Here is a 71515-nt window from a genome sequence, read left to right as displayed (position 1 = left end):
TTCAAATTGATGATGTAGACATGCTGTTTTTTTTATACAGCATGTGTAACATGAGGTTACACATATATATATCATGTTGTATATTTAGCATGGAATTTGTATATATATCTTTCTGTTGTTTTTATTTTTTGTGAATTTCTTGTGAGTTTTTTGTTTGATGCTGAGAAGAGGATGAAGAAACAATGTTGTTGTAGAAGAACAACTTCAAATTGATGATGTAGACATGCTGTTTTTTGTTATACAATATGTGGAACATATGTATCATGTTGTATTTTTAGCATGAAATTTGTATTTTCTATTGTTTTTTGTTTCTTGTGAATTGTTGTGAATTTTTTGTTTGATACTGAGAAGAGGATGAAGAAACAATGTTGTTTCAGAAGAACAACTTCAAATTGATGATGTAGACATGCTGTTTTTTGTTACAGTATGTGTAACTTCAAGTTACACATATATATCCTGTTGTATATTTAGCATGTGTAACTTGAAGTTACACATACATATCCTGTTGCATGTGTATTTGTAAAAAATTGTAGCATTTGTATCTGTAAGGCACATTGTATCTATTGCTTTCCGCATATGATATATTTCTCCTATTGAATACGTTGATGGCTCATTTTATGTTTAGCTTGCTTCATCAGATATATTTTTCACGAGGGGGCAACGCCCCTGAGTGAATTGCGTTCGTATGATTTTTGATATTTTTATTGTATGTTTGTATTTTTCAGGTTTTCATGGCTGTTGTGAGTTGCATGGAACATGGGACATGGAAACTTCCAATATTGGTTTGTCTTGGTTTGGTATCTACTAGTTACACATGCTTTCTAAAATTTCCAAAATATTTTTGATGAAATTGTGCTGCTATAAGCATGTGTATCTTCTAGTTACACATGTTTTTAGGATGTTTCAAATTTCAGTAACAATCTTGCTGAAACAGATAAGCTACATGTTTTGTGATTCTCATTACCTTAAAGTTAATCTACATTTTTGTACCTTCGCAAAAGATAATTTAATTCAATATAATCTTATAATGCTTGTCCATGATTGTAAGTTTCTGAGTTTCAATCGCTAAGACATGAATCAAAGTATATCTTTAGTGTTTCAGTTTTCAATTGCTAGGACAGTATTGACCAAATGAAGTTTCAGAAAAATAAGGTTCTTAATGACTATATACATTGTTTACGTGTATGTATGGATTGGAGGGAGTGGTGGAGTTGATATTGATACCACAAAAGTGGTTAAACAGATGAGGATGGTGTTGTCGAGTGAGCTTCGGGTAAACATGACTCATAAAATTTGATTGTGATTTTCACATTTCTAGGTATCCATATATGTTGGCATATGGATGTCTAAATGCTAGTTATCTGAAACCTATAACTAGCATGATGTGTAACTGTTAGTTACACATCCTAGGATATAAAGTTTATGTTCTATATTTGCAGGTTCTTATGAAAAGGTATATCAATCATATTGGAATTACTAGATAACATTGGTTGGAAGTTTCTTTATGGCCAGCTTGTTCTCAGTAAAGGGCCATCATTCAGTTTGGAGATGATCTAACAGTAACTAGCAGGATGTGTAACTAGCAGTTACACATCCTGGGATATAAAGTTTATGTTCTATATATTGAAGGTTCTTATGAAAAGGGATATCATAAGAAACTAAGTGGATGTGTAACTTCTAGTTACACAAGCTACATAGATAGGATAATTGTTGCTTACCTTCTAGGTACACAAACTAAGTGGATGTGTAACTTCTAGTTACCCAAGCTAAATAGATGTGTAATTTCTAGTTACACATGCTAATTAGATGTGGGATTTCGAGCTACACATGCTAATTAGATGTGTAACTTTTACTTACACATACTGATTTTGGGTACACATACTAATATGAATGTGTAACTCCTAATGACACATGTTATATGCATGTGTAACTGCTAGCTACACTAGTCAGATGTTTGTGAAACTGAATATACATTGTTGTATTTATACGGAAGTTGTATTTATACGTACCTGAGAAGTGTTCTAGCTTCTTGATTACTTACGACTAGCTACTTCTTTTTCTTGAAAGGTAGTATATGGATATAGGTCTGGAATGGTTTCACTTAACTCATACATCTGTTTAACTGCACATCACACAAGCCATATGCATGACAATTTGCACGTTTAACTAGCATTGGCAGACTATGGATGTGTAACTAGTAGTTACACATGCTAATTAAATATGTAACTTCTAGGTACACAAGCCACATAAATGTGTATCTACTAGTTACACATGCAAATTAGATGTGTAACTTATAGTTACACATGCTAATTTGATGGGATATGCATATGTAACTTATAGTTACACATGCTAATTTGATGGGATATGCATATGTAACTTTTACTTACACATACTGATTTTGGGTACACATATCAATATGTATGTGTAACTCCTAGTTACACTAGTCATATGCATGTGTAACTGCTAGCTACACTAGCCAGGTGAATGTGTATCTCCTAGTTACACATGTTATATGCATGTGTAACTCTCAGTTACACAATTCAGATGCATGTGTAACCGCTAGCTACACTAGTCAGATGCTTGTGAAACTGAAATATACATTGTTTTATGTACTGTTCATTTTAATCGTATAAATACTGATTGCTTGTTGTTATATTTCAGGTTTTAGATAACTTCATAAAAGCTAATTGCTTAAACGTGGTAATGGTCTCGCTGGAACTGGAGTTGACGCTGAATACACAAGTCAGATGCATGTGTAACTCTCAGTTACACTAGATAGACACATATGTAACTCTCAATTACACTAAACAGATGCGTGTGTAACTTCTAGTTACACATGCTAAGAAATTATTGTAAATGAATATTAAAGTAATAACTTTTTTTTTGTGTTTTTTTTATGTCTATTTATTTGCATATATATACAAGTGTAACTTTGCATTACACATATCATAAGGATGTGTAACTTCTGGTTACACATGCCATATGCATGTGTAACTTCTGTTTACACCTTCGCACTGTATTTTAATAATTTCGGGCTTAGATTTAATAATTTTGGGCCTAGATTTAAATTTTATTTAATTATGGGCTTGACAATATGCATAAGGGTATCAAGGTCTTTTAAAAACTCGGGGCCTAGATTTAAACTTTTTTTAATTAAGGGCCTCATATTATGGGTTACCCATGGGTTGGGCCTGAGCCTAATTTCCCCATTAGAATATCCAACCTTTGGTTGTTGATTTAAATTGATTGACACTTGGATATTTGTCTTTGGTACCATCCAAGTTATCTCTCTAGTATTTGATAAAGACTCGCAGATTTCTATTTGCTTGAGTATAGATCAAATCGAGAGATAGAGATATTAACTCTTTGATATACTTTTCTCTAGATTGAGTCTGACTGTCTAGTTGATTCTCTAGAAAGTATATTGGAGTTAGTCCATATAGATTGCTAATCAAAATATTGGGTGAGGTTGTTTGACCCCCTCTTTTTCAATTGGTATCAGAGCAGGAAAACACGTTTAAGACCTCAAAAGTCTGTGTTTGTATCAAACTGATTCTGTGGACAAAGTAGTATCTCCTATCTACACATACTCTATGTCTTCCAATACTTTTAAATATATCAAATGTCTTGGTTTTTCCTCAAAGGATAACTCCTTAGATGATTCTTCCGAATCCCGAGAAAGAAACGAGACAGTTGACAGGATGTCAGAAGTAGAAAGGAATGTCACCGGAAATAAAGAAAATCCAACTGAGACGATTGACTTTCACAATCATGCTCAACTGTTGGATGAATTTGAAATGTCTCTTGATTGAGAACATGAACTCTACAAAATCATTGAGTCCTTCTCTAACAATATTAAAAAAACTAACTCAGGAGAGTATGCTTCAACAAGAGAAGATTAGTATCCTTGAGAATATTGTTAAAGAATGGACAATTAGAGAAAAACGCTTGATTGAGACACATTCATCAAATGTGAATGACCTTCGTGTTGAAACAGAGAACGTTGTTGCATCTCTTCACCTTGCCCAACAACAGTCGATCTCCTTAACTAAGGAAAACACTGTAGTGAGAAAATCTTCTATATCACGTGCTGGTTCTCAATGTGAGTTAGCTGTCATGAAGAAAAACTCACCAAAGGAAGTCCTTGCAAAAAATAAACGGCAGGCTTCCAAACGATACATGGGTTTGAAACAGATGTCTTTCAACAATTCTCTTCCACGAAACTGTTCCTTCTGTGGGAAAAGGAATCATAGTGCTAAACATTGTTTTAATAGGAAGAAACAGATCCCCGATCTTCGAAATCTTCTTTTATTTACCGTCAACCATGTTAATCATCTGACGACATCAACAATGGATTTCACTCCCACAGAAAACTAGATTTATCATAAAAAGATTTTTAATGATCACTCATTTCAGAATCTTTACAGGGATTGTGTTTATTCTCATGGTGCAAACTACACCACAAAAACACAGCTTCCCAGTGTCTATGAGAACAAGACTGGTAGATCTAAGTCTAGAAGGTGGATACCTATCTCAGTAAATCCTCTAGAACCAATCTCTAGAGGTTCTAGACTTATTTATCAAAAATCTCCATTTAAATGACTCTCAAAAAGGGTTGTAAGAACTTTCTATGGAGTTGAAAACAGTCAAAGAGAGGTAAGAAATACAAAAATCAGACTGTCAAATGTATCCCCAAATCATCTCTCAACACTCATGGTGAGATTATATCTCATCCGACTACCTAACTTTAGGTACTCTCATCCTTGTGTCTAACTTGAGAGTTACAAGGATGACTATTTAGGAGATGCTCAAGTCTTAGGTCGATTACCATCTGTTCTTTAAGTCTGATGTTTGTTTTACAGGTTGCGATTTCTGTTTATTATTCTCTCTGTATATAATGTATCTCTTGTGCTCTATCTATTCTAGTTAGATATTGAGCCCTGTTTGAAAGAGACATTTTGAAAAACAATATGTATTTACTCTTGGGTCCTTCTTGATCTTTTGGTATCCGTTTCGGGCTCACGAACTTCCAAGTTTTCTATAAGAAACTCTAGGGTTTTCACCTAGAGGTGTTTCTCTCTTGATTGATAACACACACATATATATATATATATATATATTCTTGTATGTGTTTATCCTCTTCCCAAAAAATTATTTTTATGGGAACCTCTGTTGAGCCTCAAGAAGAAGTGAACACTGTGATGGAAGAAGACTTCAAAGGATGTGATTCAGCTCAAGATCTAATCATGAAAAAGATGCTTGAAAGAAAAGAGTATAACTCTTGGATAGGAGAATCTTTCAAGGATTTAATTCTCGTTCAGAATAAGGTGAAGAACGAGCTTGTTAACTTTTAATTGCAGATAAACCATCTTATTGATGGACAAGCAAAGAATCTTGATAATCATAACATTCTGATCAGGAACCAGAAGAAAGTCATCCTTGATTGCGTCAAAGCCAGGCATATTGCTCGCATCGTTGACCGAAAAACTAATGTTCTAACTCATGAACATGGAGTCTCTACGGTCAAGAAAATCAGGGATATCAGTGATACCTTTTATGATGGACCATTTCATAGGTATGAAATCATTAAAGAAACTGATTTTCTTTTTGTCTAGGAAACTTCTTAAAAGAATTTTTATTCTTGTTTTTGTTTAAGAAGGATAATTATGGTTTGGAATAGCCATTATTGTGAGTACACATAGCTATGTCCAACGTTTTCATCTTGCAATGTTTTTAGATTTATTTATTTAAATTCTAAAGTGATTTGGAAGATGATGTTTGTAGTATTAATCTTTATGGTTATATATATTGCAATATGTTATGGGATATGTGTGTTTACGTCCGTGATTTATTATTGTCCCATACGATGTCAAAAGTTATCTCTTTCATATGTCGATATGCGAGTATTGATAAAATATCGATGAACTTTTGATAAACAAAAGTTAAGCCTATAATGTCAATTCTTTGATGGAAGATAGGTTAAAATCTTTTGATTACAAATATATTATGGCTATCATATGTCGTTATGCAAATAGTGATGAAGATATAATGAATCTTTGTATATTCCGCAGTATTGGTCTTCCCTGATCCATATTTTATGTATACACGGTGTGGCTCCATAAGTCTTCTTGTGTGAGCATTTCCAATTAAACTAATCATAGACTCGTTTGTGATTAATTTGGTTGTGTATTCCGATTAAATTAATCATGGGTTCTCTTGTGATTAGTTTGATTGAGAATTTTGGATACAAAATCATTTTTCTTATGGTTTTTAGTGTCCAAAAAAATTCTTCTTTTTTTGTAAAAGTAAGGTCGCTCATGTTGTTCTTTCGGGATGACATCAAATGGGGGAGAGTTCTTTTGAACTTGCGCTTAATTTCCATATCTTTGTGGGGAGTGCGGCTGTGGAATATTTTAGGGGTTATCTTGTATCTTTATAAACTCCTTGATGAATGCATTTAGCTTCGGCTATATGATTGCATCTAAACAAGTTGATATGTACTTTTCTTTGGTCTTGAAGCATCTCCGTGAAAATTTCATTAGGATCCCGTTTTCGTACTTTTGCCAATTTTATTGACAAAAATGAGGAGAATTAATATGTAATTCACACTAAAAATACATATGGTTTACGTGTTTTACGGATCATTATGTAAGGGGGACTGGTTTTCATGTTGAGATGAAAGTATTGACTAAGGGGGAGTGATACATATCACCATAGTATTGTTGTCGAAGTTGTGATATAAAAAATTTGATATTGTGTAATAATACTATGACACTGTGTTAGAGAACTGCTCGGTCGAATTCGCATGCGTTGCTATCTCAAGCATGTTTGTCAATGTTAGTGATCAAAACTATAAGTCTTGATTTCTAGTCTACTATAGCTAAGTCTCGGACTAGGATAGAAAGTGTAGTTGAGCTCAAGAACTCCATGGCGATTATATATAAGATGAAGGACTACTCAAGGAACTTGTGGAACTTCGTCGACTAAAAGGTATGTGGAGACTTGAACTTATCTATCACTCAAAAGTTTATCTACTCTATCTCCTATCTTGAGACAAAAGTCGTTTTGCTATATAGACTTTGATTATACACATTTGCTATTTCGAGCCGAGTTTATCTCGCCTATCTATTTCTCGAAATATGTGTTGGTAATCTTTCGCTTTGGCCAAGTTCATCTTTACCTAGTGACGAAAGTCATGATATGTTTCAATTACTTGAAAAATGGCTGACGAAAAATGGTTTGTGAATAACAACTATATAACGTCCTCTAAGAATGTTTCAATGATTGAAATGAGAGTTTAGATTATATAAACATTGTTGGATATAAGCATTGTGTGGAAACACATACATGTATAAGTCCTTATTCCTTGAACCGAAGTCTGTGTACTTTTCTGATCAGTAAAACCGGAACAAGAGTCCATGAACCCAGTCCGCGTACTATCGGAGGTTCTCTTCCCGATAAAATATGCTGGAGTTTGTAAACTTTTACAAACTTATTCCGGGTACTTAAGTACGCGTACTCAGTCCGCGTACTTAGGTTGGTTATATCTAAAAACGATTATTTGTGAACTTATACTTATATTAACTAAGGAATGCAAGTTTGTAAACCATGGCTATAAAGTTCATGAATCGATTCAAGTGAATCGAATCGTTTTTTCTTCAATTGTATCTTGTATACTTCTATAAGATCTAAGCTGTAGCGCCCCCAAAGCTTGAAGCTGACTAATCCAAGAGTTTAACTAAATAAAGAGGGACTAAGAATCTAAATCATGTACTTAAACATTCAATTAAGAAGTCTGCTACAAAACTTAACCGAAAACTAGCCCCGCTCATGAACTATATATACAAGAACTTCTCACAAATGATACATATACAATAGTCATTTGGTTTGCAAAATATAATATGCAAAATAATAAACATAGCCGAAGTAATCTAACGAACAGACTCAACTCCTCGAAGCTTTCGCTGCGCAACTCTGAACTATCTCTTAAACTGAAAGTGGGAATGGGTGAGCACATCATCCCTAAAAGGGGTGCCCAGTAGGAATAACACTTAACTTTCAAGTAATCATGACAAGATTTGGAAAACAATAATGTTTTCCCAAACATTAAAAAGTGACCAAGTCACCAACATAATCAAACATGTATATGGACAAACTCCTTCTTCAAACAATGTATAATATTCGTGCTAACCACACTCATTAGCTATTAATATCACCAAGACCATGATGACCCACTCTAAGCATAAAAGCTGAATTCATGTAGATATAATTATGAAGGAGCGTATCATATATACCACAAGTGGAAATTCTCATTTCCCATAACAATTCATAATGACAAACAAAACATTACAAGTCCTTTCCAAATCGTGGAAAGATTCACATAATCAACAAAATTATCATAATACAAGTTAAACAATGCATGGAATGCACAAACTAACAATGCATGAGTTTAGTAAACAAAGACTTTTGTAAAAGAAACAATAATGGTTACAAAAGAGTCAAATATATTCCCACCTCTTTTGATGACAAGCCACGCCTACCTCGAGATCCATGATCCACTGGTTCATCCTTTGAATCGATCGTTGTTAATATAGACTAACTGTTAATCACACAAGAAGTCTAAGAATCTAGCCAAAAGGCTCACACAAGAATCATACAATTCTATCTAATGGTTCTACACCTTATTATTATCTATCTTTAGCATATCTAAGAGTTACTAATTCACTTAGGTTGGTTCTATAGTCCATTATCTAAGTCTTATGAATATCTACAACTTTGTAGAAGAAACCAAAGGCTAATTCGAACTATAAAGGGTCCGACTCATGTAATTAAGAAAGACTAATCCTAAGCCCAAGCCCATGACCCGCGGGCTTACTCCGGCCCGGCCGTCAAACCGGCCGGTTAATGAAAGGTATGGTCCATCTAAGTCAACTAACGGTCAATGTCTGGTCAAAAGTCAACTAACAGTCAATGTCCAAGGTCAGGTCAATGTCCAGGGTCAATATTCAACGAGTCAACTCAATGAGTTGAATCAAGGTTTACTGAGTTAACTCAACTCAGTCAGATAACCTGAGTCATAAACACTAGGTCGAGTCAGCTAAAATAAAGAGACTCAGACTAACACCCTTGCACAAAACATAACTCAAATACAACTTCAATTCATATATTATTAAGCAAACTTCATCATCAAATTACAAACACAAATACAGCTCACTTACCTGCAGTTGCAGCTTTTTGCAACACATCCACTAAACTGAATCACCACCAGTTTCAGATTACTACAACCAAAATTCAACACCATCATTGCTTGTAATTTAGTAAAATTATCTACAACTGCAATACCACTTCAACTGTGTTACTTCAATCATACATTCAAGTTATGTAAACTTCATAACTAATTCACAACCATAAACTCGGCTTACCTGCAATAGCAGTGGCAAACCCCCCCGTGAACTACAACACCAACAACACTACCAATTCAACCTAATTCAATACTGCAACAATCTATATCTTCAATTACTAGCATCTACAATTCAATATTTACAAATCCCCTGCAACCACTTCTGTCAATGTCTTCTCCAAGGTCTCAGCCAATTTACAACATTGTAATACAACTAACTCGAACCCATCTTGCAACTCCTCCATAACCTCAACTTCATGAGCTACAGAATCACTGCCTTTAGTAGTTCAACCATAATCCAATTTCATATTCAACTCCAACTTCATGCCATAATAGTTCCAGTTTTTTTTCCCTTTCCATCTTCACGATTCATACCTAACTCATACATCTAATCCATGTTAATCACCTTCATATACCCAAACAGCAACACAATCAAATTGATTATAACGTCTTCATACATGGTAAACTCTTTTTAACTCTTCTATCATGAAAAACCTTATAAACTCAAAACAGAACATCATAACTTTACCAAGTTACTGAGAAATCGATTACCTCAAGATAGGTCCACTGAATCGACACTAATACTAAATCCATCACCTTCTTGATACCAGAATGAAACCCTAGTTCTTCATGAGCTCCAATTTATCAACCTTAACTTCAGAAATATTCCAATTCACCAATTCCCGAGACCTAACTAACAACTCAAGTAATTCTTTAGTCCCAAACCTAATTCATGACAAACCCATCTCTAATCTTTCCCGTAACACCTTAATTTCATCTTCTAATTTCTCCTCTGAACTTCTTATGAAACCATAATTCTCAAATCATCTCCAAACAACTTCAATCCTTCAATTAAACCTTAACCCAATCATTCTTCATCAAACCTCAGCTCTATTCTTCTTCTTCTTCTGAGTCTTCAAACCATAAATCAAAACTTTAACCCTCACTTACTCCCTTTGTGAATTAAATCTTCCCTTGGAAAAGAATTAACTTCTTGAATCAACACCAGCACCACTAGTTTCTAAATACCTTGAAATTAGCTATCGTCGAAAAGACAGAGATAGCTTTTTTACAATCTCGTTTGCTAACTGTAAAATACTGCTTTTTTACTTGTCTCTCTGACTTACTGTGTTGTTTGGCAAAACACTCTCAAGTCTCAACTCTATATTTCCTGCTACATCATTAACTCATCATCTTCTTTTTCACCCTTCTACAAATCATACATCTACTGATTTATCTGACCCAGCTCCACTAACGAAGGTTTCACCATAATTACTTGGCAATGACATACCTGATGAACTGATCCCTTGCTCTTACCCCTCTTCGCACGATCTCAAAAGTTCCATTTGATCTCTCAATTTTGTCAGAGAAAGAAGAACATGAGAGAAGAGAAGAAAACCGAAGAAGAAAGAAGAATGAAGAATAAAGAAGAAGAAAAGACAATAAGAGCGAGTTTATCCCCTCGGTTGGGTAGATAAGACCAAAGTTGGTTAATGGGACGCTCCTTAAAAGAATAAGGGGCGGCCAAGAAGGTTGTATACAAAATGACTATTTTGCCCCTCTAACTAATCTGATAAAATCTTCTTCGTTCGGTATCCGAATGACACGTGCGAGTAGTCCATTATGCATTACTTTTCGAGACCTATTCAGTGATACTAATTTTTTATCTAGGTTGTTGTTAGATTTATTTCTGTTAATTAACGTTCGTGTTAAACTAATCGTGATATTATCGACTAATTCGTATCTAGACTAGTCTAATAGCGTTGACGAGCTTGAGGGTCCTTACATTAGAAATTGGACAACTCTCTAACTAGTTCATTTGAGTCATTTGAACTAGTTATGGTGAAGAAGAATATGGTTGATATGAAAGTGATCATATGGCTAACCATTTGGTTAACTACTTTTGAACCAACGAATGTACATGTTTGGGTACGGTTACACAAACCTAAAAACGTGCATTTCATTTTTGTGTAACAAGCTAAGTTTTCGATCTAACGGTTGAAAGATATTAGCTTAATTACTTTGTTGATGCATGAATCGTTCTTGATGGATTGTGATGATCAATAGTTGTTCTTGATCGATTGTAATTCAGGAGCAGATATATGCCGGTATTTGTGCCGGAAGTGGTTTTTTTATCCTGAAAACTATTTTGCAACGGATATAAAAGTGGAAAAATTATTCGTTGCACAAATCACCTGAAATGAGAAACGGAAGTAATTGCCACCAAATAAATAAAACGTTGACATAAAACACAATGGGACCCACAAAAGTGTTATTCGATGAATAAAAATCATTCCAAAAATTAAATTATATGTTGCACAAATGAGAAAAATACACCTTTGCACCATCCGTTGTGTAACGTTTATAAACCTTGTACAAATAATTTGTGCAACGGATAAAATACGTTGCACACCAATGTGCAACGCCGTTTTACAAACTTTTATATCCGTTGCACAAATTATGCGCAATGTTTATAAACACCACAAAATGGTTGTTTTGGTGTAGTGTGAATCTAATCAGATTTTCATCTAATGTTGAATATTGAATGCTTTGTTACTAAGCTAACATTGATTGCAAACCCTGATTTGAAAGACTATATAAGGGAGAACTCTAGCAACTGGGAAACCTAATCCCCACACCTCCTGTGTGATACTAGTTGTATTAGCTAGAGTTGATTCTCCTTTAACCTTAGGTTTCTTCTCGAGACCCCGTAGGTTAACGACTTAAAGACTTCATTGGGATTGTGAAGCCAGACCGATACCAATTTCTTGTAATTGTATGATCTGATCTTGCCGATTCTATCGTATTGAGTACAGTCGTACGAGTGGATTGAGATTGATATCTCCGATAGGCAAGATATAAAAGTAGTCACAAACATCTTCGTCTCATCGTTTGTGATTCCACAATATCTTCTTTCGCCGCGTCGATTAATATTATTGTGAGGCGATTGATAATTCTAGGTTTTTCTTCGGGAATATAAAGTCTGGGTTATCAATTGGTTCCTGTTCACCTTGATTTATCAAAAGATGGAACAAAACTCGTAGGTATTTCTGTGGGAGATAGATTTATATATTACAGTAGATTTTTCTATGTGATACAGATTTGTTTATTCAATTCTTGGACTTTGGGTCGTAGCAACTCTTAGTTGTGGGTGAGATCAGCTAAGGGAATCAAGTGCGTAGTATCCTGCTGGGATCAGAGATGTAAGGAGCGCAACTGTACCTTGGATAAGTGTGAAATTGATTGGGGTTCAACTACAGTCTAGACTGAAGTTAGTTTGTATTAGGCTAGTGTCTGTAGCGGCTTAATACAGTGTGTGTTCAATATGGACTAGGTCTCGGGGTTTTCCTGCATTTGCGGTTTCCTCGTTAACAAAACTTCCGGTGTCTGTGTAATTTCTTTTCCACATTATATTTTGTTATATAATTGAAATATCACAGGTTGTGCGTTAGGATCAATCAATTAGAATATCCAACCTTTGGTTGTTGATTTAAATTGATTGACACTTGGATATTGGTATTTGGTACCATCCAAGTTATCTCTCTAGTATTTGATAAATACTCGCAGATTTCTATTTGCTTGAGTAAAGATCAAATCGATAGATTGAGATATTAACTCTTTGATATGCTTTATTAAGATTGAGTCTAGTTGATTCTCTTGAAAGTATATTGGAGTTTGTCCATACAGATTGCTAATCTAAATATTGGGTGTGGTTGTTAGACCCCCGCTTTTTCACACTGTATAACAATGATCGAGAGCTTTTGTTTTCTCATAGTTATGGATACGGATCTTCAACAACTATGATGCTCAATTGAACATCTATGGAATCATGGGAGTACTTGGAAATGACGAAGTTTTCGAGTAATGTTGAAGCACCAAGGAGATCAAGCATTTGGACGAGAAGCTACAAAGTTTTATTTATTTTGTAATCCATATGTATTGATAGTTTTGCCACTAAAATTTACAAAGGTGGAGATTGTTAGAGCATTTCTCGGTCAAACTCGCATGCGTTGCTATCTCAAGCATGTTTGTCAATTTTAGTTGTCAAAACTATATGTCTTGATTTCTATACTACTTAGCTAAGTATCAGACTAGGAAAGTTAAGTGTAGTTGAGCTCCAGACTCCACGACGATCATCTTACGAAGATGAAGAACTACTCAAGGAACCAGAGGAACTTCATCCGACTAAAAGGTATGTGGAGACTTGAACTTATCTATCACTCATAAATCTACCTCTTTATCTCATATTCTTGAGACAAAGTCGTATAAGTATGATAGTTTTCATACATACACATTTGCTATTTCGAGCCGAGTTTACTCGCCTATATTTTTCTCGAAATATGTGTTGGTAAGATTTCGCTTTAACCACTTTTCATCTTAACCCGTGAAGAAAGTCATGATGACGTTTCAATCTTGAAAATAGCTTTGATGATGATAGTTGTGAATAACGACTGTTATAACATTATAGAAGAATGTTTCAATGATTTATATGTAGAGTTGAGATTACGTAACCAACTATGGATATAAGCATATGTAGTGTGTTAGCACATTAGTGTATAAATCCATGTGCTAGAAACCAAGTGAGTGCATATGTGTGCATACGGTATTGGTGAAGGAGACAGGTAGGGTACACGTACCAGCGGAAGTTTTCAACCGAAAATTTTTGTCGAGTTGTAAACTTTCAAACTAGTAAACCAGTCACCTTAGGTACGCGTACCCACAGAAGTTTTCGAACCGAAAATTTCTGCTGAGTTTTTAAACTCAATTCTGGTAGCTATGATACCCGTACGCGTACCCAAGCTGGTTATATTTCTCAAATCGGAAGTTCATGACTTAAACAATAAATCAATAAGGAATTCAATCTTTGCAAACCGTGGCTATATTGTTCATGAATTGATTCAAGTGAATCAATCCGATTTTGTTTCAATTGTGTCTATTCATAAAGACCTAAGCAATTGAACAACTCTTCAACTAGTTCTTTTGAAGTCATTTTGACTAGTTGTGAAGAAGATGAATACGGTTAATATGAAAGTGCTCATATGGCTAACCATTGGTTAACTATTTGTGAACCAACTAAGTGTACACGTTTAGGTACGGTTACTCAAACCTAAATGAAATACATTTCATTTGTGTGTGACAAGCTAAGTTTCGATCTAACGGTTGAAAGATATTAGCTTGGTTAAATCAGGTTTTTCATCTAACGGTTGAAAGATATTAGCTTGGTTAAATCAGGTTTTTCATCTAACGGTGAATATTGAATGCTTTGTTACCAAGGTAACTTATATTGCTAACCCTGATTTGAAAACTATATAAAGGTGACATCTAGCAACTGGAAAAACTAATCCCCACACCTCATGTGTGATACTAGTTGGTTTTTCTAGAATCGGTTCTCCTTTAACCTTAGGTTTCTTCTCGAGACCTGGTAGGTTAACGACTGAAAGACTTAATTGGAATTTTGAAGCCAGACGAAACTACTTCTCTTGTAGTTGAGCGATCTGATCTTGCCATTTTCTATCGTACGAGTTCAATTGTAAGTTTGGCTTGAGATTATATCTCCGATGGGGCAAGATAAAAATAAATCACAAACATCTTCGTCTCATCGTTTGTGATTCCGCAATATCTAGTTTCGCTACCATACGATTTGGATTATTATGAGGTGATTGATAATTCTAGGTTGTTCTTCGGGAATATAAGTTCGGATTATCGATTGGTTCTTGTTCACCTTGATTTTATCAAAAGACGAAACAAGACTCTTAGGTTTATCTGTGGGAAATAGATTTCTCTATTATCGTAGACTTTTCTGTGTGATACAAATTTGTTTATTAAATTTTTCGACTTAGGGTCGTAGCAATTCTTGGTTGTGGGTGAGATCAGCTAAGGGAATCAAGTGCGCAGCATCCTGCTGGGATCAGAGACTTAAGGAGCGCAACTGTACCTTGAATCAGTGTGAGATTGATTGGGGTTCAACTACAGTACAGACCGAAGTTAGTTTGTAGTAGGCTAGTGTCTGTAGCGACTTAATACAGTGTGGTGTTCAATCTGGACTAGGTCCCGGGGTTTTTCTGCATTTGCAGTTTCCTCGTTAACAAAATTTCTGGTGTCTGTGTTATTTCTATTTCGCATTATATTTTGTTATATAATTGAAATATCACAAGTTGTGCGTTAAGATCAATCAATTAGAATATCCAACATTTGGTTGTTGATTTAAATTGATTGACACTTGGATATTGGTATTTGGTACCATCCAAGTTATCTCTCTAGTATTTGATAACGACTCGCATATTTCTATTTGCTTGAGTATAGATCAAATCAAGAGATGGAGATATTAACGACCCCCACTTTTTCAATTCTCTTGGAAAGTTGCATAGAATTAGCCACATAAGTTCTTCGGCAAACAAAATTTTATAATTTATTGGCCAACAACTTTGAGAACTATGAGGTACCCGCAATAAAACCAAGGACATTGCTCTTATACCATGTTAAAATCAGTTTCAGCTAGAAAACGTATCAGCACTTTGTTTCTCAAGTCACTGAATATTGTGACAATAGAAACTTGAGATAAAGGCCATTGAGAACAGATATGATGTTTAATCGAATAAGTTGGAACCAAAGTCTCACTGCAAATGTAACCAACTGTACATCACTTTAAATTATTATCATGTTCATCTAAAACCATTGTTTTATCAATGAATACCGGTTCAATGAGAGTTAAGGGGAGATTTTTGGGTAAAGTAAGTTTTTCTACCATTTAAGAGGTTAGATCTTGGATATCAGAAACTATAGGATTAATTGGTCTCTTATTGGGTTTTAGATGATTCCATATGAGTGAGCAGATTAATATGAGATAATAAAATGGGCGTAGAATGATTTTTAGGATGAGTGGTTAGGGAGTGTCTATAAAATTGTATTTGAATGCAATACTGCCATATGAAATAGGAAAATGTGATGCGAATGCGACAATGCACTACAACGTTGAAAGAGATATAAGGTTGAGATACTACATAGAACTGAACCTTAAATAGGAAATTATTTGAACGTTGAAACTGGTCTGTACAAATAAGAGGGATATAATTTGATAAAAGTTTGAAGGCCTCTTTGTCGTATATGTGGTCCAAATTCCTATCAATCCTATAGTTAACATCTTTTATAGTCCTCCTCTCATGCCCTTTATGAGAGATGGTCACTTTTTGCTCGTGAATGAGATTAGCTAGTTGAAGTAGGACATATTTGTTGATAATACTTCTACACCAACATATCATGACATATATCAGATACGTCATCACCCAAGAGACTATGGTTGTCGAATAGTAATGACTATTGTTTTTACTCCAACAAGTAAAATATATAAATCCAAATAAAATTAGTGTTGCTTTCGCGGTTTAAAAGGATGAAATAGAGGTTTTAAAGGAAAGTATAGACGACAATTCGAAGTATAATTAAAAATGTGCATTTGGGCGGGAAAAGGAGGTTTGATGAATGGCCAAGGGTTTGGTGAAAGATGGCTTGAGGGTATCATGACTTTTGTAGGGTGGAAAAATAGCAATAGTGGTAGCATGCAACCTGGTTAATGTGTTCCAATTAATAGTGGTGCCTCCCAACAGATACTTCCTTATCTGGATCTGCAAAGAATCAAAGGTCTTAATTAGTGTCTAATGAACCCAATAAAATTAGGTGACTTACCAGTGCATCTCATAATGACAGTCCTGGAATGAATTAAGGTTACCGAAGCGTCTAGACTTAGATGTTGAATTTTTGGTGCCCAATGAACCCAATAAAATTTGGTGGCTTACCGGTGCATCTCATAATGACAGTCCTGAAATGAATTAAGGCTACGGAAGCGTCTAGACTTAGGCTTTGACTTTTTGGTTTTGAGGAATAATGATGCCTATGAAACGGTTGTCCATGGTTTTGAATAGGCTTGAATTGCCAGGAGACTAAACATTCTACCCAACGTCATAAATGACTATTAATGGCAGTTTTGCGAGGTTTATAAAAGGATATTAGAGAGATAAATTCTTAAAAATAGAAATTAAACCAAAAATAGAAATCTTGATAAAACATTCAGAGAGAGAGAGAGTTAAGCATGACAAATCAAGGAAGGATCTACTTTTGTTAATACGTGACTTTCACAGTATTTTCCTATTTTCTGGATGGTCCTTGACACCACCGATCAAATGCCGACTATAAATACCACATCTGTGGAAGGAAATTTTGCATCCACCTCCGGTTTGTGTTAGCTGAGCTCTGAGTATTCGCTACATTTCCGTTGTTTGGGTACCTACAGATGAATCGAAGCCGTATATGACCGAATTGAAGCAATACCTTTTATTCGATGTTAAATGATTCTAATCAGAATATCTGATATGGCTTTCGCATCGCCTTTAGTTTCGGCTTCCCATATCATCTTTGTTTTTGCAAAAGTATAATATTTCTTTTGCAAAAGTTCAAGGCCTGATGAAAGTAGTATAAAGTTTTCTTGACATTGCTGCTAATTTCACTTCCTCCTGAAGTGGTGTATTCATTGAAATCGAAGATCTTCATTATTTACTAGAATGGAATATGATTATAGCATATGGAATATGCTTTTGTAGACAAAACTCTCTGAATATACTCTATATTTAATGTATGAGAAAGGGCCATTGTCCGTTGTTTGGGTTAACCCCTACGGCAAATGTGCCTTGTTTGGGTTTGCCCCTTAATTTTATATTGTGATCTAGCTTTTTCTCCTCTCCCTTATGGCCTTATCTGTAGGTGCTGACATGGGTTGTATACAATACTATTTTTATTTATTTTTGAAAAACTAATCTTGTTAGAGCAATTCCTATGTTTCTTCATTTTGCTCCCATTATGGAACGAACAAACACATAAAATGGATGATCTGTTCATTAAAACATCGAGTTCAAGGGATGATCGCCCACTGCAAAAAGTTAAAAACACCTCACTTATTCTGATTTTTAACTATTAAAGAAACATTTTAATATTTATAACTTTTTAGTTTATATAAATAAAATTATTTGTGGACCCAGCTCTTATTAATTTAAATAAATAAAATCATTAGTGGAACCCAACTCTTATATTAATAAAATCACTAGTGGGACCCTAAAACATCATATTTGTTCATTTTATCTTGTTTCTCATTGTGGAGAATGCATTTTGTTCATCCACGTGGCTCAACAAATTCTTATTTTTGTTCATTGTTATAGGAACTGCTCTTAAACTGCAAGACTTTATTGGGAAATCATTTGAAGGTGAAAATGTAAAAATAAAAAGAATCAAAAGGTAAAAATATTTCCTACAATCAAGCAGTAAAAATATATTTTATACATTTGCAAAATACAAAAAGCCCACTGCCTTGTTTTCTTACTGCACTCATTAATGAAATAAAAGCTCAAATTCATTCCATTAGATTTACGATGACACACATTATTCCGTCCATTCTTCCTCTTGCCGTCAGGGTTTAGATGTTGTAAGCATCCTTGTCTCTTAGGTCCATCATGTGTCCTTTCATAACGTGTGGTGTTGTGGCCAAGAGATTTGCAACATTAATTATATACTTTGCCTTAAACTTTCATCAATTAATTCAGCTTTGGCAGTAATGACTGTTTATGACCGAAACATTCACCACACTACTGATTTACCATGGGATAAAAATCCAAAAACAGAGTAGTGATTAGGATGACAGTAAAAAATCTACCATATAAGCGGAAGGGACTGGGTTGTTCCAGCCGGCCATAATTTCTAAAGTTTATTGTAAATTTATTTTTGCTAACGTATTTTTCCTTTTTTTTTTTTTTTCTTTTTTCCATAGTTGCTAAAAGGCAATACCAAGCCAGACTCTAAGGGATGGGACTATTTGTTTTGTACTGACTGAAACGTGCCCCGCTAATAGCGGTACACACCTCTCTCACCATGGTATTTAAGGACTATTCTATCGGTTTAGGCCGCCTAGACTTTTAATTCTGTTTCCTTTGCTGTGTCGAATGTTACTAGGTTTACTTGGTATTTGTATGTTTAGACTTGGTCTTATCATCCTTTAAATGTCAAGATTCAAGCCGAAAATCGTGGCCAAATCCTCCGATTTTAGGAGTGGTACAAGTAATATTTCATTTTCTTTGTCATACTTTTTCCCGGTTTAATTGGGGCTTATAAGAATTAATTTGGACCTATCATTACGTGACAAAAAAAAAGACATTATGAAGTAAAATGAAAGCTCTTAACCAACTATTTTTTAATGGTTAATTTAATCCTGATTAATTAGTGTTAATTCGGGTGATTAGTGGTAAAATATCGTGTTAGATGTGAAATTAATTTGTGTTAATGAATCATCTGAATATGAAATTTTTTGAAATTTTGAGTTTTTTTTTGAAGAACACCAACTCAAAATCGGCATATATTGCCATTGGTATCAACCGATTGTAATCTCAAAAACATACAGAGATTTTCTGAAACTTGCTTCTACCCATAATCGGTTTACATGGACATGAAAATCAACCGATTATCCAGAATCGATTTATATGGGCATGAACATAAACCGATTATGGGTAATTTTTTTCTTTTTTATCTATGAATTATGTGTTTTTAAACATCAAATAAAATTAAAATTTATTTTATACCCGAGTTAAGAATGAGTATGACTTCATACTCAGTTTCAAATCGTTTAAGAAGTTGTACTCGTTTTCAATTCGAGTATAAAGTTATACTCGCTTTCAATTCGAGTATAAAGTTATACTCATTTTCAAATCGAGTAAAAGCATATAAAACTATTTTCATTTTTATTTTTAATGGAATTGAAATCGAGTATGATTTCATAGTCATTTTATGATCGAGTATTAACTAAATTTTTTTTGGTTAACCAGAATCGGTTTACACGATACACATATAAAAACCGATTTCTAACATTGCATATCAGGAATCGGTTTTTATATATGTATCACCAGAATTCCATCCAGGACAATCGGTCTTTGTGGGCATAAATAACAACCGTTTCTAAATGAAATCGGTTTACAAGTGCATTGACGTAGACCGATTGTTATAACCCCAAAAAACTTTGGTTTAAAAAAATTGGATTGTTTGAGTGATTACATGTTATTGAAACCTACTCTAGGGAATTGGGTTAATAGAAAAGTACCTGATTCCAGCTAAAACGAAAAATTACCTATTTTAGTGAATTTGGTGATTATCAACAATGTTTTCGTTTGATTTTGAATTCTTAATTTTGATGGAAATGGAAATGGAAGTGATTTTGATTTTTTTTTTTAATTAGGATTTAATGAGGATAAATTGGTAATATTAAAATTTCATAGAGGGTAAAATGGTAGTTTTATCAAACTTAGACACCTCTCATCATTCTCTATGGGGTGGATGAAAAAATCCATAGGCCCCAATTAATCACTATAGGCCCCAATTTAGCGAGGTACTTTTTGTCGCTTTCAATATAAACCTTTAAATTATGATTTTGTCCCGGCAATCGAACAACTCCATATTCTGTGCAAAACCATTTGACGACCAAAATATAGCCCAAATATAAATATCGGTTGGTGGTCCAACAACCCATATCTCTTGCGCCGAACCATTTGGCAGCAGGCACACAACCATTTGACGCTTTCAAAATTCAACCTTAGACAAGCGATAAGAGATAACACTTTAATCAAGGTGATGTGGATTGGGTTAAATCTTAAATTGCAAAGCATGATAGTACTAATACTTCGTTTATTTGGGTTTGATTCAAGATTTCATTCTGACTCAGTATATGATTGGGCGCGAGATGTCAAATCATTTGCCTATTCATTTGTCTAATATCTGACTTACGATCTAAACTTAGCTCGTTATCTGATTTGAGATTGTTTGAGTCAGGTATCATTTTGTATCTGACCTACTGGGTACAAATCTAACTAGATTTACAAGTTTCATTTTGCAAAATAATAATCTTGAGTCCAACGTAACGAGTCAAATCAGTCAGACATTGATGACTTAAATCTATACGAGTCAATTAAGTTGAGTTTATAAACAAACAACCCCAAATCTTACAATGTGTTTGGATATTAGAAGTAAAAGTGCTTCTACTTCTCCAGAAGTAGAAGTCAGAAGCAAAAAATTTTGCTTCACAAAAAGTTATCTTTTCTTGCTAATAGCAATCGTTCTGAATTTTCACATTCAAACCGATTTCTTGCTTTTTGACTTTTAAAAATCGAAAAGTTATCTCCGAATGGACATTTACATGCTATTAGGCTAGCCGGCCCGCCCGCCCAATGAATCTGTAGGTTAATCTCGCACATGTTATGTGTACGGGTTAAAGTAAAGGAAAAACAAAACAGAAAACTCTGGCAGTGGCAGGGCTATAAATACGTAACGGACGGTTTAGATAAACATGTCTACCGTTTAATAATCATCTTAGTCGTCGTCTCCAATATCTCTTCTCGAACGTCGATTTCAGAGCAAAGAAATTCATCTCAGCAACTCCATCGTTTTTCTCCTCTCGCGCCAAATACAAACCCCTCTTCTCTCTCTCAGAGGTATGTATACAGGTTTCTTTAATACTTTCATCTCTCTCTGAAACTGAAACTTTTTCCGATTTAGGGTTTGAACGAAAATTAGGGTTTCGGAAAAAACTAGGGTTTTCATAATTATGCTGTTGTTTTTAGGTTATGGCAGAAGGTCCGGCAAGTCCAGGTGGTGGAAGTCATGAAAGTGGAGAACAAAGTCCACGGTCTAATGTTCGTGAACAAGATAGATACTTACCAATTGCTAATATAAGTCGGATCATGAAGAAAGCTTTACCTGCTAATGGAAAGATTGCTAAAGATGCCAAAGAAACTGTTCAAGAATGTGTTTCTGAGTTTATCAGTTTCATCACCAGCGAGTAATTAGATCTGCCTCTTCTTTTTTTCGTTTTCAATTTGGGATTTTTTTTTTAGGGTTTTTCTGGAATTTTGATTTCATTTTTATTTTTTCATTTGTAGGGCAAGTGATAAGTGTCAGAGAGAAAAGCGAAAGACTATTAATGGAGATGATCTTTTGTGGGCAATGGCCACTTTAGGATTTGAGGATTATATAGATCCACTTAAGGTGTACCTCAATAGGTACAGAGAGGTAATTTTTCTGTGTATTTTTTTCCTCAAATCTTTTTTTAGGTCTTCTTTGATTTCATTTATCATAACCGAAATCTAATCTGTCTATTTTGTAATTTTGTTGCCTGTTTGTGTTGGGGGATGGGATGTGATGTTGCAGATGGAGGTAATTTATGTTTCATTTTTGTAGTTATCTACTGAATTGTGTTGTAAGAATGTTGATTGATTGTGAAATTCTGTAATATTTTGTAGGGTGATACAAAAGGAACTGCTAAGGGTGCTGATGGATCTGGTAAAGCTCAACCAGGTCAAAACCCTCAGGTAATAGAACTCATGGATCTTACTTAATGTATTTGTTAGTGCATCTGGTCGAATGGTTCATGTTGTTGTGTCTCTTATTGTGTTTCATTGAATTGCTTTGCAGATTGCTCACCAGGGGTCATTTTCACAGGGAGGCTATATGAACTCTTAAATAGCGGTGTGTTATCTACCCTTTCCTACCTTGTTATATGACTGACTTATAAGTCATCTTTACCTAAACTCTGAGTAACTTTACCTTCTGAATGCTGCTTTTGTCTGATTTGCTGGCAAGCAATGTTTGTATTAAATTATGAATCTATATTCAATGCCGGTAGCTGACTGCTAGGTCCCTGAATACTTTTCTAATGGAGAAAAAATGCTTTGTTATCTCATTTCTGTTTGTTGCTATCAGTAGACCTAGCTACAAACCGAATTACAAACCAAATACATTTATAAGTGCCTTCATATAGGTTCCATTACATAATTTTCACTATAATGTATGTGTTGTCACTGATTTTTTAATACAGTTTTATTATGTCAGCTCTATAATTTTGGAGTCTAAAATTGTTTTATGCTTTCTGGTACCTAAACGAAGTTATCAAAGAATTGTATGCTATTATCTGCTCTAGCGAGCTGGAACACTGAGTTGATACTGGTCTTGGCGTGTTCTTTTTAACTGCCAAGGTTTTTCGTAGACAATGCTTGTGAAAGAAAACAACCCTTTTTGGATGAAACTTATGCCTCAGGGAACCCGTAGTTTGAGAAGAAAACAGGCTTGAAAGGCATTACTGTTAGGTAGAATCACTTCTGTTGTATAGGCGTGATGAATTTACCACACCTGATGTGGATTGCACTAAAAAGTGAAAACAAGCCTGAAAAGCTTTACAATTAAGATGTGAATAACAAATGTTACTGATGAATTTTAAACATATGTTACTGTTGTACAGATAGTGAACAACATCTGATGTGAATTACACTTAAAAATCCAATTGTTTGTTTAGTTCTTTAATTGAAGTGTGTTCTGTATCATACAATTTCAATCATATCCGTAAAAAGAGTTGGAATTAGGACGCTTATACATGTCTTTGTTTCTCATGTGAGATATTAGCAACGTGGACTTAGAGAATTATGTGCTAACTCTGTCGACTCACCCTATGCTTATGAGCCATGTATGTTAACTTCTATAAAAGTGAAAACTGTTTGTTTAAACGTCTGATGAACCATCTGGTGACCTACAAGTGGTTTAAATGTGAATGTAATCGATACCAATATGTGAATGTCAGCTTTATACATCTAAAATTTTGTATTCTAAACAAAAAGAAAGAACATTCCTTTTTTCTGCTTAAACCATAATGAAATAGGTTGGACTGCGTGGTATTAATAAAAAAAATTTGGATTTAACATTGAGTTTGACTGGTTATATTTAGATTTCAAAATCTCATTCAGTTTTATTTGGTTTGGAAAAGCCTATGATGATTCCTTCTCTCCTTAATGTGGTGGTACCTGTTACTAACCATGGTCCAATTGAACTAATGCAGGGCATTACAAATTACTTTTGCTGCAACACACTGGATGCAGGGCATAAATCTGTCTGATTTAGCCGGTTGGGGTTTCTGTAGCTAGTAGAAGTTATTGTTCTTTTATCTGAGTAGAGTTAATATTTTAAATTTATATATAAACATTATACATATATTACTCTGGCACATTTACATGTTTGGATTATATGTTTAGCTTCGTCAGAACATCATAGCAGGAAATTGTTATCACAGACCAATTTGAAGATGTCTGTGATGATTTAGTTAAAAGCTTTTATCATCTTCAATGATGAACTTCTATGGATGAATTACCTGTTACTCTTTATTCTCAATTTCCCTTTTCTGTTTATCTGAAAGCATTCAAGGGATTTTGCGTATGAAAACACTGAGGACTTGTCTATGCATTAGCTTGTTCAAGGCATTTTTATCCTTACCTGTACCCTTTTTCCAGTCCTTTTTTGTACTTTTCCTTCATCTTCATCGCATTGTTTGCATCATAGTCGTTTCCTTTTTGACTGGGCTAAGCAACTACGCAAGTTCTTGTTTGTCTTATTCCTTCACCGTACACCGAAATATTTGAAGGGAACAATAGTAATTGTTTTGTTGCATATACACACAGATGAACAGCAAATGTGTGACACCACTTGACTTGAGTGAACAAGTGAAAGCCACTACTACTGTTTGGCGTGTGTACCTCTAGGAGGGCTATTTTCATGTTTTGCTTGTCGGTTGAGCTTGTCATAGACTCGTAGGTGTTTGCCATGGCCCTGTAGTTAAGATGTCAATACAAATTCTACCTACTGCTGCTTTATGTGTGAAGCAAATCGATGGCCAAGTAATAATGCATTTTCTGTGGTAAGAAAAGATCTTCGTGGGGAAGAAAGGACAACTTAAGGAAATCGGTTTGTGCGATTCACACTTTAACCACTAGGGTTTTACGGTAAAAAAAAAAAAGAACAATCTAAGATCTTCACCGATAAGAAATTCGATTTTTTAGCTGCCAAAAAAATCTCCATCATGGCATCACCCTAATTTTCTCTGCAAAAAAAGTACATTAATTCCTCCAAGTGGACCCACCAGGACACAGAAGTCAAATAACCATTGGCTGGACGTAAGTCACTAAACGTACATCAAGTACTGCGTAACAAAGAGAAAGTAATTTTTTTTCCCTATTTATACTATTTTTATATATTTTTTATTTAATACTTATTAAATTAATGAGAAACTTCTTCAATTTTTCATGTTCCCATTTAAAATTAGAACTAGTAGTGTAGGACGGACGGAACACACACAGAGAATAGGAAAACAAAAGAAATAGAACCTCCTCTCTGTTTAATGGCGGTGAGGTTTCCGATTCCTTTGTAAAAACCATAAAACCGCTTTTATAGGAGGTAAGTTAGGGTTTTACTCAAGACTAGTGATAAAAACGATTTTATCAGTCTCTTTGTTTTATATGTTTCTCTCTTCCTGGAACAAAAAAAAATCAAAGTTTTATGGGTATAAAAATCAAAATACTTAAACTCTTTTTTTTTTTTTTTATGATCATCATCTAGGGTTTTGTTTCTGTTGTTGAATCTGTTTTTGTTTGTGTAGGAAACAGTTTGATTAAGAAGAAGAAAGCGAGCAAGTTGATGGAGAATTTGGGAAAAAGAAGAACTGAATCGACTGATCAGTTACAATCTCCGGTTGATAAAAAGGCGTGTAGTTCTTCAGAAGAATCGGAGAAGCTTGAATCTTCGTCGTCGTTACAAACACATATGGGTTCAACAACTAGTAATCAACAGCAGTTTGTGGATGAGGATACTGTGATGGAGGATGCGGAAACGGAAGTGGAGTCGACTGCACCGGCGACGACATCAGCATCGACATCGGTTTCTGGTAGATCAGAAGATGAGGAGGAGGAGGATTATTCTGATGGTGGTGGTGGGAATGATGAATTGACTGAAAAAGAGAGGGTTTATCAGGAACATAGTGACAGAAGAAATCCTAGTGATCAAGAGAAATTTACTATGGTTTTGAAGAGTTTGAGTGATGAGAATACTGATGTGTCTGGACAATTGTCATCACTTACTGAATTATGTGATGTGTTATCTTTTTGTACAGAGAGTTCGATTTCTGGGAGTACGGCAGCTGCGTTGTCGCCCCTTTTGGTTAAGTTGGCTAGACATGAAAGTAATCCAGACATTATGTTGTATTCAATTAGGGCAATTACTTATTTGGTTGATGTTTTGCCGGGGATATCTGTATTACTTGCTAGAGTTGATGCTGTTCCTGCAATTTGTGAGAGATTAATGGCTATTGAGTACATGGATGTTGCTGAACAGGTAGAATTTCTGGGTTTGTTAATTGAATGTGTGAATTTTGTTTATGTTGCAATTGACTTATTGGTTTTTTAGTAACTGGTTTTTTATTTTGGTGTTTGTGTAGTGTTTGTTAGCATTAGAGAAGATTTCGGCGGATCAACCTGTTGCGTGTTTGGAAGCTGGTGCGATTATGGCTGTTCTTAGTTTTATAGATTTCTTCTCTTCGAGTCTCCAGGTAAAGGAAGAAACCCCATTGCTTGTGCTTTCTGTTGATTTAACATTGAGTATTGCGGTAGATAATGGAAAGAGAATGAAAGACATGGACTTTTGATTTAGATATAATGTAGAAGATTTGAATCCAGAGAAGGTTTTTGACTGAAAAGATATGGACCTTTTACTAAGTTTTCTGTTGTTTCGTAGAAAGTTAGTAGCTTTAAAACGCTTTCTGTAGGAAATTACGACAGTAAAACTCTTTTTAATAGCCTTCTGACTAGATCCTTAATTGACTAGTCAAGGAAAGATATAGCAGTTCCTTAGCAGGTCATTCTTAAAGTCAATATTGGAGTATGGCTTGCGTGTAGATTCTTATTAGGGGGTAATGTTTGTACAGTGGAGGTTGCGAGCTAGATCATTTGCTCATGGCAACAAATCCTGCTCTGCCTTGGCTTTTAGACTTAAAATTGTTTGCTTCTGAAATGAAGGAGTGAAGTGTAATATTTAGCTTTACCGAATGTGATGACGCTTGCATAACATATCCGTTTGTCTTCTTCGTCAGAGGGTTGCAACCAGTACTGTTGCTAATGTCTGCAAGAAACTCTCGTCCGACGCTTCGTCACATTTCATGGATGCCGTTCCTGCTTTGTGCAATCTTCTTCAGTATGAAGACCCAAAGGTAAGCATGATTCTTCTATGCAACTCGTTCACCTATATTTCGTTTGATACTGCGTTAACGCATCTCTTTTGTCTTGATTACACAGCTTCTTGCGAATGTAATTACTTGTTTATTTAGAATAACGGAGACCGTCAGCAATTCTCCTATTATGGTGGATCAACTTTGCGAGCATCGATTGATTCAGTCAGTAATACCTCTTATAGCTATGGGTAGTCAAACCAGCTTCAACCAGTCAATCTATAGTGTATGTTACTCTTCACTTTTTTTTTTTTCACCATCAACCTCTTCTTTCATATTGAAGTCTAGTAAAGTTCTTATTGCCGATTCTTGACTTCATTACTACATCATCTGCAGCATCTGATTGGGATTCTTTCTAGACTTGCATCTGGTTCCGCTAATGCTGTCAAGATACTTCTTGAGCAAAAAATAAGTTGCATATTGAAGAATATTTTATCAAGTTATGACGTCTCACACAGCAAAGCCTCTTCCCTTGGGGATGGTGATGCAAAGTCCAACCAGGTTTTGATTCTACTTTTGAAAACTCAGTCCTTTCAGGTTTTAAGCTGTATCAGTATACTAGCTTCCTATTGGGAAACCAGTAAGAATGCCTTAGTCTAGTTTATGCATCTTCCAAATGCATCACTTCCTCCTATTTCAATCTGTATTCTGTCCCGCATGGCTGGTTTTAAAGATTTCGACAAGTTGATTCACTTTTGAAAGTCGACTTTTTAGGTTTTAAGTTGCAACTGCAGTCAAGCTTAACCATCGGGTCAACCAGTAAGAATGGCTTAGGGTTAATTTGTGCATCTTGCAAATGCAATACCACCTTATTCCTGTCAAGGATAATTTGCAAATGTGCATATTTCAGTCTGTATTCAGTCTCGAATTGCTGGTTTTAAACATTTTGACAATAGGTGCTAGCTGCGGTATCACCGGATTAGAAACTGACATTCTACTATAGAACAAAAAGCACGCAAAACCCTTACTATGCCACATGCACACACTAAAGTCCGTTTTCTGTCACTTAGGGAAACCATAAAATTCTTCTGACCCTGTATCCTTTTTGAATGATACCAACCATGTTGGTGGAGTGGAATCTTAGCCGTGTAGGTGACATTGACATTAGACTGTGAACCTTTAGATGACTGCACATAATTGAAGGATAACATCAAATATTTCTCCAGGTATTTGAAGTTTTGAAGTTGCTTAATGTGCTTCTTCCTCTTGTCGGGGGCGAAAAGTCGTCAAGTAAGGAAAAGGTTTTAAAGGACCAACCTGAACTTCTGAGGCGTTTTGGTATGGACATTGTTCCCACTTTGGTTGAGGTTTGTTCTTTCCCTTTGTTCTTGTTTTTGTTGTATCCTTATTTTGTATAAGTTGGTTTTACTCTCTGATGTTCGTTTTCTTTTTTTAGTCCTTGTAAGCTGTACCATTAACTTTCATCATTCTACAGGTTGTAAATAATGGTGCAAATCTACAAGTTCGTGACGGCTGTGTTTCTGTAATCAACAAGTTAGTCAATGTTAGCAGATCTGATATTCTCTTTGACATACTTGATAATAGCAACATATCGAGGTAACAAAGGCTTTATTAGTCCGCGTGGATAGTTTTGGCAGTTGTCTAAATGATATTAACGTAATTTGGATGGTTATGCAGTTTTCTCGCGGGTGTGTTTGCTAGGAAGGATCACCATGTGCTGATATCAGCTTTAAATATCGTGCAGACTATCCTTAAAGAGCTTCCAGATATGTTCTTGAACTCTTTTGCGAAGGAGGGTGTTGTTTACGCCATAGATGCAATTCTAACACCAGAAAAGCTTACAAACTCCAGTAACAATCAGATCTCATCTGGCTCGCAGCAAAAATCAAATGTGAACGATAGTGTTAGATGCTTATGTTACAATCTTAACATAGGTAAGCCTCGATCTTCAGAAATAGGAAAGTGCAAGCTTGAGAAAGATTCCATTCACACTTTGGCGAAGCAGATCAAGGAAACTTACTTTGCTGTTGAATCACAAACTTCTGAGATAGGATTGACCGAAACTCTTCAGAAGCTTAGAAAGTACTCGGCAACACTAAATGATATGGTGAATCTGTCCATGAGTAACAATATTTGGCCTGGTTTGGAAGAGAACTTGTTTCACACCCTGGGTCAAATAGTGATGGAGCTTAGTGATGGTGATTCTGTGTCAACATTTGAGTTTATTGAAAGTGGAATAGTGAAATCTTTACTAAATTATTTTTCCAATGGCCAGTACCTGAAAGGAAAAGTTATAGAGCATCACGGGCTATCAGATTATTCACTTGTTATAATGAAGAGGTTTGCAAATTTTGCTAGTTTCTCTTTGTCATCAACGAGCTTACGTTGGGAGGGAACGCCTCTAGCAGTCCTTGTAAGGAAACTGCAAGCTGCATTGTCTTCTTTGGAGAACTTCCCGGTTATTCTAAATCAGATTTCAAAACTAAGGGCTGTGCATGCTGCTATTCCAACTAAGCACGCCACCACACATCCGTGTTTAAAGGTTCGGTTCGTGAAGGAAGAGGGAGAGACAGATTTTTGTGATGATTCTTTAGATACCGTGAGTATTGAGCCTTTTACCTCTTTTGATGCCATTGAAAGATATTTGTGGCCCCAGATCAGTGCCAGGAGAAATGACGCTCAAACAACGTCTGCTGTAAATACTGCAGGCGAATCAGAAAATGATTCCAGAAAGACAGGTACCCCTAAAAGGCAGAAGTCAGTTGATGAGAGTTCTGCATCTGCCGTTAAAGAACATCACGAATCACGTGGTGTTGACGATTGCCATCAGAAGCTGAAATTTTTCTTAGACGGAAGAGAGCTAGATTTGAGATTGACCCTTTATCAAGCAATTTTTCAGTTACAAATGAAGGATGAAAATGATATGATCGCAGGCAAAAACTTTTGGTCCGAAGTATTTAATATTACATTTAGAAGGGCTGCTGAAGTAATGGAAAGTAGTACTGACGGTTGTCTCGAAGGAACTCAGATTTCTATTATGCAAAATTATCCAGGGAAGTTTTACCAGAATTTGTTGTGTCTCTCCGGTATGCTGACAGTTGAACTTCCGTATAATTTGGAAAAGTCAGATCCAGTTTACGAGATACTTCTTCTTCTGAAAATTTTGGAAGTTATAAACAAGTCAACTGGTCACCTGATGTCTCATGAAAGGATCAAAGCTTTTGCAGAAGGGAAAAGTGATGACTTGGACAGTTTAGCGGTATCAGTCTGTCCAGTTCCGCAGAGCGAGTTCGTGAGCAGTAAATTGACTGAAAAGTTAGAACAGCAGATGGCAAACCCTCCGGCTGTAGCTGCTGGGGCAATGCCAGCATGGTGCAGCCAACTAATGGCTGAGTGCCCCTTCCTATTTAGTTTTGAAGCAAGGAACAAATACTTCTTATTGACAGTAATTCGTTCTCCACTAGTTCTATCTCATTCCTCTTCAACATCTTCTAGTAATAACTCAAGTCCTGGCAGCGATAGGCGCTCACTCGTTGGTAACTTTACTCGGAAAAAATATCGGATTCCCCGGACCCACATCCTACACTCTGCTGCACAAATGATGGATGCTCAGGCCGACAAGGTTACACTTGAAGTGGAATACAGTGGAGAGGTTGGTACCGGTCTGGGTCCAACTCTGGAATTTTATACATTGGTAAGTCACGAATTTCAGAAGCTAGGCTTGGGTATGTGGAGGGAAGATCGCAGTTTCCCCAGTTCAGGGAAAAAGGTAGAACCTGGATGTGTAGTTGCTCCTTCTGGACTTTTCCCTCGCCCTTGGTCAGCTACGATGGAATTGTCAAATGGGGTTAAGTTTTCTGAGGTGTTGAAGAGATTTGTCCTTCTCGGAAAGATTGTAGCCAAGGCACTGCAGGATGGAAGAGTTCTCGACCTTCCCTTATCTAAAGCTTTTTATAAGCTTGTTCTGGATCAGGTTCTTTTTGATTTTAGTCTAGCTTTTAACTTGTTAACATGGAAGCTTTTCAAATGCGTCTAATATTTCGTAGTACTGAATTGTTTCCATTTTTTTTAGGATCTCAACATACATGATATCCTGTCACTTGATCCTGGGCTTGGAAGGGTTCTGCTAGAGTTTCAGGCTCTTGTTGATAGGAAGAGAATTTTGAGCCCTATATCTGCTTTCTATTTCAGGAATACAAAGATTGATGATCTTTGTTTAGATTTTACTCTACCTGGGTATCCAGATTACCTGCTTACGTCCAGCCAAGATCATAGGATGGTGAATGCTTGCTCTTAGTACTATGTTTCTGATGGTTTTTTTTACTATCTTAATAGAAAACATCTGAAGCTTTTTTCGCGTACGTTTTGCTAGGTAAACACAGCCAACTTGGAAGAATACGTTTCACTGATCGTGGATGCAACTTTGAATTCTGGAATTTTGAGGCAAGTAGAAGCTTTTAAATCTGGATTTAATCAGGTACGTTCTACCCAAACGTTGTGTGACCCTAGTTCAATTATAGTTTCTTCAGTTGAATCAGAACCCATTCCTATCTCTGGACAGACTTCCATAATCCCATAATTTTGATGATCCTTTTGGTTTTTAGGTGTTTCCGTTAACAAGTCTCAAAGTATTTACTGGGGAGGAGATCGATCGTTTATTATGTGGAGAACAAGATGCTTGGACTGTATGTATCCAGAACCTGTTGTTGTAAAATGTGTTGTGTGACTTGTGTCGAGAGGCACTTTCTAACTTTATGGTGATCATGTTTTTCACAGTCGAATGAGCTTTTGGATCACATCAAATTTGATCATGGCTACACAGTTAGCAGTCCTCAGATCATTTATGTCAGTACTAATCGATCATTTTTCTTCCGACTTTTACTTGTTCACTTCTTCAGCTGCATCACCTGGACATGTTTCTAATGGTTATTTTTGCTTTTTATTCTTCTGCAGTTGCTGGAAATTATGAAGGACTTGCAGCGTGATCAACAGCAAGCTTTCATTCAGTTTGTAACTGGAGCACCTCGACTTCCACGTGGAGGCTTAGCAGCTTTAAACCCTAAGATGACAATTGTCCGCAAGGTATGCCTCCATAATACCGTTCCCTAATAGACTATAAAAGTTCCTACTTAACAAGTCTCTTTGTTTATTAATCTTGTGTTATTTTTGTTAATATTTTTGCAGCATTCAAACGAATGGGCTGATGGGGACTTGCCCAGTGTGATGACTTGTGCCAACTATCTGAAACTTCCTCCTTATTCTACCAAGGTGAGACTTTCGAAGACCCAAGTTTACTTTTTCTTTCCACTGAAAAATGAAAATCGCTTGATTCATAAGTTCTGGTACTAAATTATTTTGCTTCGTAGTAAGTTCTCATTTTTAATGGCATTGGTTTTCGTAGGATATAATGAAGGAGAAGTTGCTTTATGCTATAACTGAAGGACAGGGTTCTTTCCACTTGTCTTAGCTTTTCATCCTCTGGACAGGCACATAAATCTGTGAATTTGTAATTATCAGTCGTAGTTGTGGTGGGTTATGTAGATAGAAGAAGGAACTGGCGGGTTTTTTGGCTAAATGATCGTGGTGGTCAGGCCTCTGAAGTTGAGCTGATTGTGTGAGAACAGAAGGAAGCCCTCAGGTGGTAGTGGTTTAGATAGTTGCTGACAAGGAGCAATCTGGAATGAATTGCCTCAAATTCTTGACCAAGTGGAAGAAAGAAAAAAAGAAAGAAATTGTACATGGTATAGAAAAGTAGTGATCCTACTATTTTGGTGTATAAAGTTAGATTATATATATATGATGAAGTGTACAGGGGTCCTCTTTAGAACGCTTTTTAAGGTAGTTTTCATTTTGTTTTTGAAAATGGTATGGAATTTAAGGTTTGTGAACCCTACCCTACTGTATTTGTTCCCATCTGTTTTTTTGTACTGCAGGGGAGAAGTATTTGGTAAGAAATTTCAATAGAGTTGGGCTCCATAATTATTTTTATCAGTGAAAGTGTAGTGTGAAGACATAAGTAAGTAGTTGGGTAGTTTCAATTTATAGTAGGTTCAAGTCTGTTGCGTCGTATATGTTAGGGTAACACGTCCCTGTGCTGTTTGCTGTCCAGTTAACCTTGAACGTGTAATTTTGGGAAAAGACATTCTTCATTAATGCGTGGTACTTCCCACAATAAAAGCCAATCCTAAATGGCTAGAAGACTTCTTATATCTTAGCTCTCTCTCGCTCCTCAATTGCAAAAAAGAAATATCTCTCTCCCCAGGTCACATAATCTGCTCATTTCTCAAGTAAGAGGAGAAGAAGATTCAATCAACAGACAAAATGGAGCTCATTGATGAAGAAGATTGTAACAAACGAAGAAGATTGTAATAAACTTTACTGGGAAACGAATTTGTTCTTGCAAAATGAAGAATTTCAGATTGATAGGTAATCATTTTCATGGACTACTAGTAACTTCTTATTGAAAAAACAGACAAATAGTTCCCAATAATCATTAAAATGTCATGTTCACGGATGAGATTAAATATCATGCTCTAGGAATAATCATTAAAAAAAACAGATAAATAGTTCACAGATGAGATTAAATGTCATGCTCTAGGAATTCCAAACACATAATTCAACTGGAGGGTTTCTTTGATAGTAAATGATGAATTGAACAAATGATGAAAAATACAGCATGACCAGCATGCCTATCTATCTAATTGAAAAGTAGTTGTCTACCTGAGCTCCCGTTAAAAAGATGTCAAAGCTAGAAACATGGGTTGGCAATAGTATTTGGAAGTAGAATGAAAAATATATGATAGCACGTTATACCTTCGCGCACAATTAATCTATCGCATCTTGTTAGAGCTGAATCTAGTATGCGTGAATCAGCAGCCGAGCCTTCCCAACCAGCTAGAACATACTGAAACTGTAAGTCAAAGGAACAAGCTACTAAAACATTTTGCGAAATGAACCCTTTTCTGCACCAAAAAGGGACTTGTTCGTCGAGACCAACCATTGCTGGTATTTGTGTTCCATCAATGGCTCCTACACAATCCTATAATGAAAAGAATACGAGTAAAAAGTAGTTGGCTATGGATACAAACATATTTATATATACAACAAAAACTAATTGAGTTTATGTGATAAAACTTGGTTGAAGATATGCAATACCTTGAAGTATGGATAAAATCTTGGGTTTTCTAAGATTTCAGTGGGGGTATCAGGCCCTGCTGGTACAAGAAAATCATCTGCCAATGCAACAATAGCATCCAAGACTGCATTAAAATGTCTACTAATTGTCTCACCTGAATGCTGAAAACGCTCTTGAAGTATCCTGTTACGTTCATTATGTCCAACAGCAAGCATAAAAATTGCTACTTTTTCTTCAACACAAACTCCATTACTATGACGAAGTAACTCCTTTTCTTTCAACATATCACACAATCTTAAGAAAACATGTTTTTCTATACGAAAACTATCCTGACATCGTGCATCATGACCATTTAAGACTTCATCTACATGAGCTGCACCACTAAGAATTGAATCATGGCATATTGTTTTCTCCAAAAAATATTGGTAATAAACAACAATTAGTGTTGTTGTGGCTGCTGTTACAACTACTACCAAATCTTCTTCATCGTCAGAACTCGCCATATTACGATATCTTATATGTACCTACCAACAGAAAGAATATAGAAGATTAAAAATCATTATATCAATAGAAAACACACAAAAAATTAAAAATCAACATGGAAACTTTAAAAATAAAAACATTTCAATTTAATTCATAGAGCAGGAACATAGTTCATAAAAAATGAAAGGAAAACTACTATTACAGTACCATAACAACACTAAACTTAAACATTAACCAAATTAAATCTATGACACAAACTACTAAATGAAAAGAAACTTAAACATAACCTAGTAATTCGAAATCCCTGAGAATACTATGTGGCCAAACTTCACCCTATCAGACACCTAGTCACATAAAATTGGAAGGATAATATGCGGGAATATTGAGCTTCGATAACAGTCACTGTCGTTTCTTGTTCCCAGTCAATGCAATGAAAATCTTAGCTTTCTTTTCATCTTCCAATAAATCTAGCGCCTGCACAAAAGTATCATCATCCAAATTTGGTACATCCTTGAGTGCGGACACTAAATTTGCCTCTAAAGATGATGAAATTTTGTTTTCTTCTTTCTTAGTCGCAACATTGTTCACAGCCGCTGCCATTACCTGAATTGCATCTACCATTCCTTCTCCTATACTCTTTTTGGTCTTTCTAAAAGGACGTGAATTCAGACCTGTTGAAGCTCGAGCCCTTTTTTGAGTGTCAGATGTACGCAAGTCCTCATCCTTATATTTATATCCATTCCCATTCTGTTCTTGAGGGGTATCTGGAGATTGCGTGTTATCTAAATTTTCATTATCATGGTCATCATCATCTTGCACAGTATTGTCATTCCTACAACGGCTATACCTTCCATTGGCCCTATTATCCCCAAATATAATAGCTAACTCATCAAAGTGAGCAAGGGTCTTTGTCCTCCAGCATTTGACATCAGGATGCTTCTGCAAGTGGAATTATAAAATTTTCCTATTAGCATATCTTCTAAATACAAAACGAAAATCAAAATTCATTCAATTGTTAAAGAATAACATAAATTACAAACCTTGATATAATCATCCCATACAGCATCATCAGCAATCACAATTTCTCGCGACTGATCCCATCCAAATCCACTTTGACCTCTAAGAGTACTCACAACAACATAGTTCTTCTTCAAAGTTTTCATACGATTTTTCAACACATCCTTGGTAAAAGAAGAACCAAAACTCTGCTTGAAATTATCAACAAAGTGTGTCCAAGCATATTTGCTGAATAGTAGTTGTCCTTTCTGTACTTGGTCTTCCATTAGACCTATGAACAGTCTATTCATGGGAGGAGTCCAACTTGTCCTTCCAGTTTGGGGGTTGGATGATTGATCACTCTCCATTTTCTATAATTAACTGAATATGTAAGCTATTACTAAACAAACTTTTCAGGAAAGTTAAACAACACATCATTACTGGATTCTATATCACTAATTTTGTCACCATTATAGCTAACAAGAATAACCCTGTGAACTTGGGAAGCTAGTAATGCCTCAAACAAAGCTTGTCATAAACAAAATGAATTACCTACTAATTTAATCAAATTTAAAAAATTCCTTTCCCAAATTTAAGTCATACCAACCACTATCAACAGACAACCTAAATCATTAATCTGATTACGATGATACCACCAACATGCAATTGATAAAAACAAAAGAAAACATATGTAGTAATGAGAAGAAAAAAAGAGGATGAAGATGATACCAGCAACATGCAATTGATAAAAACAAAAGAAAACATATGTAGTAATGAGAAGAAAAAAAGAGGATGAAGATGATACCAGTAATTTGCAATTGATCTGTTGCAGATTTGATATGAAAGCGCTCTGTAAGAAAAACCAAATCAGATTTGTAACAAACTGAATCGTAGAAATTACTGGGATGAATTTGTTAAACTAAACTAGTTGAGAAGAAAAGAGAATACCTTGTGCCAATTTTATAGGGAAGAAATTGGAAAATTCACAAAGGTATGAAAAACCCTATCGTGGGTTTAGTAATGGTGATACAGGTATCATGGATTCGTGGGAATGGTAATGGGATTGTGGAGTTCTATCCTTGGCGAGGAAATTGGAAAAACAGGTATCTGAGAGAATACCTTAATCACACCTTTTTAGCATACGAAAATCACAGTGGGTTTTCTTACTCTTATCAAGTTGGGAATTGAGGGAAGACAAACACGATATAACCGTTTTATCTAGATAACCCATCCTAGGATAAGGATATCCAAGCGGCCAAACACGACCTTAGATTTAGGGATTCAACTATCAGCTCTCCGTAGGCCTGTCAATATTTGTCCGATATCCGGTATCCGTTTCCGAGTATTCGAGATCCTATAGGATTTTATCCGTTTTATCGGATATCGGATATCAGATCGGGTATTTTATCGGATATTTCTTCCTTAATATATCGGAAACAGATTAGACCCCATCCGAAATGTTAATATCCGATATCCGATAGTATAGGAACTTATTTGTAATTTATCCTAATTTCGAGTCTAATATCGGATATTATCGGATAAATATCCCATAAGTGTCAATTATGAAAATGTTTTACAGGGATTTTTAAGCTTTTTTTGTTATAACCGGATACTATCGGATATCCGACAGCTTAGCCTATCGGAATCGATATCTGATTTTGATATCATGTAGGATATTATGAATATCCGGTAGTGCTTAACATGTCGGATATCGGATTTGTAAATATCCGACGGATATTCTTCCATTGACAGGCCTAGCTCCCCGGTCTTCTTCTCCTGAAAATTCTTCTCCCTTCTCGACGATCAGTCCAACAGAGTCACTTTCACTTTCACTCTTACTCTCAACTCTTTCACATTTGATTAGATTGAACATAACTGCATATAATTCTTCCTATCGGGTTCTTTTCCATTCTCCAATCTCACTTTTCCTTCTGTACCTGTATTAGCTTAAGATATTGCTGCATTAGTAAAGCTTCTACTAATATTGAACTGTAGAGAGAACTAGAGACTGCTTCTGATTCTCTAAAGGTATGATTTTAATTATGAATCCCCCAATTTTTTATCTTCTTTGTATGTGAAAGTAGAGTTTAGGGTTTCATATGATTATTCCTCAATTGGTAGACCAATCTCTTCATCAAGTAACAATGATTTGAATATTTTTGGTTCCTCACTTTATTAAATTTCCAACTTCGTATCTCATCTCATCGGAAATTGGTTTTCATGCAGCGGAATGGGTTTTAGGATTTGAGAATTTTGCTGCAATTTAATTTCAGTTCTAATGTTATGAAAGCCAATGTAGAGGCAGTAAAAGTTTGGATGTTCTACAAAATACCAGTTTAATTTTGATTCTTTCTCCTTTGATTATGGTTTTTAAGACTTTCTTTTTTGTAGCGCCCTCAATTAGTTTTGATGGATTAACTTTTCATTGTTTGTGAAAATATGTTGCAGACAATAAAATGGTTCTTTCAATAAAGAATTGAATTAAGCTCAATACTTGAACTTTGTTAGCTCAATAATTGAATTAAGCTCAATAAAATGGTATTACCAGGGTTTACGGCCCCGGTCAACCTTTTTTATGAATGCAATTAGCTGGCTTTGGAAAATTTAATTAAATTTCCATTCAGAATGCATTTCAGTCCGGCTCTAATTAGAAATCGGTCTCAACCTTTATCCCAGGCCTGGAATTTATACACTAAGTTTTTTTTTCTGTTACCTCTAAGTTTGTCCTCTGTCACATGAGTACATTTGAAAAATATCGATTGGTCCAATATGGTAAATAATTTTTTATTATATGAATGCCGTATGACAACATTTCCTAGGAATAATAGCTTACGGACGATGCAGAATAGGATGATCTCTACCCAACTGGATTAATTCTGCATCTAATGTTGTTCTGATGCCGCGGTGCAATGGCAATATGGGCTACCTATTAATATACCTTCACAACTTCACTCTCTCATATGGATTTGTTGCATAGAGAGGAAATTCTTCCGTACATGAAACATTTTTGTGGCTGTGGGAAAAACATGTGATTATATATATAGTTTCTATAGCAATTCTTCATTTCTTATGTATGTGTTAACTATTTTCTATGGCATATGATATAGCTATTCAGTTGAATTTTTTGGATGCATTAGAAAGGATTTTGTATGGCTGGCTCCAGACCTACAGTACACCCTTAGCAGCCTTGGGATAACTTTTATTGTACTTGCTACTTTCTTGGGAAGATGTTCAGCAACGTAATCCCTATAGCTACTCTTTTTCTTACTTGCACACTGAAAGTACTTTAGACTACGGAGAAACCTTAGGCATATTCCAAATAGTAGAGGGTCGTAATTTATTTATTTTTGGATGATTTTAGAGTTAATATAGCATAACTCACATAAAGCTTATTTGATAGAGAATGAAGTAAAGGCCACTGCTAGAGCATTATTATTGTGGCTATTGTTCTGTTTTTTAGCTGTTGTGATCTTTTTCTTCGTTTTTATCTTCATTAAAATTTTACGGCTTTTTCTACACATTATGTTAGGTGGTTGCGGATTTAGAGGAAAAAACAGTGGTAGTGACAGTAGATTTGATGGAGGAGGTACCACTAAGTTCATAAATGAAGAAACTGAAAAGAACCCATTGCTAGAAAAGAAAGAGTTTCATCTATAGTTGATTCAAGTAAGTATTGAGATGTTGATTTCCAATTTTTATTTCATTTCAAGTAAGTATTGGGTGTCTATAACTATGCTCAGTGAGATAAATGAATTGAGTTAAGAATCAGTTTCTACGCCACCAGTTTTTCCTTGTTTCGTTCTCTGTCAATGAAAATTTTCATCTTTTTTTTTTTTGGTAAATCTGTTGAATCTCAATAGTGAACTTTTGGGTTATGCATCTTAGTTTGATGTGTCAAGAAGAAGAGTTTCCATCTGTAATGAATAATTTTTTACTGAGTCAGCCCGAGTCAGTTTGTTCTTTGTCACAAATCTCTGCTACTACTGTGAATTCTTTCATTTTGATGGGATTTTGCAGAATTGTTGAATGTTAATTATTGGTATTGGGAAGAAATTGATGCTAACTGATTTTTTTTTCCTCAAGTATTCTCTGTTCTTCATCTTTTTTTTCTGTTCTTTTTGATCCAATTTCTGAAAATCAAAATGATTCAATGGATTATTGTATGAACTCTGAACTAATGATTTGTTTTTATGATTGTTCGAAATTTCTAATTAATTTGGTTGATTATCAAATTGCCTATTAATTTAATGAAATCTGAAAAACAAAAAACTAATTTTAGTTTATGTGGACAAACATTGTGACGGATAAGATGCATATTTCTCATTATATAGAAGGTCTACCTTTGGTCGGACAATTAGCAGTAGTGCTTCTGATTACATATGCGTAATCTTTAACTGAAATACTCTTAGTCTCAGTGTTAAGTCTCAATGCTTGCGATTAAGAATGAGCTGTTGGAGAATGCCTTTGGATTCATTACCCAGTCATTCCATTTTATAGAATTGTTGTTTCACGTTTGTGCTGATGAATTGAAGATCAATTTAACTTCCTAATCTTGCATCCTTCGTATTAAAACAGTAAGATAAATGGAAGGTGGAGTTCGCCGGAGTCCTAAAATCACTGAGCTAGCTCGACTACGTGCGGAACGTGCTAATTAACAGAAACGACATAGAGAGGTTCAATTGCTCAACTATCGTACCTTTGTAAGAGCAAAACGGGATTCAATGAGCAAAGAGGAAAAAGAAGCGCTACTTGAGAAACGGAGGAATGCTTATCGTTGGGGGCACTTTAGCGTGGGCAGGGAAATAAAGATGGATATAAAGCAGAAACAAGTAGTGGTGAGGGGACAATTGACCTTGACATGAATTTTCACCACATGGCGTTCATCGTTGACTTTGATAATTGAACGAGTGTCGGCTTTGAACGTTGATTGATACACGAAAAATACAAAATTACGGAAAAAAATACAAAATTACGGAATGAACGGCAGGCGCATCGCGCGTGAAGGAAAAGTTAAATGACCAAAATCTAAGCTTAAGTGAAGATCCACAGCAAACAAAAAGGAGTACAAAAACGTGGGGGATACAGTTTAAGGAAAAGTTTAGCTTGGAATAAAGCTTATTTTACTGACGAAGGTCTGTCCATTTGTCACCATTTCAGTAATATTATCTTTAGAACGTAGTGGTGTTTTGAGGTAAATGGTTGTGTTGGTTCTCTGTCTCAGGTGTTGGTGTTACTTTTAAGTGACTTATGAGTATTGATTCGAAGGCATTATCTTGTTCGTCTGAATGTTTGATGTCAAGGCTTCAAGAAAGGTGCAGCTGACCAAGGCTCTGTCTGGAAGTGTCTCCTGGTGGTCCAAGACCCTCCACCCCATCTTCATATCCTTCTATTATTGTTTTCATTTGTCTTGTCTTTTAACATATTATCGACTTTGCTTGAAAGTCCTCAATATGAGCTACAATTGCATTACCTTAACCTTTTGTTACTCAAAGGAGGCTTCTGAATTCAAGTACACTAAATAGGACAGTTTAAGATTCCAGAATTCCAAAACCCACTATTGTGAAGGCAGAATCTTCTTCAGTTTCTACAATATCCAAGAACACTGCTGTGGGACAAAAGCCTCGAAGCTCAATCGGAATCTTCCACCAGGTATCCTCTCGCTATGCATATCGCTTCATGGACTTGAAGATGCATATGTGAATTGTATCCATTTTACTCCTCTTTTTTTAAGCAGTTACTGCCGACAAAACTGCAGGACTGAGAAGAGGGTCTTCATTGATTCCCGAGAAGAAACCTAATTCTGCATATGTAATCCGTTCAAGTAAAACTTCGGTAAGGATGGGAAAGTCATATCAATATGAATTCCTCAGATAATAATAGTAGTAACTGCTGCTTTATGGCGAGGAAATATCTGAACAACTTCTCTCCCCCATCTCTTAATGTTTTATGTATGTTGAACAGGTAAATTTGTCTAAGGATAAGCATTTATCAACTGATTTACGGCCTCCACAGTCTGTAAAAGGTACTAAGATTGGTCAGAAGACGACTCCACATCCTGTACTTTGTGCTGATAAACATAATGCAGTTACTGAATCTCGTGCTGAAGTTGACAATCCTGTGGCACACAACACTAACTGTATTAGTGAGGATATTCCAAATCCACTAACTCAACCTACAAAAGTAACCGGTTTGCGGATGCCTTCGCCATCCCTTCGATTCTTTGATCAGGTAGGATAACCTATTTATGTTATAAAAAACTCTCTAATTCTAGGCACAATTTCGATGTGTTTTTTAGCAACTGTTGTTTACGAAGTTCTTTGAATTTGCAGCCAAAATCTTCAGCTTCTCACAGTAATCAGTCAGTTACCGCTCAATTAAGCAATCATCGAGCAAGCAAACGTAATCAGTCGAACCGTGTTGTGGACCCCAAACGTCTACTTAAACTAGATGAGACTGCCAGACTGACAAAAGCTGGAACTACTAAAGTTGAAGTTAATGCCCTAAGCTCAACTTCAAAGTGTTCTGTTCCGCCTGTGGCTAGTATTGCTTCATATACAAAGCTGAAACCAAAGATTAAACCAAGCAATGTGCAGGTTGAAGCAAATGTGTCTGCTTCCATGAGTTCTTTTAACCAGACAAGTAATCAAGAGGAATTACACAATCTTAATATTGATGTTGATAAGCAGGAGGTGAAGGAAGAAAATACAAGAAGTCACACACATGATGAAGTTGGTCAGGTTACGCACGAGGTAAACCTGGGCTTGGCGCTAGTTCACACATCTGTATGCTGCACACTCCTGCAATGGTCCAAAGAGATAACAAGCTTGAGAAGCAGGAAAGGAATAAAAAACATGATGCAAATGTCAAAATTGAAATCCCATATATATATGGGGGATGCAAATAATGAACCATAATTTTGGGCATACCAAAATCTTTCAAGGCATACTGAATGAAGACAAAAAAGGTTGTTGAATAGCAAAATCAGATAACCCCTTAACCCAAAAATTTTTTAATGGCAAATATGCCCTTTACGTATTAGTGTTAATAATCTTGATTAGTGATTAAATATTTTGTTTAGAGATTAAGATAATTTTCAGAATTATAAGAGTTGTTTAGATGAAAAATATGAGGAAAAAAAAATCAAAGTTGTTTAGTTGAAGGAGAGAAGGAGAAAGTGAGAATATTATAATTCTTGATTTAATGGAGGATGAGGAGGGTCATATATCATCTAAAAAACCTAGGAAAATACACATCAACTACACCAATGATTCCCAAATGGCTGATTTCTTAGATTATGAATCATGGTTCGGCAAAACAGGTTGAGGTTCGGCTCACATCTATGAGCCGAATCTACCAATTGATGAACGGTTCGGCTTACTGAATCTGTTTACTGCATGCGCCGAACCTATAATTTCCAATTCCCACACTTTTGCTAGACACTAGTTCGGCTTATATGAAAGTTTCATAGTAAGCCGAACAACATCCTGAATAGCCCAGAATAGAATCATTACTAATTCGGCTTACATATCCAAATTCGTATGTGCCGAACATAATTTTTTAATTTCTGGGTTGAAATATTGTTACTGGTTCGGCACATATGGAGAATATCGTATCAGCCGAAACCTCTTATGTTCAAGGTTCGGCACATAATATGATTATCGTCTGAGCCGAACATGAATTTGTTAATTTTTGGGTTAAAATATTGTTCGCGGTTCGGCACATAATGAGGATATCGTATAAGCCGAAACCTGTAAATGTTCATAGTTCGGCACATAATGTGATTATCGAATGCGCCGAACCTGAAGGACAAATGATTCGGCGTGTAACTAACATTAGAGGATAAGCCGAACTCTGTAAATTCGGCACATAACTGTTAAGCTATTCATTAAAACATGAAATTGACGGTGTCCATAACCCAATCCCAGCACCATTAAAAACAAAGTTCAGCACCTTAAAGCAAAGGTGTTTGCAACACCATAAAAGTGTACTTAAAACTTAAGAAAAAGTGTACCATAAAAGTGTACATAAAAGGGCATTTAACCACGACCCCTCTTCTTAGTTCCACGACCACCTCTTCTTCCACCTTGGTCTTCATCTTCCGACGCATCATTACCGGGTTGGACGGTAGCACCAACTTGGCTTGTACCTTCACCAACTTGTCGAGACCTCTTAGTGGTAGGCCTTTGTTCGGGTTCCTCGGGTCCTTGTCCTTTGTTGATGATTGCATCCCACTTGTCGATGAGGTATTTTTGTTCTTCCACGGTCATTGTTGTTTTGCAACCAAGTTTGGCCTTCATTTTCTTCAACATCTCCCTACCCGCGGCAACCTATTTTTCATTTGAGAACAACTTATAACCATGAGGTTGAAGACATTTTTACCATAACTAATATATGAAAACAGTATAAAGTGAAGTCATTCTTACCATAACCTTGAAAGCCTTGACTACATCTTCGGAAGTAGACTTGTTGGTGATCTTGATTGGCCTCGCCTTCCCCTTATCAGATATCTTTTTCCTTTTCTTATTGATAATGAAGGGATGAGAAATTTGGTTATACCAATCCATATAGCCCGGATCCTCTTCACATGGATCATCAAGTAAAGGTGTTAACTTGGACGCATCTAATGTGTGATTGTCTAAATTATTCCAAAACACAACGGTGGGATCAGGATCATACTTTGGTTCCCAAGATGAAGTGGTGCTTTTAGTTCCCTTACCACTCTTTGGTAACAACCTGAATTTCTCGTCAAACAAAGGAACCTTTTGGACACATCCTAATTGACGGAGTACTCGCCTAGGATCGTATATAACATAACCACCGGGATACCACAATGGCCCATGATACATACCTACCGGCATATCCTCATCTTCAACAACTTCATCTTCTTCATCTTCTCTCTCATATGGTTGAAAAGCGACATCATCAACACCAAGATAGTCTAACGTCTCTCTCAAACTTGCCACCAACTTCTTTTTGTTCCTTTTCTTGGAGTCCTCGTACGCGTACCGTGCTGCAGTTGGCTCAGTATCAACATAATCGACATCTTTCTCAAATACTTTGGCCAAGTTCAAAATTGGGAAATGGTCATATATCCACACCTGCATCCAAAGAACCACATTAAAAAAATCAAAGGAATTGAATTGATAGAAACAAGTTTTACTTGGAAACATCAAAGTAAGACTAAAGTTTGCAAACTCGGAGAACTGTTCGGCTTATATGGATCAAGTATTATAAGCCGAACCAAGTAAGAAAAAACTTCGGCTTAAAAGGTTTTATGGTTATAAGCCGAACCATACTCTGAACTCCCGAAAGTTACCTGGAGCAAAATGAAGTTCCCTCCGATGTTTGTACTTGTCAACCTAGACGCGGTGGCAAGTTGGTCCAGCAGGTAAGCGAGCGTAGCCGTTCCCCAAGCAAACTTGTTACAAGTTTCAAGATTCTTTACCAATTGGAGATAATTAGCATTTACCTTGTTTCCGGTAGTGTCGGGAAAGATGTCTCTACCAAGAGTATAAAGCAAGTAGGCAGTTCCGGTTTGCTTCACTTTGACGAGATCCATTATCAACAAACCTTGTGTGACTCTTTCCTTTGTGTTCTCAAACTACCTTTTCAAGTTAGTCAACTTGATCTTCTTATTCTTCTTATTTCTGCCACCTGGTATGAAAACGGTATCGACATCTTTAACTGATCGACAAAACTCCAACTCAGTTTTCATTGAACCCCAACCAAGGCATTCCAGGTACAAATTGTATAGCTCATCCCAACTCATGTCATAAAAACCAGCATCCACACTTACACCCCTTGCTTTAAGACCTGTAATCTTACTAGCCTCATCAGGAGTGATTGACATCTCTCCAAAGGGTAATTTAAATGTGTAAGTTTCTGGACAAAAGCGCTCGGTAAATGCAGAGACCGAAACACTATCATATTCCTTATGTCCATAATTGATAGCAGGCCATAAAGCACTGGCTTGTACGTAAGCAATCACCTCAGGAACCTCTTCATCAAGACTCCATTCCGTTGCCCTCTGGTGTCTCAATACTCGGACTGCACGGTTGTGATCAGGAGTCTCATAAATTCTCTTCGCCCAAGAATCGGCATAACCAATCAACACATTTCCTCCATCTTCCGGAAGACCATGAGGCAAACCATCTGATCGAGGTGTAATTACGTCATCTTCATCAGGAATGTGTAAACCAGTGATCCGTCGATCATCATCGTTCTTCTCTTTCTCGGGTTCTGCCACCTTCTTACCTTTCTTGTCTTTCTTGGGTTTTCCTTGGGGTTGTGTTTCTTGATGAACTTCTTGATTATCATAAACTTCTTCATCTTCAGCTATTCCTTCTTCTTGTCTTTCAATTCTTACTTGTCTTTCAATTCTTACTTCTTCTAAAGTTCCTCCTCTACCTCTCGCTCCCAAGTTTTTCTTACCTCCTCCTCTAGGATCGGGAGTTTTAGAAGTAGAAGGTGTTACCTCCATCTTCTTCCTCTTTGTAGCTGCATTGGTCCTGACACAAGTATGAAAGTTATAAGACTAATTCGAACAACAAAGAGATTTGGAAAGCCAAAAACTTGTAAGAAAATAAGAAGGCTCGGCTTACCCGAAATAACACATATGAGCCGAATCATGTCTTGAAATTTTTATTAGCTTACACAGAGAGTGGATCGGCTCATACCACAAAACAATTATAAGTCGATCCCATATATTCAGCTCACAACCGATACCGTCGAATAAGCCGAATCTATGATTATGAACTCAAACATGTATTCGGCGCAACATGATATAATATAAATAAGCCGATCCTACACACTTGTAAAATTTATGAAATTTTAACAATAATATTCGGCGCAACACTAATACTAAAGAATAAGCCGAATCTAGACTTATGAATCGAAACCTTTATTCGGCGCAAAACTAATACAACCATACAAGCCGATCCTAAGCACATGCAAAAATTCTGAAATTCAAACAACAATTATTCGGCACCAAAACTAATACTACCATACAAGCCGATCCTACGCACATGCAAAATTATTAGCCGATCCTATATATTCGGCTCACAACCGATACCGTCGAATAAGCCGAATCTATGATTATGAACTCAAACATGTATTCGGCGCAACATGATATCATATAAATAAGCCGATCCTACACACTAGTAAAATTTATGAAATTTTAACAATGATATTCGACGCAACCCTAATACTATCGAATAAGCCAAATCTAGACTTATGAATTCAAACATTTATTCGGCACAAAACTAGTACTACCATATGAGCCGATCCTATACACATGCAAAAATTCTGAAATTCAAACAACAATTATTCGGCACAAAACTAATACTACCATACAAGCCGATCCTACACACATGCAAAATTTCTGAAATTCACAAAACATATTCGGCACAAAACTAACACCATCGAATAAGCCGATCCTAAATATAAGTCTCTGTGTCACCAAGTTCGGCTCAAAACGGATTTCAGATATATGCCGAGCCGTTCATATGCACTTTCAGGGTTCAGTTTCAAGAACAGCTCGGCGCACATCTAAGATTTGTTTTACGCCGAACCATACCCTGTAACCGCCGCAGAAACATGATTTTGACGAATTAAATCAATCAAACCAATCAAAAACATCAAATACGAGATGGGTTTGTAAAACTAACCTTCTTATTCTCATTTGTGGAGTTGGTTCTTCTTCAATCTCTTCTTCCGGTTGATTTTATGGTTGATTTTGAGTTTCTTCTTCACTCTCTAAATCTTCTTCTTCTTCAATGGGTTGTTCAATCGCTCGATTAGAACGAGATACTGGCTTACGGCGAACCATTATATAGATGAGTTTAATCGTCGACTAAATTTTCACGAATCGACGATTAAATTTCCGCGATGATACGATGAAAAAAAAAGGAAGAAGAAGGGTTCGGCTGTTGTGGAGGAGGAAGAAGAAGGGGTTAGGGATATGAAACTGATTTTTGTTTATTGATTATAGGTTTTTGTATTAGGGATAGGGATAGATTAGTAGTAATTTAGAGAATTTAAGGGTATATAGGTAATTGAACCACCCCATAGGGTACCCCTTATAAGGTCACCCAAGTTAGGACTAGTCCTTTGTATGCCTTGAAAGTTTTAGGCATGCCCAAAATTAGTGTTCCAAATAATGCTTACCTGTGCCGGCAAACGAACTCCTACCCAACGAATCACAGCTAAACTGGGCCTATGGATACATTTTATGGGCTTATGCACATTTACACTCTTATGGGTCGAGTATAACTAAAAAAAGTCCAGTAATGAAACCCTAGATCGTATATAAGTAGAAATAGATTCTTCTCCTCCATCACGAAGGTTTAACCTGTTGTCTTCCGGCCATTACAGCAGAGCCGAAAATCATCAGAATCATCACCGAAAATGAAGACCATCTTGTCTAGCGAAACCATGGATATACCAGATGGAGTGAAAATCAAAGTGAAAGCAAAGATGATTGAGGTTGAAGGACCAAGAGGAAAGTTGATCAGAAACTTTAAGCATCTTAACTTAGATTTTCAGCTCATCAAGAATGCTGAAACTGGGAAGAAACAGCTTAAAGTTGATGCCTGGTTTGGATCCAGAAAGACTTCTGCTTCAATTAGAACTGCACTTTCTCATGTTAACAATCTTATTACTGGTGTTACTAAAGGGTACCGTTACAAGATGAGATTCGTGTATGCGCATTTTCCCATCAACGCTTCAATCACCAACGGAAACAAGGGTATTGAGATCCGTAACTTTCTTGGAGAGAAAAAGGTATAATCTCTCTTTTCTCTTCTTTTTTGTTATATTTTCCATCAGTATGTTTAGTTCGAACTTGATAGTTATGGATGAAATGATATGTGCTGTGATTTTGATTTTTAGGGTTTTTATTTTTGGCTGTGTTAATATTTTTTTTGTGGTTTCTGATTTAGGGGTTTTGCTTGATATGCTAGAGTCTTATGTTGGTAGTAGATTCATTTTGAAAGTATGTTAAGCTGTTTGTTGGCACTGTTGGTTATGTTAGATTATTTTCTGAACTTAGATAGTATGTCTACACCAAGAAAAAAGCCACCTGTTTATCGTTTGGGTCTTCCCCTTTGTGAACTAAACTGTTTGTATCTGGTTGTTTTTTTTTGAAATGCAAGTATAACTTCTTATGGTTTCCGCCGTTTGTTGGCACTGTTAATTATGGAGCACTGGAATTTTAATAGTATTACAGTTTTGCCAATCAGATTATTGTTTTTTTTTCTTTCAGGTGCGAAAGGTTGATATGCTTGATGGAGTGAGTATTGTCAGGTCAGAGAAGGTCAAGGATGAGCTTGTGTTGGATGGTAATGATGTTGAGCTCGTCTCCAGGTCTTGTGCCTTGATCAACCAGGTAAATTCATAGTCTTTTTCTCTATGAATTTTATTTGTGAATTATGTTGATGCTGAATGTCATGGTTATCGGTTATTGTTGACAGAAATGCCATGTGAAGAACAAGGATATCAGGAAGTTTTTGGATGGTATCTATGTGAGTGAGAAAGGGACTGTTGAGGTCGAAGAATAAGTTTGTGGTACGACGCTGTTGGTTTTGTGTCAGAAGGTTTTCCTCCCTCCGTTACGTCATACTTAGTTTGTTACTTCTTAAACTAGTACAAGTTGACATCCATTTTAAAGATTGTTATTTCTTTTTGAGCTTAAACTTTTTGCGGTACTGATAGTAGTAGCTTAATGTAATGGTTCGGCAAGTATCAGAAAATTCCGTTGACTTAATTATGTTTTGGATGAGTGAATCAAAGCTTTTTCTGGTTCTGCTAAGTCTGATATTTCTGATGTCAGTGAAATTCAGATTTTGGTCATGTGTTATCACTGGTTGTTTTGATGTGTACACTGTCAAGGATATTTCCATGATTTATCAAAATTCTGGAATGCATTTGGTAGGTAATAACCCAGCTGCATCATTTTTTCGCGAAGCTATTGAGAATAATTTGTCTGCAGTGTACCATGAGGCTTTATATTGCAGTGTCTTGTTAATTTTTTCTGTACCATGAAACCCTCTAGATGTAAATGGGTGTTCCATCTGCAATTAGGCTACATAACCATTTTGTTTACTTTTTATTGATATGAGATGTCTCACATCACATTTTATTATCCAAGTTCTGTTTCCTCTGGGTTTATTATGTATGTTTCATGAAATTATTTGCTCAAAACAAAAAGTAAGAAATTATCCAAGTTCTGTTTCCTCTGGGTTTATTATGTATGTTTCATGAAATTATCTGCTCAAAACAAAAAGTAAGAAAATGTGAATTACCTGGTTTTGTTTCGGGTATGATAATCTCTAAGGTATCTCCAATGCCAAGAGGTTCATGTGCTTCTTGGTCCAGTCACTCACAAATTTATCTCACTGTTAAACCTTTGGTGGCAAAACATTCGGTGTTGGCTGCAAAGTAGCCTTATCAAGTATGCAAAAATTGTAGATAGAAGAATGAAGACAAAAGCTCCAACTCTAACATGGTCGCTTTTATCCTTCCATCAATAGACAGCGTGTTCATTCTGCTTACTATATGTTTTCATTTGCTCATTTGCTCCGTAGCTTTCCGGTCTTGGGTTACTTAGACTCCTGATTTTCCCTGTGGTAATCTGATCTGCTTGGAGGTAGTTCTAAGTCTAAGTAAGCCTGTAACTCAAATTTCTACAATTCTTCTCCAAAATTGGAAACCGCTCGTTATCAATCAGGTATGAAAAACACTAATTTCTTGAATTATCTTTTGTTTTCTGCAATGAAATTAGTTTTACAGTTTCATCAGCTCGTAATTTTACCATCTCCCTGCTAATTATTTTTAATGTGCCACTGTACTCACAACATGGGGTTGTAGTTCTTCCTGAATGAATTTGGTTCCAGATTGTTGTTTGTTGATACTCCTTAAGTCAAATGGAATTTTGATGCTTTTAGGTACCCAGACGAGCTGGACCTTCTTAAGATCTTCCTGAATAATGACACAAGTCCTTCAAGTAGTGATTCTCGAACGTCGATCATCTTTTTCAGAATCAGAAGAGGAAGAAGACTTATAGCCAAGAAAATTGCGGAGCAGTTACTAATGTTCCATGGGCTTCAGCAGATTCTGTGGTTAAGTTTTTAAGCCTTGAGCTTCATTGTCTAAAAGGTTGGTCACTCGTGACTTTTGTTATCTTAATTTAACGGATTCGATTTAGATGCACATTTTGGTTAACTGCACGCATATGTTCCTGTCAGTAAGCTGTAGTTTATCTAATAGAAATGAGGATCAAATCCAATGCTGGCGTATTCAGTTATCACTATTTGTAGGGAAAGCATATTAGAATTAACGGAGCATATTGACTAAATTCATTTTTTTTTTGCCTCCAAGTCAGATTTTCGAGTGAATATATGAGTCATATTGAAATGCTTAAAACTTAACCTTTTGTCATGTGTTGACTCCTATGTACCCCTTGGGAGTCTGAATGTGTTGATAGTCGACGAGCGGGTAAGATTTATGTACATAACCTACCTACAAGTACACATCATGTCATTAGCTATTTAGATGTATAAAGAAATTTTTGGTTGTTGATTGATAGACCAATCAAGTTTGAGTAACATGGACGCACTTGAACAGAAAAAAAATGAAAGGAACAAGGTTGGATGTGTGCGAGTGTGTGTCGTTAATTAGTTATGCTGCATTTCAAACCTGGACTGTCAATTTCATATATTCTAGATTACCCTTGAACTTAAGGACTGATTTTGAGATATTCTGCTGAGCCATTTTGCTAAACATAGAATCGTCGAAATGACATTTCAACCCAATATTGCAGTTGGAGCTACAACTCTTGGTTGGTAAACCCCCTGTGGAGCATGTTTGAACTTTGCACCTGTATCTGCTTATCATATTGTATATAAGTGCAATATGTGGTTCACATTACTCGTCATGTTTTTGTAATCTAGACATCATTTTTGTCCCTAAAGATAAACCCCACCGTGTTCATCTCAATTTGAGTTTTTAATTTGACATTTTACTTGGTTTTCTGTTTGATTCTGTTTTTTCAAGGACCATTTGACTGCACAAAATGTACCAATCTCCCAGCACCTCCCACCAACCTCTCTTAAACGCACGCACGGATCGCAGCACTGATCATTTTTTGTTGTTGTTTTGCTAGCAGTTTGTTACTGATTCAAAACAACTCACTCTTATCTTGTTACAAGAAAAGATTCGAAGTTATTGTATGTTGCAATCGTTTTTTGGCCTCTCCATGGAAAAAGAAAAGAAATGTACATTTTGGAAAGCGGAATAATGAAAATTCACACTGCTTCCTTCCCACTTACATACTATTTTTCGACTTCAAAATTTATTTAGGATCTGCACACAATATTGTCGAGTATTAAATATTCGATAAGGATGGGCGTAGACCTAAAATTACATCACCGCTTTGACCCAAAATCACATTATTTGCTTAGACGTGACTTTGACAAAAAGGAGCGCTGAAACTACTAAAGTTGAAGTAAATCCCCTAGGCTCAACTTCGAAGTGTTCAGTTCCACCTGTTGCTAGTACTTGCTTCACATACAAAGCTGAAACCAAAGATTAAACCAAGCAATGTGCAGGTTGAGGCAAATGTTTCTCTTTGAGATCTATATCGATTGAGTGGGATTTTAAACTTGATTATTTCGGTAGTTATTGGATAGATTGATCTAAACAGACAAAGGAGCTTAGTAGATTAAACATAAGAGCGTTTGTTAACGACTCATTAATATCTTATAGCAAGATTGATAAGAGTGATTACCAAACAAATTCTTCCTTTGATGTTTAGAATACGAAGGACTTGCTATTCACGTGCGTGACTCTAGAAGTCAAAGACGCAGGGATACTGAGGGAGCTAAGTAGCTAGGGATAGTCTGCTTGGTCTCAGCTATATGAAGTTGGAATAGCGGCTTAATTTTGAGAGTATTCAAAACTGGACTAGGTCCCGAGATTTTTCTGCATTTGCGGTTTCCTCGTTAACAAAATCTTGTTGTGTCTTTTACTTTGTTTTCCGCATTATAATTGTTATTATAATTAAGTAAAATACAAAAGTACGTGAACTCCGTAATACTTGATATTGATCCTATAGAGTTTCGGTTATTTCCGAACCTATTATCAAGTACACACTTTGTTGTCATATCATCTCGATCTTGTATCCATATCCAATCACATAAGTGATCTTGTTGGTGTATTGTCTCGATCTCATATCCATAGACGATCATACGAAGTGTGAACTGAATTATCGTATTGTCTCGACTCTGTCCATAGACGATCACATTCGGAAGAGGACTTATAGGTTGATAAATAAAAGATTGTGGTGTATTTGGGTACCCTCGCCTTTTCAATTGGTATCAGAGCGGGCAAACACGAAAATATCTAACAATCTGTGTTTGGTGCGATCCAACCTATAAGATTTGAATCTAATGGCTGATTCAGTTAACGTAGATGTAAGATTTGATATCTTCAAGGTCCCGTGGTGGAAGACACGACCGCTTAAAAGTTGGTCAGAAATTTGCGGCTTTCCAATAAAATGTCTCTTAGATTTAAGAGATAACCCACTGATTTTCTCAACCAAGGAAATCAATTCAATTCAACAAAATACCATAATGTTGATTTGGAAGGGTTACGTAACATCCTCTCAATTGCTTCTGTTTCTCATTGTGAACGTTGCATCATTAAGAGAAATTATCATCTCAAAATCCTAAGATTTATGAATCTTACTTTTGGTCCTATATCATCAATATTCACAAACAACCCTGTTGGGTTAGATTTTAGAAGCAACTAGATAGGAAGTTATTTTCAAACGAAGAACCAAAATCTCTATTCTCTAATAACTCGAGATGTCACTAATAAGGTAAGAACTCTTACTGAATTAAAAGATAGTATTGTGATAAAATTTTATTACAATATAATTCAAGTTAAGACAATACTTCAATCTTACAAATTACGGGAAGGAGGCATTTCCTCAACTTCTCTATGGGAAGTAGAAACATGCACTCTCCAGATAATGGTTTCTTTGAAACCAGTGACAGGATAAAAGAAATTTGTAATCTTAAAAATTTGAGTTACCTTATGTTTCTCTCAAACATAACTATTTGTAACTCACGATTCAGTTTCGGTTCTATGGACCGAATCGGTTCCTAAAATCCCATGTGTGGATCGGTACCTTCCTAGAAAACAGAAGTTCTTACCGAAAATATGTTGATTCCTTAAAAAGGGATGAATTTCCAATATCGGGAATAAAGATAAAAACTTGGTTTTCTCTGTAAGTTTTTGAAATATTTTCGAATAAGATAAATATTCTGATTTCTCAAAATATTCATCTTGATATTGTTTCAAGCATGATATCAAATATGGTATGGAATGAAGACCTAAGAAGAAAACTGGCAACTATGGTTCTCACCAACAAACTAGCTCGCATGTTTAAGGGAAAGTGTTATCACATTCTTTATGAGGTGAATGGAATAATCTGCGGGGAATTTGTCAGTGATCATTATCTCTACAAGATTGAAAAATATCCTGATTCCTTAGAGACTTAAAGGCTAACTCTATGGGAAGAAACATGTCATCATCCAATTAAACTCCCATCTTCTTCAAGGGCGTATGCATCCAGTCTGCTTGATGGTGTATTAGATCTAATCGGAAGAAGAGTATTACTTAACGAAAGAGTTGATACTGAATGGAAATGTGTAAGGTCTTATGAAAAACTGTTGAGTACAACCTATGATAAGTCTTCAAATGATATCAAGCATCTTAGGAACATTCTTAATCATTATAAGGATGTTTTGATAGAGTTTCAGTCTCTACTCGACGATATTTCTTCCTAAACAGAATTGTTGCAAGAGGGATTAAAAGGACTCTTGCATGGAAACGAGTAGAAGAAAATAAAAATAAGATTAGATTCTTATTTTGAGAAAATAGACATCAATGTATTGATTTATTTCGATATTTTTGTATATGGTATATTTTGAATAAAACTATCAATATTATTGTTATGAATACAATTATTATTTTATAATTGTTGTTTCATGTGATAGTTTCCGATTGTATAGCTTGTGTATGAATGTTTATGCAATAAAAGTAACACAAGAACGTTGTAGACTTGTAGTATAGAACTTAAAAGAACTAATAAAAATGGGAATTAAGTCATTTTTCTAATCCTTCACAACCAAAATTAATGGTCACTTTTTACTATGACCACTCTATGTCGGGAACAACAGAATGTAGCTATTTCAGGACCACAATGAAATAATATAAATCTCATTTGTAGTTTACCTCTCCCCCAGCTTCAAGAGCAGCTACCCATTCATTGGAAAATGGAACAACATTCAACTTATACTTCAATGCATGAGCACCTTTATCTGTGACTCCAAGAGAATTTCCTTTACTATAACAGACGAAAAGTATGTTAGACTGAAGTTCCTTTCCATCTTTGATGCATTCAGTTTTTTTTATCTATTCTACCAAATAATTTCTTCTCATGGTATAGTTTGCAGAAACATGAAATCAATCAGCTATACCACTCTTTAGTGACACTAGTAACCTATGCAAGGTTATGTCACACTTCCACTAATGAATGTCTAGCAACCACATTACATAACTCTTGAGGAACTACTACCCAGATTAAGAAACCTTATACACAAAAATAGACCTATAGGTGCATAACTGATGTCTAGATTATAAAAGACATGACAAGTAATGTGAACTACGTATTGTATTTATACACACTATGATAACTAGATACAGGTTCAAAGTTCAAACATGCTCCACAGGAGGTTTACCAACCAAGAATTGCAGCTCCAACTGCAATATTTGGTCGAAATATAAACTTCAAAAACCTAACATGTGATAATAGATAAGTAAACTAAATGTCTAGATCAACAACATGATGGGGAAAATGAATGGCTTATCATGATAGAACTGAAATGTCACTAGATACATAATCAAACATGTTTCAAAGGCTTCTGCGGTCAAGAGTACTAATTTGTTCTGGGTTCAGATGTAAGAGACGTGGCTCTCCTTATAGGATGGGGAGAGGACCCTTTATACAACACTTTCTTGTCACTTCATTGATATTTCCCTCGGAAATTTTCTATAAGACTTAGCCTTATAGTCCATGTCAGGAAAGAACTGTTTATTTGATCCAAACAAAGCAAATTCTTTTCATTTTATTCATTTTTTCTAAAATAAATTTGACTGATCCACCCTTAGGAATTACTAAGGGTGTATGCATAAGTTTAGGTTTTCACGTAAATGTTGTTTAAGTGAGGAGTATAGTGATAAATTTATTCAATTGTTAAACTTAACTGAGTCAACTGAAGTCGTCGTCATTTCCCGGTACCAAATGCAAAGCTGGACAAATTTTAGGCCAAACGCTAACTTTAGACAAAACTTGAGTACCAAACATCAAATAACCAATAAAAAAGGGTCGTACCAAAAAACCTATTTTCTTTATATTAGTTAAATGTATGTAGTTTTGTCTTATTTCATATTTAATGTGAAAATAATTAAACCATTAACATGAGAAAGTACTAATATTAACATTACTTTTAGCTTTTTGGTACTACTTCCATTATTGTCATAATATTTTCGTATTACTAACAATAAACTTCTTATACGGGTAATATAACAAATATCTAACGCGATACAAGTTTCTTAAACATTTCTTGTTTCTCATATATTATTCATGTGATATGTTTATATGTTCAAAAATACTATAAAATAATATGTGATAAATGGATTCTATTTGCATTTCAAAATGTAAATTACTACATATAGATTGTAATTTTATTTGAATAATCCTTTTGTTCTTTTAGGTCTCGTTTGTTCAGTTTCGTATTTGGAATCACCAATTTGGTTTTCATTGTTATGAATATGTTGGAAGCTTGTAAAATTATGTGTATAGATAAGAAAGTACATGAAAAAGACTTCATTTATATTCCCCCTATATCTTGTATATGTTAGGTATTTAATTAAATTCATCCTAACATAACCGTGCGCATCTTAACAGATGTAAGTATTGATTAAGGGGGAGAAACATATCACCGTAGTATTACTCCAGAGTTGAGATACAATTGAACTTTGTAGAGAAGATAATAGTACTATATTTTTGTATAATGACGCGAGTTGTTATAACTACGTCTTCAACAACAACAATGCTGAGTTGAACACATTCATAAACTTTGCGACTTGAAATAACGAAGAGTTCAAGGAAAGTTGAAGAAACTAAGGAAATCAAGACATCATGGATCGAGGAGTTTTTCGAAGATTTATTTTTGTTATCCATATGTGTTAATAGTTTTGTCATTAAAATTGACAAAGGGGGAGATTGTTAGAGCATTGCTCGGTCGAACTCACAAGTGTTGTTATATCAAGTTTGTTTTCAAATTTAGTTATCAAAACTATATCTTGATTTCTAGTCTACAATTAGTTAAGTCTCGGTCTAGGATAGAGGTAGTTGAGAAACGAACTAGTCATCATTTTCGTTCTATCATTTGAAGGCGAAGATCAACCGAAGCTTTTGGAGAACTTCATCAACAAAAGGTAAGTGAAGACTAAACCACATATTTCTCAAGTTATATTCACCTTTATATCCTTAAAACGATTGTCGCATAACTAATTAGACTAGCTTGCATAGACAAGAATTTCGAGTCGAGAACTAATTATTTAGTTTACGAGTTTCTCGAAATATAATAACTAAGCTTAATGAACATTTGTTCATACTTGATCAATTTTGGTGGAGAAAAATTTGTTAGAGCATTGCTCGGTTGAACCCACTAGCATTGGTATGTAAATCTATTTGTCAAATTTAGTTGCCAAAACGCATTCTTGATTTAGTATACTAAAGTTTAGCTTCAGACTAGATAAGGTCTAAGAAGACTTATTCTTGAAGGATGAAGACTGAAGACTACAAGAAGACATCAACGAGGACTTCATCAACAAAGGTATGTGGTAATTGATTTCATTTGGATTCTTGTTCAATTCTACCTTTCTAATCTATCGAAACAAATGCTCACTCTATGGAACAATTCCTATGACGGTAAATGTACATTTATGTATATATACTCGAGGTTATTTAAGCCACAACTTTTGTGACAATAACCTTTATCCCTCGAAAGGTTCTTATGTTATAATGAATGAGCTTACGAATTCAACGAGCCAAGAATCGCTCAATTCTGAGTTATAACGATGAAGTTATGAGTGATTTATTAAAGTAACAATTATAAGTGTTGCTGTAATTGTTACAGTTCGTTAGTAGGAAACAATCCACGAACTGTTTGTAACAGTTCACGGACTTGAGCCCAATTATGTGAGAAGCCATTTTTGGTCAAGTTTTTGATGTTTCCTTATCTAGGAAAGATAGTTATTACTCCAAACATATTTGATTACCATATTAAAGTGTTTGTGATTCCTTCCTAAGATAATTGTGATTTATTCACACAAATACAATATTTTCTAAATTAATTATTTTGGCAAGAGTTTAACTTTGGAAAGACTCCCAAAATTAGGAGAGCCTTGAAAAAGGAAAATAGCTTTGCTTAACTTTCAAGCTACCTTGTTCACTATAAACAAAGGGTTCCTAAGTGCTACACGTTTTTCATCCCTTTGGAAAATTGGCGTAAGCTTCACAGGTTGTTTTCTATGTCTTCTGTTCTTCGTGAACAAGAGTGAGATAAAAGTATTTATATTGGGGATCACAAAGTCAAGATGATAATAATCTTCGTGATTATTTTTACAACTTGTAATCTAGGTTTTTCACCTCTTGTCCATTCTAAGGTCTTCTCTTCTGATATAAGACCATTCAAGAGTTGTTGATCATAATCCCTAGGTTTTGATAGATTTCAGTTTCCGATCGTATACCAACACTTGTTAGTCGAAATCGGAATCCAGAAAGAAAACTTCGATTAAGGTATCTTGTAAAAATCCTTAAGAAGTTTTAAACAAGATATCTCTAGATTTATTCTAGTTGTTGTTGTTGTAGAATAATTAGGTTTCTCTTCCTATTTTTTGAAGAGTATAACACTACAACAAATTCCCAGATTCGTAACGGCATATGGGCCGTTACAAAAAATTCGTAACAGGCTGAAGCCGTTACTAAATTTTGAAAAATTCGTAACAGATCCAAGTTGTTACGAATTTTTTTATAGGCGTGCCACTCACACGCTTGGTCACACTTGGGTCGTAACACATTGAGTATGTGGGTGTGCCACTCACACACCTAGCATTATATTTCCACCCATGATTAGTTAAACGAGGGGATATTTCCTCCCATGAGTGTGCCATTCACATGCGTGAATCCTATGGATAAGCTAGCAGCCGACAGATCTAAATCGTGTTTCACTTTCAGTTTTCCTTTTCTCTCTTTTGCTCTGTGTCAGTTATTAGGGTCTCATCACAGAATCGTATTAGCCGAGAAGCAGGACGTAAAACTCTTTAATCTTTTCAATATCTTTCAATCATCGATCTGTGTAAGCATTAATCGTTATAATTTTTTCGATTTTTAGGGTTTCATATTTTTTTTAATCGATCTGTTTTTTAGGGCTTCATTTCATCTTTATTTTTAGTTTTTCCAGTTTTTTAACCGTGAATCTAAAACGATTTGTTTCATATGAGTTATGTTTTGTTAATCTTCTTCATATAAATCTAATTCGATTTTTTTTTTCTAATTTCCTGTTAGGGTTTGAAGAATTTTGAAAACTTGAAGATTGAAGAATTTTGAAGACTTAGAAGGTGTAATTTCCCTAAAATTGAACTGGGTTTTGTGTTAATTTCTAAAATTTCTATTTTTTTTTTCTACTTTGTAACCTAATTTCTAGTTTGTAAGATAATTTCAATAAGTTCTAGTTTATAAGCTAAGTTCAATAAGTGTTGATTGACATCATTAGCTTCACTTAATAGATGTTTACATACTATAAGTCTATAACAGTTTTTTATCCACTAGTGCAAGAACTGTGTATATTCTCAGTATCCTAGTTCTTCATAGTTCTGACATCATTTTCTGTTGTGCTTATTGTGCTTTTCTTTTAAATGACAACTTTTGATCCACTAGTCCTCCTGTGTAAAGATGCATACCGCTGTTAGACATGGTGTAGTTTTTTTGCCTTAGAAGCATGCTAATTTGAGTAGGCAGAGTGCTACCTGATAAAGGTACAGTGATGAATGTGTCCATTGAATTGTAATATTCGTTGCTAAAGTCTTATATCTTCTTGAAAGGTTTGATGAGAGCTAGAGTACTCTCTATCCTATGAGTAAGTCAATTGTTTAAGAACAAATCAATTGCTTCGTTCATAGTATAGTGAGTGCACCAGCTCATTTAGAAATCCTTATAATTTGGTAACCTAAATTCCAGTTTGTATGGGCTTAGATGACTTATATTGCTTATTTTAGTTTTGGTTGAGTTGCCGCAGCTAGGAAACGTGCTGATTATATTCGTTAAGTTGCTATGTTTTACTTTTATCTGAAGATTTTTTCAATAAGTGTACATCCGCTGTCCATGATGAGTACTGGATGGATGATTATAACTTTTGGTTTATCATTTCAGAATAGATGGATGATTATAACTTTAGAATGTTGAATAATGTTCTATATCTTCAAATGAGCTTCAAAGTCGATACGTTTTAAAAGTTTGGCTAATGTTGTTCTATATCTTGGTCTTTGCAGAGCCAGGAGAGGACCCTTTTGGCAAGAGACAAACAGAAAAGAAGCACCGGTTACGGAATCTGAAGCAAGCTGTGAAAGTTGGTGCTTTGTCAAGGTATGACTGCATATACCTCATTGAGATAGATACATCTACTTCGTAGTTTAGTTATATACTTCAGTGGTTCTGTAATGACCATACCCTGTAGTTCAGCTATTAGTAACCTAAATTCCAGTTTGTATGTTCCATAAATATGCTCATCATGTTTTGAACTTTAGTTTCATGCTAAGGTAGTTTTTTAAGTTTAGGAAGTTTTGTTTTGATTTAAACTGATTCTTATTGAGCAAGATGATAACAGTCCTAGTGGCTATTCACAAAAGCTACTTGTAGCTCATTATCTCTTCTTTGAGGGGATGTTTCTGTCGCTAACTTGCAGGGCTTCGGCAACCCTGTACCACTAGGACTAAGTTATTTTATTTGGTTGATTATAATAGAAGTTGGTATTAGCATGGTTATAATAGTTTGTATGATAAGTTGTGTATAAATAAGTCTGGTTTTATGTACTCTGTGAGCATGATGATAACAGTCCTATTGGTGATTTATAAAAGCTACTTGTAGCTCATTCTCTCCTCTTTGAGAGGATGTTTCTGTCATTAACCTCAAGGTCTTTGGCAACCCTACCACTAGGATTAAGTGATTTTATTTGATTTTGTTAAATATCAATTTTGAAGGGTAATATGTCATCTGACATGATCAAGAAATGGTTGAAGTGTCCTCGTAAGTCTTTAAGAGAAGTATCTTAACAGTTGCACTCTGCAACTGCAGGTAATTTATCAGGAATGTGGTGAATCTGATGACATGGGGGCCGAGATATTAATTCTCTGCAAAATGTGTAAACCTCCTGCCAAACACCGGTATGTTGAGCCAAGAACCATTCGTTTCATGGTTTCCGTTGTCTTTTCGTACTAACGCCGCACTTGAATTTTGTTGCTGGGAATATTGTTGCAATTGCCTATCTTTGAATTACTTGAGGCTATCTACAACAGTTAGAGTATATGAGTGCTATTTACTTGTCATAATAATGCTGCCTGTTGTATTTTGCAGGATTGCCTACATCGAGTTTTCTGATGCTCAAGCTTTCAACAAAGCAAGCCTGCGAAGGATATAATGAAGTAGCTGTTGTTATTTGAATGATGCTCTATTTCATCAGAAAGAGTGGAAAACAAAGGAGCTTCAAGATTTTTAAGTTTCATGTATTCAAGTTTTGTAGGCAGTTAGTAAGTTTGTATTTGTTCCCTTAGAAATTTGGAACCTTCCATGTATTCCTTTAGAAATTTGATACTTAGAGAAAGTTTGGTACTTAGAGAAATTTCAGTTCTTTTGTTATATGAACCTGAGATGAATTGAATGAATGTGATTATGAATTGAATGAATGTTCTTTTGCTTAGATTGTAGAAATTGTTGTTGAGTGTGGTTATGAATGTATTGAAAGGTGTATGCAGGGTATTGAATATAGAATTCCAGCTTATTTCTGGCGGAAAAATTACTGCAGGTCAGCCTTGACCTGGTAAAAATTGGTCAATATTGACCAATTTTGACCAGGTCAAGGCTGACCGGCAGTAATTTTTTTGCTGTTACAAAAAAAGTTCGTAACGGCTCCGAGCTGTTACAACCTGCCACGTAGTAACGGCTCCGAGCTGTTACAATCTGCCATGTAGTAACGACCACAAACTGTTACTACAGATGTGTTACAAAAAAATTCGTAACGACCCATAGATGTTACTACGTGGAAAATTCGTAACGGCTCTCATCTGCTACGAGGGACGTTACAAAAAAATTGTAACACCCACTTTTGCAACAGGCGAGAGCCGTTACAACCCGTTTTGCTAACGGCTTGGGTCTGTTACGAATCCAGGAATTTGGTGAAGTGTAACAAACCCTAATCTACAAGTTTGTTTTGATATTACTTTTACCTAGTAATTGTTTTTCTCAAAACAAAAACAATATTTCCAAAACCTTGATTCACATCTAAAGGGAAATCAAACCGGTGTTTTATGAAAACAAAATATCCAAAAGTATCAACGGTGTTATTGCTTCTTCTAAAGAGAACTAACATTCTGCTAGAATATTTTTGAGAGTGCTTCTAAAGAGAACTCTGTTCTGCCAAAAGATTTTCGAGAATAACTTATAAAGAGATTTTGTGTTCTCCTAGAAGATTTACGAGAATAATTCCTAAAGAGAATCGGTGTTATGCTAGGAGTTCTACAAGTGCTTGAATACAGCTGAAGCATGCATTACATCTAGTCCGAATAGGTAGTAGGAAATTGGTGTAACAACTTATAATCAATATGTGTTTATTCTGGACTAGGTCTCGGGGTTTTTCTGCATTTTCGGTTTCCTCGTTAACAAAATTTCTGGTGTCTGTGTAATTTCTTTTCCGGATTATATTTGTTTATATAATTGAAATATCACAGGTTGTGCGTAAGTTCAATCAATTTTTGAATCCGACCTTTGGGTTGTTGATTAAATTGATTGACTCTTGGATATTGGTTTTTGATATCGTCCAAGTTATTTCTTATATTCAATCGGGCTCGCAAATTCCTACTTGTTTGATTGCAGATTGAATTGAGAAATTGAGATATAACTCTTGGATATACTTTTCTTAAGATTGAGTCTGACTGTCTAGTTGATTATCTTGAAAGTATATTGGAGTTATTTCACATAGATTGCTAAGCGAAATATTGGGTGTGGTTGTTAGACCCCCGCTTTTTCACAATTTATTGTACGAAACCAAATCATGATTCAAGTTTATCATTCAAAATTAGCCTGGAACAGTGATATATGCCATTGGTGTTATTCGAGAACGTTTCGAATTGATTTAGAGAAATATAGAACTACTATATTCGGAATACAAGGTAGTGTTATTAGTCTTATAAACTGAGGTAACTGTTATATGTCTGAAGCTGTATTACATGTATTCGTACACGTAGCTGGATATCTATATATCGACTTGCAGGTTTGTGTGATACGCATATTCGTATGTACATCATGGGACAATCTGTTTGTTTCTTGATCCGGATAGGCATGTATACTCGTATACAAACCATTTTGGAACTGTGGTAAGGGATCCGGGTTTACGTATCCAAACTGGTATGCGAACCAATACAGTTCTATGTTCTTGAACCAGCTTAGTACCCAAACCGGTACGCAAACTAAAAAGGTTATGTGAACTCCAGAACCGGTAAAGTCTTAAGGTTTCCAAACCAGTTCGCAAACTGAAAAGTTCTGCGAAATCCGGAACTCAGTTTTGCACCTAAATCTGCAAACCAGTACATGAACTGAAAAGTTCTGTCAACTCCGGAACTCGGTTTTGCTCATAAGTTTGCAAACCGGTCCGCGTACCATGACTCAGCCGATTCACGAACGATTCATGTATTTGTACTTTGTGCATTTACAAATTATGTCGAATATGTCCAAATACGTTTAAAATGTTTCTACGAGATGATTTTCATTTTATCAATTCTCTAATTAACACTAGACTTACTTGATCACATGATTGTGACTCAAGATCAATGTCTTTGTGCTCATGGAAATGAGTGTTAAGCTTTTAAGTTCAAGCCGGCTAGATTCTGCTAACCATGTTGAACATAGTCTTTGTACATGGTTCGGTTATGGTTTACCTAACCAGAGTGTATATCTTGTTTATATGAATAAGATTCTAAGTTTTCATCTAACGGTGAATATTGTTTGCTTGGTTCCAAAGCTATATTAGCTTAAATATAAAGCAACCTATGCTTTGAAAGTCTATAATAGGGGAACTCTTGGCAACCGAGATCTTTGAATACTGACACTACTTTTTGGTGTGTCCTAGTTGTATCTAGAGTCGTCCTCTCCAGAAACCCTTTTAGGGGTTTAGCGACTATCAAAGACTTCATGGGGTTCGAGAATCCATATCCAGTTATCTTTTATCTTGATAACTTGAGTATCCTGATCTTCTTCGATTGTTGATTTATCACTTGAACAAGATAGATAGTAATCAATAAGTTCTTTTCGTCTCAACTTTGTGATGCCACAAGTTTTATACTTGTGAGGTGAATGATAATATAGGTTGCACTTAGGGTTGCACAAGTCCGTATTTTGAGGATAGCCAGACTTCTGTCAAGATGCTATCGATTTCCATCACCTAGATCCTACGTTTGATCTGATCATCCGCTTCGATCGTAAATCAAGAAATCAGCAATATAGGCTTAATATTAATGGTTTTTACCCTAGAAAATTTTCAGCCACATTACTGAATCAAAATGCGAAAAATCCGAAAAAAAAACTCTCATAAACAAGAGCTGGTACAGTAATATATTAATGGTTTTTACACAAACCATGTCTTGTACATGTCAGTTCATTATCCCATCCAAAACCCACTACTCAAATACACTAAGTCACCTGTAATCCAATATTGCCAACAACACCATTAACTAATGCAACCATAGTTGATGACAATCAACTTTACTAACTATTCGTTTTGTCTCTCTTTCTTTCACTCACTTTGCATCATTTTCATACAAAATAAAACAAACCCATTCTCTCCTTTCTCCATTTTTATCACACTCATTCATTTGAACTTCTAAACTCCCAAACTTAAATTTACTAAAACTATAAAAGAATCATAACTAAAGTACCTTTATTGTGAATCTTAGGCTGCTGCCTTAACCTGTGCAAATGCTGCATATATTTGACAAATTAAACATTTGACAGATACATCACAAGCGCACTTATACTGCCTCCTACTCGAATCACCGGAAAATACCCCTCTCCACCTCTCACCACCACCACCACAACATAAGTACCTCTAATCCACCACCTAATCATCCGTTTCCACGGGCATTACCTTCCGACTTCTCCGCGACTGCCAAGTCCACCACAGCGAACGATATTTACAGTAACAAAAATCGCCTCCAACTCGAATTCCACAACCTTCACCACACCCAAACTTCACCCCAACACCTTATTCCATCAACTTTACCAATCCCACCAACTTAAGACTCCACCAATTCCACCTCTTCCATCACCAACTAAATCGAAAATAAGAAATAAGTTACACCAAACCCAAAATCATAACCATTGTAAAATATGACCCAATGAATATTATCATTCAACAGAATCCATGAAATGAATAACATTATCATTCAACATAACCATTGTAATCAACAACTCACCCAAACGAAGATCATCGATGTTTTTACTATGCTTACCGATTCAGAACTCGTATTACAAATCCCAGGAAACTCATTATCCAACTCCATACATCTACAATTAAGATAAACTTAGTTCAAATCTTCTTTTAGAATTTTTAATTGAGTTGCAAATCGATCACTCTGAATTTGATATTGAAATCGTTTATCATTGGAAATTTAGTTTAAAATGATATCAATACCAGAAATCAACACCTAACATTGGGATCTCACCTGAATCTTCAACGAAGAAGAAGATGGACCGCTGCTCTAGATGATTTTTATATTCAGATTTCAGGATTTGATTCACAAATAGGTGACAGAAAGGGAGAATTGTTGATGGATATGGTGAAAGAATTGGTGGATTTTGAGGTGGTGGTGGAATTGGAGGTGGATCGATGGGTTTGTTGTTATTGGTGGTGATTGCCGGAGAGAAAGAGAAGAGAGATAGTGATAATTCTCTGAGATGATGATGATGGCGATGGAGACGATGTTGGTGGTGGCGGCGTTGGTTATGGTGGCGACGGAGATGGAGATGGTGGTGACGACGGAGATGCAGATGAGTGATAGAGTTTCATTGGTTTTTCTCGAGTGAGAAATAAAGAAGAAGTGGAAGTATAAGATGTAAAGGTTAAAGTTGAGATTATGTGAATCATTTTTCTGTTCATAGTTTCAATTATGCCATTAGGGGTATATGTAAAGACTCGTAAGGGTACTTGTGCAGGATCCATAGATAGTAGGGGTGTTTATAAAATTCCGACTTAATTAAAAGAGACAGATAAGGTTTAAAATTTTTGTGGTGTTTTGTTTTGCTTATAACATTTAGTCCCACATCTTGTAGGTTAGAGCAATTCCTATGGAATGAACAAACCTGGAGTTTGTTCATTTTGCTCCCACTATGGAATGAACAAATATGAAAAATGGATGTTCAAACTATCAGATTTGTTGGTTTGAACATCGAGTCGGTGGAACCAGCGCGCGTCTGTGGAAATGACGAGCGTCATGTCTAGCAACGCTGGCGTCAGTAAGGAAAATGCCAGCGTTTGAATGTTGAACGCGCGTTAGCAGGTATAGAGCCAGCATGCTTATTAGAATCGCCAGCGTCAGACCCAAAAACGCCAACTGCTCCACCTGAACAGATGAAAACTCTTGTGATCCAACGGCTACAATTTTCTGAATTCTATAAATACTCCTCATTTCAACTCCAAATTCACACATTCTTCACTCTCAAAGCATCTACAAAAATGCCTCCCAGAGTTTATTCTGTTAGATTCACTCAACAAGATGCTTTCTTTCGTAATGTACCCGTATCGACGTTGACTTTCTGGGAGAAAGTTTTCAGAATGTTCACCGCTGAAACATGGAACATTTATGAGCGTGATTCTCACAGAGTATCGCATCGTTTTAGTTCAATTAGTAGCCATGTATTGGAGTTCATGGCTTTACTAATGGAGAATCACAAAAATAAGCTCAACGGTGAAGTCGAACATGAAGTGGAACCCAGAACTCTAGCTTTGTGGCAAGTATCTCATAGAGGTCGTCCTTTCGATTTCCATGCCTGTTTCAACATTCTTAGGTTGCTCAACAGATACGATCCCCTACTCTAGAAATTCCACCACCCACTGAGAATTAGGACGCCTATGTAGTAGTTGTTTTAATCTAATATATTTATTTCTTTTATTTTCATGTATGATGTGGTTGTTCAATGCAGTACGTTTTTATTTATGATGTTAATTTATTGATGGTGAAATTTTTAATCCAGGAAAAATTTAAATTACTGACGTGCAAATGTGAAGATAATCGTAATAACATAATACCATACTGAATCGATTTGTCCTACAACTTCAATCATCCCACTCCACCAAAAAACACATGGGATATTCCCAGAAATGCCTTCCATATGTGTCTTCTTCAGAAGAAGTCCTCAAATGCATAAAAGTCCTGCAACCGGGCTTTGAGTATGAACTGATTCTCTGTGGACAATGTTTGTATTCGTGATCTCCATATCCACAATGCTTGCAGTGTAATAACTCCTTCTTCAATTTGGCTTTAAGTTTAAAGTTTTTGCAGAGTGTTACAATCTTTTTTTCTTCTTCTTCTTCTTCTTCTTCTTTTAATCTTCATAGCATCATCTAGCATATATGGTTCCTCCGGACAATTGGGGTCTTGACATTGCAAATACCTGAGCTTTTCCGGTTGTGATTCAATCACCATTCTGATGCGTGAACAACCTTCCTGCGGACACTTTGAATACATCCAAGGACATTGCATAAGACTGTGGTTATCCATGAAACATAATGGGCAAACCTCTTTTGCTTCGACACATAATATTTGTTTCGCTTTGCTTTTATAAAACATGGTGGATGATGAGAAATAAATCGGTTGGTTTGGTTTAGAATAAAACCTAGTGATGTATTTATATAGAAAATAGGCGTTGGTAATTCGAACGGGCGTTCAAAGGAAAGTCGCGGGCGATTTTACTTTGAACGCCAACTGCTAAATCTCCATTTCAAACGACAAACTTTTCTTTCTCAACCTATAAATTTCATTCCTCCTATCTCCAAAATCACATCTTCTTCTTCTTCTTCTTTTTTCCTACATCTCTCCTCCTTAGCAGAAATGTCTGTTAGAAATCGTGGTCCCAAGTTTACTCAAGAAGAGGATATAACTCTATGCAAAGCATATTTCTTTCATAAGGTAATCACTGGTGTTGTTATTTCTCATGACAATTATTTTTGGGAGAACGTTTTTCAATGTTCGTCTCATTGACGGGAAACCCAGGAAACCGCTCGTCGATTGCGTGCTCGTTTTCAATCTATTAGGCTTACAGTCCAGCCATTTCTTGCTCCGTTAATAGAAATTGATCGAGAAAAGTTCAGCGGTGTAACTGAAGATGAAGTGATCCAAACATCTCTTGATAATTGGGAGGAAGCTCACCGTAAGCCTTTTCGTTACGAAGCGTGTTTCTGAATTCTAAAAGATGGTCCATCTCAAGCACATCATTACTGCACTCGAATACCGCTGCCGGAATTTACAATGGAAGAAGATGTTGCTCTTGTTCGATGTTGGTTACATCGTATGGAGAGACCAATGAACAATGACAATTTCTGGGAAAGAGTATTGGGACATTTTGTAGCATCGCGGAACGAAGCCATAAGAAACAGTAAGAGCCTAGAACTAAGAATTGCATTCATAACTAATGAAGTCAAACGTTATACGAAAGTATTGTGGATGGTTCATCGTAGCAATTCTGGATTATCCAACGAAGAATTGGAAACCATCGCTCAGACCAAGTTTATCGAAGAAAGCGGGAGAGAGTTTAGGCATTTTGAATGCTATGAACTTTACAGAGAGAATGTCGCTGGATTTGATGTAGTTTGATGTTTTTGTTGTGGTTTATTAAAATGTAGTTTGATGTTGTTTGCAAGTTTAATAAATTGTAATAAATTTCACTTAATCTGAAATGAAAATCTATTTTAAAATATAAACATTTTCATTTATTGATATTACTGCCAATTCTTTTACAAGATATAAACTTATTAGTCAATAATAAAAACTTCAATAAAAATCAAGTACAAGTTTTGGCCTCATGTTTATCTTCATTTGACGTATTTTCCATTCAACGCGCTCTTTGACAGTTTCATCTTTGTTTTTGAATTTTTTATTGTTAACTTTCAAAACTGGAACTCTTCTTTGCCTTTTAGCGGAACATTTTCTTGGAGAAACTTCAAAAACTTGCACTTCCCTCTTACAATTTTCAATCTTTTTAAAACTCCCACATATCTTATAAACAACATCTTCAAGTTTTGCATCGCAAAAAAGTGTGATCGCCTTTTCAGCCATTGAGAATTAAATTTTAGAAGAGAAAAATCAAGAGAAGTGAATTTTGGTGTGAGTGAATTGTTTGAATTCGATGGTAATTTATAGAGGTAAAAAATGAATTTTGAATTTAAAAAAAAACCCGTTGGCGATTTTTCTACAAACGCCGGTGTCATATGTTAGGACGCCGCGTCGAAGCTTCGGACGCCAGCGCTTGGCTTACCAACGCCGACGCTTTTATCGCAGACTCCAGCGTTTTTCCCTCGGACGCGCGCTTAGTTATCTAATGCCCATAGGAATTGCCCTTACTGATTTCTCTTTGGTTTATATACCACAGGACCACCAACACCAGGATTTGTAGCTTAACAAGAGAGTTCGCTTCCTGCGGGAATGCCAAGCGACCAGATGTGCAAGTGCGTGCGCGTTGCGCATGCCCGGCAGCAGTGTCGGTCCTCAGGCCAAATTTTTTGCTTTTTGGTTTGGGGTGAATTGTTTTAACAATTCTCCATTGCTAGTCCTGCGACTCCTGCCTTGTTGGGTTAGGAATAGTAAGAGAGTTGTTTTTCTTAAATGCAATTCAATCAAGAATTGCAGACTTGAATAGTAAGAGAGTTGTTTTCTTAAAAAAAATACTAACATCAATCACAAATTGTTGCCAAAATTCAAGAATTGTCGGTTTTCAGCAAATTTTTTATTGATACTCACCTTTCGTTGTTTTGTGTTTTGTGACTTTTGCTTGTGTTGTTTGGATCTGAGTTAGCGTCTCACTTGGGAGAATGAATTCTAAATTGCATTTTTTCTATATATACATGATCAAGAAATTATAATCGACATCAAACACTTTCATGGCATAATCTATTCAACAAAAAGAAAAAGGTAAGAAAACAAAATCACTTGAGAGTTCGGTTCTTCTATTCAACAAACCAACTGAGACACTGAGCTTCAGAGAGGCCAAGGCAATGAAAAACAAAAGGATACACCTGACAGCCAAATGCTAAGATAGGTCGTTTGATTCTCTAATATAAACCAAAATGCTTGTCAACTAATTCAAATAAGACATAAACCAAAATGCTTTGAGTAGATTCAGTTCATATCGATGGGAACATTTGAACTAACTTAGAGACCTCCTTGTTGGTGTTGCCTCCACTTGTTGAATGGCCTTGGACTGTACAGCATAAAAAAAAATCTGCAGTAAGAGCTTTTTCAACAATTCCTTCATTAAAATGTAATTTTCCCAAGGGTAATGCTGTTATGAGACCTCACCACTACATGCTTAGTGGCTCCTGCTTACTGGCGCCAGAAAACAATTGTGCTTACTCCATGGAGTCAAAACTAAAAGCGCAAAATTATTTCTCTCATTAAAGCACCTACATACTGATTGATAGCTAACAATAAGACTGTAACAAGGAGCAGATTGAATGACATTCATCAATTCCAGTTGATACAATCCCCTCAGAACAAATATTCAAAAGAACACTTCTAATTCATATAATGTAAGGAGCTTGAGCACAGGAAAACAAAGAAAATGAATTACTGGAAAAGAAACATACATAAAACACAACAAATTATCTTTTCGTTTATACAGCAGTACAACGCTGAATGTCAGAGCTGCTCGAGTGACAGTGGAGTAAAAGCTGAAGCTTTCCTTCTTGGAGAGAATACATAGACTATTCTCTAGGGGGATGCGCAGTCTCTGGTAAACATTTTCAACAATAAACCT

The 71515-nt window shown here is 35.7% G+C and overlaps 5 protein-coding genes and 1 long non-coding RNA gene across 8 annotated transcripts; 5 read left to right on the top strand and 1 right to left on the bottom strand.

The window, feature by feature from the left end:
- The first annotated feature begins 21750 nt into the window (after nucleotides 1-21750).
- On the top strand, nucleotides 21751-24627 carry LOC113320957 (nuclear transcription factor Y subunit B-10-like). The gene is made up of 7 exons (XM_026568858.1): nucleotides 21751-21912; nucleotides 22042-22259; nucleotides 22360-22489; nucleotides 22628-22633; nucleotides 22720-22788; nucleotides 22892-22945; nucleotides 24306-24627. Exons 2-6 carry the CDS (start codon nucleotides 22045-22047, stop codon nucleotides 22937-22939), a joined length of 468 nt encoding a protein of 155 aa, XP_026424643.1. The 5' UTR covers nucleotides 21751-21912; nucleotides 22042-22044; the 3' UTR covers nucleotides 22940-22945; nucleotides 24306-24627.
- Nucleotides 24628-25534: 907 nt separating this feature from the next.
- On the top strand, nucleotides 25535-33473 carry LOC113320512 (E3 ubiquitin-protein ligase UPL4-like). Of its 2 annotated transcripts, none has more exons than XM_026568420.1 (16): nucleotides 25535-25693; nucleotides 25896-26626; nucleotides 26730-26840; nucleotides 27381-27497; nucleotides 27583-27741; nucleotides 27852-28016; nucleotides 28682-28822; nucleotides 28951-29072; nucleotides 29154-31449; nucleotides 31549-31755; nucleotides 31849-31953; nucleotides 32081-32161; nucleotides 32253-32321; nucleotides 32430-32558; nucleotides 32661-32744; nucleotides 32878-33473. In XM_026568420.1, the coding sequence occupies exons 2-16, from the start codon at nucleotides 25934-25936 to the stop codon at nucleotides 32941-32943; spliced, it is 4545 nt and encodes a 1514-aa protein (XP_026424205.1). In that variant the 5' UTR covers nucleotides 25535-25693; nucleotides 25896-25933; the 3' UTR covers nucleotides 32944-33473. The 2 variants fall into 2 exon arrangements, with proteins under 2 accessions (XP_026424205.1, XP_026424204.1); XM_026568419.1 differs by having other exon boundaries at nucleotides 25679-25799.
- A 2020-nt stretch (nucleotides 33474-35493) lies between these two features.
- Nucleotides 35494-36458, bottom strand: LOC113324670 (uncharacterized protein At2g29880-like). The gene is made up of 2 exons (XM_026572967.1): nucleotides 36135-36458; nucleotides 35494-36033 (listed from the first exon to the last, which is right to left on the bottom strand). Exons 1-2 carry the CDS (start codon nucleotides 36456-36458, stop codon nucleotides 35494-35496), a joined length of 864 nt encoding a protein of 287 aa, XP_026428752.1.
- Nucleotides 36459-37835: 1377 nt separating this feature from the next.
- Nucleotides 37836-41462, top strand: LOC113321281. Its single transcript, XR_003346589.1, has 4 exons — nucleotides 37836-38118; nucleotides 39620-39756; nucleotides 40666-41222; nucleotides 41312-41462. It is a non-coding gene; the product is annotated as an uncharacterized LOC113321281 (long non-coding RNA).
- A 119-nt stretch (nucleotides 41463-41581) lies between these two features.
- On the top strand, nucleotides 41582-43076 carry LOC113321279. 2 transcript variants are annotated; one of them, XM_026569177.1, is made up of 4 exons: nucleotides 41582-41739; nucleotides 41846-41922; nucleotides 42052-42318; nucleotides 42420-43076. In XM_026569177.1, exons 3-4 carry the CDS (start codon nucleotides 42286-42288, stop codon nucleotides 43002-43004), a joined length of 618 nt encoding a protein of 205 aa, XP_026424962.1. In that variant the 5' UTR covers nucleotides 41582-41739; nucleotides 41846-41922; nucleotides 42052-42285; the 3' UTR covers nucleotides 43005-43076. The 2 variants fall into 2 exon arrangements, with proteins under 2 accessions (XP_026424962.1, XP_026424963.1); XM_026569178.1 differs by having other exon boundaries at nucleotides 41825-41922.
- A 5337-nt stretch (nucleotides 43077-48413) lies between these two features.
- Nucleotides 48414-50024, top strand: LOC113322715 (60S ribosomal protein L9). Its single transcript, XM_026570856.1, has 3 exons — nucleotides 48414-48870; nucleotides 49352-49474; nucleotides 49560-50024. The coding sequence occupies exons 1-3, from the start codon at nucleotides 48496-48498 to the stop codon at nucleotides 49644-49646; spliced, it is 585 nt and encodes a 194-aa protein (XP_026426641.1). The 5' UTR covers nucleotides 48414-48495; the 3' UTR covers nucleotides 49647-50024.
- The last annotated feature ends 21491 nt before the right edge of the window (nucleotides 50025-71515 follow it).

Source organism: Papaver somniferum, chromosome 11 (assembly GCF_003573695.1).
Source record: "Papaver somniferum cultivar HN1 chromosome 11, ASM357369v1, whole genome shotgun sequence".
Lineage (NCBI taxonomy): Eukaryota > Viridiplantae > Streptophyta > Magnoliopsida > Ranunculales > Papaveraceae > Papaver > Papaver somniferum.
The sequence above is the reverse complement of the archived record's forward strand: the minus strand, read 5'-3'. Positions and strand labels throughout refer to the sequence as shown.

What these genes read in the sequence shown, in the direction of transcription:
- LOC113321279 (XM_026569177.1), top strand. Translation starts at nt 42,286, where the DNA reads ATGCCTTCGCCATCCCTTCGATTCTTTGATCAG. An exon ending in CCCTTCGATTCTTTGATCAG is followed by an intron (nt 42,319 to 42,419) that starts GTAGGATAACCT and finishes TTGAATTTGCAG; the next exon opens with CCAAAATCTTCAGCTTCTCA.
- LOC113324670 (XM_026572967.1), bottom strand. Translation starts at nt 36,458, where the DNA reads ATGGAGAGTGATCAATCATCCAACCCCCAAACTGGAAGGACAAGTTGG. An exon ending in TATGGGATGATTATATCAAG is followed by an intron (nt 36,034 to 36,134) that starts GTTTGTAATTTA and finishes TTCCACTTGCAG; the next exon opens with AAGCATCCTGATGTCAAATG.
- LOC113320957 (XM_026568858.1), top strand. Translation starts at nt 22,045, where the DNA reads ATGGCAGAAGGTCCGGCAAGTCCAGGTGGTGGAAGTCATGAAAGTGGA. An exon ending in ATCAGTTTCATCACCAGCGA is followed by an intron (nt 22,260 to 22,359) that starts GTAATTAGATCT and finishes TTTCATTTGTAG; the next exon opens with GGCAAGTGATAAGTGTCAGA. An exon ending in AACCAGGTCAAAACCCTCAG is followed by an intron (nt 22,789 to 22,891) that starts GTAATAGAACTC and finishes ATTGCTTTGCAG; the next exon opens with ATTGCTCACCAGGGGTCATT.
- LOC113322715 (XM_026570856.1), top strand. Translation starts at nt 48,496, where the DNA reads ATGAAGACCATCTTGTCTAGCGAAACCATGGATATACCAGATGGAGTG. An exon ending in ACTTTCTTGGAGAGAAAAAG is followed by an intron (nt 48,871 to 49,351) that starts GTATAATCTCTC and finishes TTTTTCTTTCAG; the next exon opens with GTGCGAAAGGTTGATATGCT. An exon ending in CTTGTGCCTTGATCAACCAG is followed by an intron (nt 49,475 to 49,559) that starts GTAAATTCATAG and finishes TATTGTTGACAG; the next exon opens with AAATGCCATGTGAAGAACAA.
- LOC113320512 (XM_026568419.1), top strand. An exon ending in CCAGCCAAGATCATAGGATG is followed by an intron (nt 31,756 to 31,848) that starts GTGAATGCTTGC and finishes ACGTTTTGCTAG; the next exon opens with GTAAACACAGCCAACTTGGA. An exon ending in TTAAATCTGGATTTAATCAG is followed by an intron (nt 31,954 to 32,080) that starts GTACGTTCTACC and finishes TTTGGTTTTTAG; the next exon opens with GTGTTTCCGTTAACAAGTCT.